Source organism: Mobula hypostoma, chromosome 7, assembly GCF_963921235.1.
Source record: "Mobula hypostoma chromosome 7, sMobHyp1.1, whole genome shotgun sequence".
Classification (NCBI taxonomy): Eukaryota; Metazoa; Chordata; class Chondrichthyes; order Myliobatiformes; family Myliobatidae; genus Mobula; species Mobula hypostoma.
The window spans coordinates 12,595,545-12,667,633 of NC_086103.1; the positions used below are offsets into that span (position 1 = coordinate 12,595,545).

The 72,089-nt window shown below is 46.2% G+C and overlaps 1 protein-coding gene across 1 annotated transcript; it reads right to left on the reverse strand.

The window, feature by feature from the left end:
* Window positions 1-9,306: 9,306 nt before the first annotated feature.
* Window positions 9,307-50,497, reverse strand: gpx3 (glutathione peroxidase 3). Its single transcript, XM_063053036.1, has 5 exons — window positions 50,346-50,497; window positions 24,256-24,409; window positions 19,539-19,656; window positions 18,544-18,643; window positions 9,307-10,380 (listed from the first exon to the last, which is right to left on the reverse strand). The coding sequence occupies exons 1-5, from the start codon at window positions 50,415-50,417 to the stop codon at window positions 10,162-10,164; spliced, it is 663 nt and encodes a 220-aa protein (XP_062909106.1). The 5' UTR covers window positions 50,418-50,497; the 3' UTR covers window positions 9,307-10,161.
* Between the last annotated feature and the right edge of the window lie 21,592 nt (window positions 50,498-72,089).

Here is a 72,089-nt window from a genome sequence, read left to right on the forward strand (position 1 = left end):
AGAGAGGAGCTGGCCAGATTGAGTGGAAAAGAACACTGGCAGGGATGATGGCAGAGCTGCAATGGCTGGAATTTCTGGAAGCAATTCAGAAGGCACGGGATATATACATCCCAAAGAGGAAGAAGTATTCTAAAGGAAAGATGACACAACTGTGGTGAACAAGAGAAGTCAAAGTCAACATAAAAGCCAAAGAGAGGGTGTATAATAGAACAAAAATTAGTGGTAAGTTAGAGGATTCTGAAACTTTTAAAAATCAACAGAAGGCAACTAAAAATTGAAAAGGTAAAAATAGAATACGAAAGTAAGCTAGCTAATAATATTACAGAGGATACCAAAAGAATGTTCAGATACATAAATTGTAAAAGATAGGCAAGAGTGGATATTGAAGCACTGGAAAACAATGCTGGAGAGGTAGTAATGGGGGACAACAAAATGGCAGACAAACTGAATAAGTACTTGACATCAGTCTTCACTGTGGAAGATACAAACAGTATGCAGGAAGTTCAAATGTATCAGCGGGTAGAAGTGAGTGTAGCTGCCGTTATTAGGGAGAAGGTGCCTGGGAAACTGAAAGGTCTGAAGGTAGATAGGTCACCTGGTCTAGATGGTCTACACCCCAGGGTTCTGAAAGAGATGGCTGATGAGATCATGGAGACATTAGTAATGATCTTTCAAGGAATCACTAGATTCTGGAATGGTTCCAGAAGAATGGAAAATTTCAAATGTCACTCCACTCTTCAAGAAGGGAGAGAGGCAGAAGGAATCGATCATGTGGATAGTCAGAGGCTTTTTTCCAGGGCTGAAGTGGCTAACATGAGAGGGCACAGTTTTAAGGTGCTTGGAAGTAGGTACAGAGGAGATGTCAGGTGTAAGTTTTTTACTCAGAGAGTGGTACGTGCGTGGAATGGGCTGCCAGCGCCAGTAGTGGAGGTGGATACGATAGAGTCTTTAAAGAGACTCCTGGATAGGTACATGGAGCTTAGAAAAATAGAGGGCTATGGGTAACCCTAGGTAATTTGTAAGGTAAGGACATGTTCGGCACTGCTTTGTGGGCCAAAGGGCCTGTATTGTACTGTAGGTTTTCTATCGTCGTGGCTATCCCTCGAGGTTGAGGATGATGGTCTTTGTTCTGAAGACCCGCATGGGAGGTTAGTTAGGAAAATTCAGTAGGTCCCGCATGGGAAGTTAGTTAGGAAAATTCATTTGCTAGGTATACATGGAGAGGTGGTAAATTGGATTAGACATTGGCTCAATGGAAGAAGCCAAAGAGTGGTAGTAGAGAATTACTTCTCTGAGTGGAGGCCTGTGACTAGTGGTGTGCCACAGGGATCAGTGCTGGGTCCATTGTTATTTGTCATCTATATCAATGATCTGGATGATAATGTGGTAAATTGGATCAGCAAATTTGCTGATGATACAAAGATTGGAGGTGTAGTAGACAGTGAGGAAGGTTTTCTGAGCCTGCAGAGGGACTTGGACCATCTGGAAAAATGGGCTGAAAAATGGCAGATGGAGTTTAATACAGACAAGTGTGAGGTATTGCACGTTGGAAGGACAAACCAACGTAGAACATACAGGGTTAATGGTAAGGCACTGAGGAGTGCAGTAGAACAGAGGGATCTGGGAATACAGATACAAAATTCCCTAAAAGTGGCGTCACAGGTAGATAGGGTCGTAAAGAGAGCTTTTGGTACTTTGGCCTTTATAAATCAAAATACTGAGTACAAGAGTTGGAATGTTATGGTGAGGTTGTATAAGGCATTGGTGAGGCCGAATCTGGAGTATTGTGTTCAGTTTTGGTCACCAAATTACAGGAAGGATATAAATAAGGTTGAAAGAGTGCAGAGAAGGTTTACAAGGATGTTGCCGGGACTTGAGAAACTCAGTTACAGAGAAAGGTTGAATAGGTTAGGACTTTATTCCCTGGAGCGTAGAAGAATGAGGGGAGATTTGATAGAGGTATATAAAATTATGATGGGTATAGATAGAATGAATGCAAGCAGGCTTTTTCCACTGAGGCAAGGGGAGAAAAAAAAACAGAGGACATGGGTTAAGGGTGAAGGGGGAAAAGTTTAAAGGGAACATTAGGGGGTGCTTCTTCACACAGAGAGTGGTGGGAGTATGGAATGAGCTGCCAGATGAGGTAGTAAATGCGAGTTCTTTTTTAACATTTAAGAATAAATTGGACAGATACATGGATGGGAGGTGTATGGAGGGATATGGTCCGTGTGCAGGTCAGTGGGACTAGGCAGAAAATGGTTCGGCACAGGCAAGAAGGGCCAAAAGGCCTGTTTCTGTGCTGTAGTTTCTATGGTTTGTATGGTTTCTAAGTGGCCCACAGAGTGAAGGTGCCTGTGTGTGTATTTGTTTAACATGTACTTGATGTTGCACTCCAAGAAGCACACGATACTTCACAAATCAACCAACTGATTCCAATGGCATGGTAACCACGACAACTGGAGTTAGTGGATTTGTTGCAGCCTTCATCCACCTTCACAGCCGTTGAGTTCAAAGTAACTTCGTCCGTCTGTTCAACCGTTGAGGTTTTCTATGTTTAAAGGAAATTATAGGTCAGTTAGTTTGACCTCAGTGGTTGGGAAGATGTTGGAGTCGAGTGTTAAGAATCTGGTTTCAGGGTACTTGGAGGCACATGATAAAATAGGTCGTAGTCAGCATGGTTTCCTCAGGGGAAAATCTTGCCTGTCAAATCTGTTGGAATTCTTTGAAGAAATAACAAGCAGGATAGACAAAGGAGAATTGGTTGACTGGATTTGGATTTTCAGAAGGCCTTTGACAAGGTGCCAGACATGAGGTTGCTTAACAAGCTACCAGCCCATGGTATTACAGGAAAGAATCTGGCATGGATAAACAAAGGCTGACTGGGAGGAGGCAAAGAGTGGGAATGAAGGGAGACTTTTCTGACAGACTACCGGTGACTAGTGGTGTTCCACAGGGATCTGTGGTGGAACCAATTCTTTTTATGTTATATGTTAATAACTTGGATGATGAATTGACAGCTTTGTTGCAAAGTTTTCAGACGATATAAAGATAGGTGGGGGGGCAGGTAGTTTAGAGGAAGTAGAGAGGCGACAAGTAGGACAAGGACAGACTGGGAGAATGGGCAAAGAAGTGGCAGATGGAATACAGCATCGGGAAGTGGATTGTCATACACTTTGGTCGAAAAAATGTAAGGGTGGATAATTTTCTAAATGGAGGAAAATACAAAAAAACAGAGGTGCAAAGGGAGTTGGGAGCCCTTGTGCAGGATTCCCTGAAGGTTAATTTGCAGGTTGAGTCTGTGGTGAGGAAGGCAAATGCCATTTTAGCATTCTTTTCAAGAGGACTAGAATATAAAAGCAAGGATGTAATGTTGAGACTTTATCAAGCAATGGTGAGGTGTTGCTTGGAGTATTGTGAGCAGGTTTGGGCCCCTTATCTTGGAAAGGATGTGCTGAAACTGGAGAGGGTTCAAAGGAGGGTCATGAAAATGATTCCAGGATCGAATGGCTTGTCATATGAAGAGCGTTTGATGGCTCTGGGACTGTATTCACTGGAATTCAGAAAAGTAAGGGGTGACCTCATGAACCCTATTGAATGGTGAAAGGCCGTGGTAGAGTAGATGTGGAAAGGATATTTCCTAAGGTGGGAGAGTCTAAGACTAGAGGACACAGCCTCAGAACAGAGGGGTGTCCCTTTAGAACGGAGGTGAGGAGGAATTCCTTTAGCCAGAGGGTGGTGAATCTGTGGAATTCTCTGCCACGGGCAGTTGCTTAAGGCAGAGATTGATAGATTCTTGATTGGTCAGGGCATTAAGGAATACAGGGAGGATGCAGGAGAATGGAGCTGAGAGGGAAAATGGATCAGCCATAGTGAAATAGCCTAGCAGACGATGGATCAAATGGCCTAATTCTGCTCCTATACCTTATGGTCTTCTGCTTTTATGACCCTGCTGAGTTCCTCCAGCAATCTGTATTCTCTTTTGGTTGTCCTGGTTAAAGATTAGTTTTATTTGTCACGTCAAAACATACAGAGAAAATTTGTTGTTTGCTTCAAATCAAATCAACTCAGTGAGGATTGTGCTGGGGCAGCCCACAAATATCGCAATAGTTCCGGCACCAACATAGCATGCCCACAACTTAATAACCCTAACCCTGTACGTCTTTGGAATTTTTTGAGGAAACTGGAGCACCTGGAGAAAGTCCACAGGGTGAACATATAAACTTGTTACAGACATTGGCAGGAATCGAACCTGATCGGTGATCACTGGCACTAACCACTGCCCCTTTTCCAAAGCTGCCTTATTCAGTGAATACAGCAGCACATTATTATAATATCACAGTGCTTCACCATGCCCTCTATTGCAGTTTCAAATTCGAACATGATCTCTATCCCGAAAGCACTCAAGCCCCCGAGATCAAAGAAAGTCCTCACTGTATCCATGGACATTGTTTCTTCCTTCTCCAGGATATCTGGGCACGGAGGTAACCACTGAATCTGCCTCTACCACTACCCCTGGCAGAGCGTTACACCCACCCATCACTCCCTGTGTGAACAAACTGACACCAACCCCCCTCCCCACCCCCCGTACTCTCCTCCAATCTCCTTAAAACCTTGCCCCTGGTGTTAGCCATTTCCACCCTGGGAAAATGTCGCTGGGTATCCACTCGATCGATGTCTCTCATCATCTTTTACCCCACTCCCCAGAATGAGGGAGTCTAGGACCAGAGGGCAGCCTCAGAATTGAGGGACATCCATTTAGAACAGTGATGAGGAGGGATTTCTTTAGCCAATTCTGCTCCTATGTCTGAGGGTTGTATGGTCTGTCAAGTCACCCCTCATCCTCCCTCGCTCCAAAGAGAAAAGCCTTAATTTGCTCAACCTGTCCTCACATGACATGCTCGCTAGTCCAGCAGCATCCTGGTAAATCTCCTCTGCACCCTCTCTAAAGCTTTCTCATCCTTCCTATAATGAGGCGACCAGAACTGAACGCAATACTCCAAATGCAGTTCAAACTTTAATTCCATCTGCCATTCAGACGTGGCCAAACCAATTTTATAAAGCTACAATGTACACTCAGTGGCCACTTTATTAGGTACAGGAGTGAAACCTGCTGTGATCTTCTGCTGCTGTATCCCATCGATGTGTTGTGTGTTCAGAGATGCTCTTCCGCGCACCACTGTTGTAACGGGTGGTTATTTGAGTTACTGTCAGCTGGAACCAGTCTGGCCATTCTCCTTTGGCCTCTCTCACTAACGGGTGTTTTCTCCCGCGCATTGGATCTTTTCTTTTGCGCACTATTCTCTGCAAATTCTAGAGACTGATGTGTGTGAAAATCCCAGGAGATCGGCAGTTTCCGAGACACTCAAGCCACCCCATCAACAATCATTCCGCAGTCAAATCCACTTACATCACATATCCGCCACATTCTGATGATTGACCTGAACAACAACTGAACTCCTGACCATGTCCAGGTGCTGTCACGTGATTAGATATTTACATTCGTGCGCAGGTGTACAAGTGTACCTAAAAAGTGGCCACTGAGTGTTACTGCCAGTCTCTTGAACTCAATGTTTAACTAATAAAAGCACTGTAATGTCCTGCTCATGGAACAAACCAGCTTTAGAAAGGAGAAGAAGGAGCATCAGGCCACTAACTGTTCTTGGTGTGGGCTGTGAGCCTGCCTGCAACGGAGAGGAGTCTGTGCACAGAGGAAGGTGTGGAGTGTAGCAGCAAGTATGTGTCTTAGACACTTCTCTCAAGGTCACAAGACTCTGTTGGACATTGGTGATGTGGTATGCTGCAAGTCTAATTCATCGGCTTTGTGGCGAATGGATGGGGGAGATGCATAGCCTCGTTTGTAAGCGGGTCCATGCTTCAAGCCGCGGTGTTGCCTGTTTGCTGCGACCCAGGGGAAAGGTGTTGGTGGCGGTGTGCACCCTTGGAGTGCCGGAGACGGTGCTGTTCTCCGGGGTTCACTCAGCAAAAGACACGATGTATCATGTTGGACTGCAGACTGCTGCAACATTCACGGACTCTGGGACTTGGACTATATATATTTATTGTGTGACTGTACTTTACTGCTGTCTTATATGTGCTATATGGGCCTTGTGCTGTGTATGGCTGTGGGTACTGTGTGTTTTACACCTTGGCCCTGGAGAAACATTGTTTCGTTTGAATATATTCATGGCTATCCATGTATTGTTGAATGACAATTAAGTCTGAACTTGAACTTAACCTGTGCTGACATCGGTTGTATCAATATATTGGCGTTATCTGTGCTACCGTCAGAGTACTAGCTTCAATGAACCGCCAACAGCGTACTGGCGTCAGCTTTCTCTCTGTTCCTCTTTCTCTGTGAAGTATGAGGGGTGATTGATAAGTCTGTGGCCTAAAGTAGAAGGAGTCAATTTTAGAAAACCTAGCACATCTTTGTAGAAGTGGTCCACTGCAGGGGTGATTGATAAGATCGTGGCCTAAGGTAGAAGGAGATGAGTTATTAACTTCAAACTTTCTGCATAATCACTCAGAGTTGAACTGCACGTGTGTGTAACGAGAGCGTCTTGGACCTCCAGGTGGCCCACAGCAGGGGCCTAAGTTTGTGGCCTAAGGTAGAAGGAGATGCGTTATACAGCTCCTCTCCTCTTCATACCAGTTATCTCCCTAGCCCTGATGAAGGGTCTTGACCCAAAACGTTTCGCTCCATGCTGCCTGACCTGCTGAGTTTCTCTAACAGCTGTGTGTTGCTCCAGATTCCAGCATCTGCTGTCTCATGTGCCTTGACTACTTTGAGTCCCACAACTCAGAAACAGACCCTTCGGCCCATCTAGTCCATGCCAATCTGATCTGCCTGGTTTCATCCACACAGAACCGTAACATAGCCCTGCATACTCCTCCCATCCATGCAAATTTCTCTTAAGTGTTGAAATCAACCCTGCATTCACCACTTGCACTGACAGCTTGTTCCTCACTCTCACCACCCTCTGACTGAAGAAGCTTCCCCTCAGGTTCCCCCTTAAACATTTCACCCTTCACTCTTAACCCATGACCTGTAGTTCTACTCTCACCCAAGCTGAAAGGGGAAAAGAAGTCCGCGCAAGCTTGGAATTCACAGCCCAGAGTTCAGAGTCCTGGAGTCGTTATGGAAGGTCAACGGTCAGAGGCTGATCGTCAAAGACTGAATTCAATGAGTCCAGAAGTCAGTGCCAGATGGTTGAGGCCCCAGGGTCGGTGAGTCAGTCCAGGCCAAGGATGAGAGATTGGAGGCCCAGAGGGGGCCTGACCTCGTACTGGAGACCTGTCTATGTGTGTAGAAGGGTGGAAGTGTGAGAACGGGGCTGGCTTTGCTGTTGTTTTCCTGTTTTGTGTTGTTCTTCTGAACACTGTGGGCATGTTACTTTCACACAAGTATGTGTGGCAACATTGCGGGCTGCCCCCCCCCACCCCAAACCACCTTAGATCAATCTAACCCAACCCTCCCACTCAGCTTAATTTTTCTATCCCTCCATCTGCCTAAGAGTCTCTTAAATGTCCCTAATGTATCTGCCTCTACCACCACCCTGGCAGCGTGTTCCACACACCCACCACTCTCTGTGTGGAAAAACCTACCTCTGACACCCCCCTATACTTTCCTCCGATCACCTTAAAATTATGCCTCCTCGTATTAGTCATTTCTACCCTGGGGAAAAGCCTCTGGTTATCCACTCGATCTATGCCTTTTATCATCTTGTGCATCTCTACTGAGTCCCCTCTGATCTTCCTTGCCACAAAAAAAAAGCCCTACCTCACTTGACCTATCCTCATTGGACACGCTCTCTAATTCAGGCAGCATCCTGGTAAATCTCCTCTGCACCCTCTCTGAAGCTTCCACATCCTTCCTGTAGTGAGGCAATAAGAACTTCTCTGCAGCCTTTCCAGATTATTATTATTTTTAAAAGGGTAAAGTACAGCAACAGGCCCTTCCAACCCAGTGAGCCCGTGCTGCCCAAATACACCCATGTGACAGCCCTCCACTGGTCCGGGTCAACCACGGTTGTTACGTCCCAGCTGATTACATGATACGCAAGCCAGGCAGTCTGATATGGAGAGCAAGCTGTTGCCCATGCAGCCAGCTCCCCACCCTCCACGCAGCTGTTGAATCCAAAGGAATGGTAGAGGCTGACTTAGCTTGGCAACTGCGGCGATCAGAGATCGGAAGTCAGAGCTTTCCTTCGTCGAGATGAGCTGCCAACCACAGCTGACGAGCCTCATCTGCCCAAATCGACTGGTTTTAAGGCACCAGTAACCCACATTTGCCCCTTCCCCTCTCAGTAGAAAGGTTCCCACCAGGCTTGGTAGCTAAGCCACATGCGAAGGCCAGGAGCTGGACTTGGTCATCAGAGCCTGTTTGAGTAGCATGCCATTCTGAGCATCTACAGTAATAGGTAGTGGGAGCTTATCCCCATTACCGTCCCTGGTTATGACAAGCTTAAGGAACCCATGTGACCAATTAACCTACTAGTGTACCTTTGGAATGTGGGAGGAAACCAGGGCACCCAGAGGAAACCCACATAGTCATGGGGAGAACGTACAAACCCCTTAGAGACGGCAGCAGAATGGAACCTGCGTCAATGACCTGGATGCTAACTACTGCCCTACTCTCCTGCTCTTTAATTAGGGTCATAGAATCATAGAGTCATAGACAAAACAGCACAGAAAGAGGCCCTTTGTCCCATCTAGTCCGTGTTGACTACAATTCTGCCTGGTCCCATTGACCTGCATCCAGACCAAACCCCTCCACACCTCTCCCTGTTGTGTATTTAATATTTCAGTAATATTTGAGTGATACAGTATTGTTCGATCCTTTCGAAATAATTCATTCTGGTTATACGTATGAAATATGTGATGGCATACGTCAGTATGCCACCAGATCATATACGTATGCGCCTCGCCAGAAGCAAAAACTAATGTACACAAGTTATGTCCCAGACACCTTGTTTTCCTTTTAGTTTTTTTTATGTTTTGGAGTTATAAGACGTAAAAATCCCATCCATGTACCCATCTAAATTTATCTTTAAATGATAAAATCAAACCCGCATCCACTACATGCACTCTCATGACCCTCCGAGTGAAGAGGTTTCCCTCACGATCCCCTTAAATATTTCACCTTTCACCCTTAACCCATGACCTCTAGTTGTGGTTTCTCCCAACCTCATTAATGATGTCTTTCTTAGAGATGAGTGACTGAATGCAGGTTTGAATCCTTGCATCAGAGGTGTATGTGCCTGAGGAGATAGCTTCACATTTTAGGAAGGAGTTCTCCAGGCCAGGTTGGCAATAGGGTGGTTTATTGTTAAATTCCATCAGCTTGCTGGATTGCAACAGGAGGGGTGGAGGGGTAGTAGACTGAGAGACAATGTAGCCCGCGCGGAGTTACGAGAAGCTCGAATGCACAAGAGCCTGACCCAAACTCGGCGCAACTTCAGACCAGAACTGGCCGCCAAGGCTGCTTGTAGATCTGATCGTCATCCTGCTGTTGTCTTCCCGTCAACTTCCTACCCCCTTCCCCAGCCCTGGGGCTTGTGTGGGAACTCAGAGGAAAGCAAGGGGAAAAGCAGCTGACACTACAGGTTTTTCACATGCATCGGACAATGGTTCGATTTGGCCGAGGGAGCGTGGTGCTTTGTGGGGGAGGAGGGTGTGACCAGAGACTCTCCCGGTATCAGTTCTCGAGCCGTTCATGGTAACGGACCATGTGAGGGCAGGAGGGAGGGAGGTTGAAAGGGCGCAGGGGCCTTAAAATGGAATGAAAAAGGAGAGTGAAGAGATCTGAGATGAAGAGAAAGGGGGAAGGAGGAAGAAGGGGAAGAAGGGGAAGGATGTAGGGGAGAAGGGATACGTGGGTGGGAAAATAGAAGGGTGAGAGAGGAGAGAGGGCAAGGTGGTTGAGAGATGTAGGGAAAAACAAGGAAAGAGGATTGGAACCTATATGGGAATAAATATGGATCTGTGGAGAGAGAGAAGTTCAGAAGGAGAGGAAGAAGAGGGAGAGTGGGATGGAGGGAGGTACCGAGAAAGAGCTGGGGAGATAGGAGGCAGAGCAGTGGAAGAGGTGAGGAGGTAGAAACTCACTGAGCTAAATTGAACCATTGTCTGAGGATATGGGCAAAGTGTGTGGGGCAGCATTTAGGTGGGCCGTTCTAGGTGGTGCAGGGTGCGTAAGTACTGGACAATGTCCTGCTTGACCATGGACACGGGCAGTCTGGGGTGCCACCGCCGCACGGGTTTGCCGTCGGGGCCGATGAGAAACTTCTCAAAGTTCCACTTGATGTCAGACATTTTGAGCGGCTTCCAGTAGAGTCTGTCAGGGTCACCAAAACTGTCACCCACCGGGGGACAGGATCTCTGTGGAGAGAAAGAACAGACATTCTTCAGGAGACGCACGACTAATTAAGTACTTTTCCTGGAGGAGTAATTGGTTTTCACTAAGATGGCGTCACCAATGATCTCAGGATCCTCTCTGGATCCAACAGAAGTTGTAAATGTTTGCCTTAAACATTTTTGCTGTGATGGCAAGACCCTGTTGGACATTGGTAATACAAGATACTGCCCGTCCAGTTCATTGGTTCATTGTCCAGACCGACGGTGGGGCAGCTGTGTGGTCTCAGTTGTTGCACGGACCACGCCCTCGTGCCGCGGTATCACCTGTTACAGCCATCCAGCGAGGAGGCACCGGAGGCGGGGTAGGAGAGAACAGAGTCGCAGAAGGTGAGTGCTGGCTGGGGGCTTAAACCCTGTAGGTCAGCTCTCCCGTTGGTGCTGCCCTCTATTGTTCACTCCCAGGATAACAAGCTGCATTGTGTTTGATTGTGACTGACACAGCTCGACATGAGGAACTGCTGCAGGCTTGTTCTTGCAGAAACGTGGCTCCAGGACAACATCCCATGCACCGTCAATCTACAGGACATGCCACTCAGGCATTAGTGCTAATATTGTTTTGTCCCTGTATGTGCTGTGTGTGACTGTATCAGAATCAGAATTAATATCACTGGCACGTGTCGTGAAATTAGTTGTCTTTGCGGCAGCAATATATAATAGCAAAAAAAACTGAATTACTGTAAGTATATATACTATACATTAAAAGGTTAAATTTAAAAAAATAGTGCAAAAATAAAAATTAAAGAAGTAGTGAGGTAGTGTTTATAGGCTCATTGTCCATTCAGAAATCTGATGGCAGAGGGGAAGAAGCTGTTCCTAAATCATTGAGTACATGTCCTGGGTGATGGAGTCCTGGACGCTGTCTTTCTGAGGCATCACTCCTTGAAGATGCCCTGGATGTACTGTGTTTTGCCCTTTGGCTTCAACGAAACACTGTTTTATTTAGGGGTATACCTATGTATGGTGGAATGACCATTAAAATTGAACTTGAACTGATGTATGAATTAGTTGTAAACTATTTATCAAGTATTTGGATGAGAATATACAAGGCATGGATAGTAAGTTTGCAGATGATACTAAAATAGGATAATGGTGAAGGCTATCAAATGTTGCAGATAGATCTTGATCAGCAAGTGGGTCAAGGAATGGCAAAGTGTTTAATTCAGATAAGTTTGAAGTATTGAATTTTGGAAAGTCTTACCCTGGTAAGACTTTCCCCAGCGAAGAGCAGGGCTGTGGCAAGAGTCTCAGAATAAAGAGATCATGGAGTACATATGTATGGTTCCCAGAAAGAGGAGTCACGGGGAAACTGGTGTAGTGAAGAGGGCTTATGCACACTGGCCTTCATCAGTCAGGGCACTGAGTACAGGAGTTCGGAGGCTGGTCAGAGGACTGAGTACAGGAGTTCGGAGGCTGGTCAGGGCACCGAGTACAGGAGTTCGGAGGCTGGTCAGGGCACCGAGTACAGGAGTTCGGAGGCTGGTCAGGGCACCGAGTACAGGAGTTCGGAGGCTGGTCAGGGCACCGAGTACAGGAGTTCGGAGGCTGGTCAGGGCACCGAGTACAGGAGTTCGGAGGCTGGTCAGGGCACCGAGTACAGGAGTTCGGAGGCTGGTCAGGGCACCGAGTACAGGAGTTCGGAGGCTGGTCAGGGCACCGAGTACAGGAGTTCGGAGGCTGGTCAGGGCACCGAGTACAGGAGTTCGGAGGCTGGTCAGGGCACCGAGTACAGGAGTTCGGAGGCTGGTCAGGGCACTGAGTACAGGAGTTCGGAGGCTGGTCAGGGCACTGAGTACAGGAGTTCGGAGGCTGGCGAGGCTGCATTGGAGTATAGTGTTCAGTTTTAGCTGCCCTCCTATAGGAAAGATGTTATCAAAAAGCAACACTAGAGATTCTGCAGATGTTGGAAATCCAAAGCAACACACACAAAATACTGGAGGAACTAAGCAGGTCAGGCAACATCTATGGAGGGGAACAACCAGTCAACGTTTCAGGCCAGGACTCTTCATCAGACCTTTCACCCTGATGAAGAATCTCAGCCTGAGCTGTTGACTTTTTAATCCCTCTCCGTAGCAGCTGCCCAGCCTGCTGAGCGCCTCCAGCATTTTGCATGTGTTATTAGACTGGAAAAAATGTAGCAGAGATCTACAACGATTTTGTCAGGAATAACAGGATTGAATTGTAGGGCGAGGTTAGATTAATTCCTTGGAGCATAGGAGACTGAGATGCACAGTGGAGTGTATACTGACTGGGCCTCATCAAGACATTGTATGGAATGCAAAATTCTACAAATGTAATGGACACAGCCCAGTCCGTCACATGCAAACCCCTCCCACAACTGAGCACTTTTACAAGGAACGCTCCTACACCAAAGACCCCCATCTTCCAGGATATGCTCTCTTCTCATTGCTGCCACTGGGGACCCACTCCACCAGATTTAGGAACAGTTATTACCCCTCAACCATCAGGCATTCCAACTCACCTCAATGCTGAACAGATTCCACAATCTACAGACCCACTTTCAAAGACTCTGTTCTCAATATTATTTATTACTTATCTATTTATTGTTGTTATTGTTTGTTTATTTTTCTTTAATGCAGTTTACCTTCTTGTGCACATTGGTTGTTGGTCTGTCTTTGTGTGCTGGTGTGTACTTTTTCGTTCTATCTACTGTGAATGTCCACAAGAAAATTAACCCCAGGGTTGTATATGGTGACAAATACAGTACTGTGCAAAAGTCTTAGGCACATATATATACTTAGGGTGACTAAGATTTTTGCACAGGACTGTAGTATCTTTACGTATTGCACTGTACGGCTACAAAAAAAAAATAAATTTCATAACATGTGAGTGATGATAAACCTGATTCTGATATGGGTCTCTGTTGTGGACTGAGAGTGGGAAGGGGGCTGGGAGAGGGGAATCAGAGTTGGGAAAAGGGGAAGGGAGAGGGGAGGGAGCAGGAAGCACCAGAGAGACATCCTGTAATGATCAATAAACCAATTGTTTGGAATCAAATGACCCTGCCTGGTGTCTCAGGGCTGGGTGTGTCTGCACCCACACCACCCCTGGCCCTGGCACACCTTCTCTGCCACCTGTCCCACACACCTCCTGTGGCACTCCACCCTCACCATTCCCAACGTCCTTTATAAAGTCACTCTCTGTGCCGTGTTGACAAATACAGTTCTGTGCAAAACCCTTGTTATATATATATATATATATATATATGTGCCCAAGACTTTTGCACAGTACTGTACATCCTTTGATAATAAATTGACTTTGAAATTTAGAGCGGAAGAGACTGAGAAGAGATTTTAAGTGATGTTAGAAAATCACAAGGGGGCACAGACAGGGTGAATGCATTCAGCCTTTCACCCCGGTGGAAAGCTACACCAGTCTTCAGGAGGAGACACCAAACGGATATTTGGAATGGAAGCAGGCTGCTGGAGCAACTCAGTGGGTCAGGCAGCATCTGTGGAGGCTGAGGGAAGGTCGACATTGTGGATCAAAACGCTGCATGACTATGTCAGTCCAATCTGATGACATTTGTAAAACCCCCGCAAATAAACACTCAGAGTTCACAAGGCAGCATTCAGCTAGAAAGACCATAAGACACAGGAACAGAATGAGGCCATTTGGCCTATCGAGGGCCCCGCCATTCCATCATGACTGATTTATTATCCCTCTCAACCTCATTCTCCTGCCTTCTCCCCATAACCTTTGACATCCTGACCAATCAAGAACCTGTCAACCTATCCCATGACTTGGCCTCCAGAGCTACCTGTGGCAATCGGTTTCACAGAATCACCATCCTCCGGTTAAAGAAATTCCTCCTCATATCCAGTCTAAATTGTCGTCCCTCTACTCTGAGTTCTGGACTCCCCCACTATGGGATACATTATCTCTACATCATTTCCATCTAGACCTTTCAACAATCAATTGGTTTTAATGAGATTTCCCTCATTCTTCTAAACTGCAGTGAGTACTAATGTTCTCTGCCCCACCCAGGCATCACTGGAAGGCAGTGTAGCATTCTCCTGGCCCCCTATGTACACAGAACATAGAACACAGAAAACCTACAGCACAATACAGACCTTTCGGCCCACAAAGCTGTGCTGAACATGTCCTTACTTTAGAACTACCTAGGCTTTACCCATAACCCTCTATTTTTCTAAGCTCCATGTACCTATCCAGAAGTCTCTTAAAATACCCCATCGTGCCCACCTCCTCCGCCGCCACGTTAAAAAACTACCCCCGACATCTCCTCTGTACCTACATCCAAGCACCTTAAAACTATTCCCTCTCTTTCTAGACATTTTAGTCCTGGGAAAAAGCCTCTGACTATCCACATGATCAATGCCTCTCATCATTTTATACACCTGTATCAGGTCACCTCTCATCCTCCGTCACACCAAGGAGAAAAGACCAAGTTCACTCAACCTATTCTCATAAGGCATGCTCCCCAATTCGGGCAACATCCTTGTAAATCTCCTCTGCACCCTTTCTATGGTTTCCATGTCCTTGCTGCAGTGAGGTGACCAGAACTGAGCACAGAACTCCAAGTGGGGTCTGACCAGGGTCCTATATAGCTGCAACATTACCTCTCGGCTCTTAAACTCAATCCCATGATTGATGAAGGCCAATGCACCGTATGCTTTCTTAACCACAGAGTCAACCTGCGTAGCAGCTTTGAGTGTCCTATGGACTCGGACCCCAAGATCCCTCTGATCCTCCATACAACCAAGAGTCTTACCATTAATATGATATTCTGCCATCATATTTGACCTGGGACAAAGCAGCACTGGAAAAAGCCCTTTGGCTCACGATGTTGTGCTGAACAACAGGCACACCGTCGTACGGGGGTTGGCGTGGTGTTGTTACAGTACCAGTGACCCGGATTCAATTCCCAATGCTCTCCGTAAGGAACTTGTACCTTCTCCCCATGACAACGTGGGTTTCCTCTGGGTGCTCCAGTTTCCTCCCACAGTCAAAAGACATGGGGGCTAGTCGGTTAATTGGTCACATGGGCACAGTCTCATTGGGCTGGTAGAGCCTGTCACCGTGCTGCATCTCCAAATGAAATAATTAAACGGTTAATTATACGCCCAACAGAACTAATCCTTTCTGCCCACACATGTCTGTAACACTCTGTTCTCTGCACGTTCAGGTGCTGATCTACGAGACTCTTGACCGCTTCTGTCATATTAATCACCAGCACCACCCCAGGCACCCACTGCTCTCTGTATCAAATCAACTTGCCAGTCAAACCTCCTTTCAAATCACCCCTCTCACCTTCAATGCACGCCCTCTGGTACTGGACTTTTTGACCTGAGGTAAAGATTTTAAGCTTACATTTAGATTTTAGAGATTTAGAATAGTCCCAACAAGCCATGGTGTCCAATTAGACCCATGTGACCAGTTAGCCTACTAATCAGTACGTCTTTGGACTATGGGAGGAAACCAGAGCACCCAGAGGAAACCCGCGGGGTCATGGGAAGAACACACAAACTCTTCACAGATAGTGGTGGGATTTACAGCTGACACAGTAACAATGCTGACCGCTGCGTTAACATGCTGTCCAGCTCTCTACTCCATCTAAGCCTTTCATAAACTTTCATCAGCTCTCCTTTCAGCTTCCAGAGGAAACAACCCAAGGTTGTCCACCTCGCCTTCCAGTACAGTACAGAGCATCCTCTCCAATCCAGGCATCCTCTCTAATCAGTACAGAGCATCCTCTCCAATCCAGGCATCCTCTCTAATCCAGGCAGCATCCTGGTGAACCTCTGATTTACTTTGATTTATTCAGAGCAGGAGTTCCCAACTTTGCCTACGCCATGGACCAAAACCATTAAGCAAAGGGTCTGTAGACCCGAGGTTGGGGACCCCTGGTTTAGGGATACCGTGCAGAATAGGCTTTTTCAGCTCTTCGAGCTGCAACCACCAACAACACTGATTTAACCCTCATCTAATCATGGGGCAATTTACAATAACCAATTAACCTGCCCGGTGTGTCTTTGGACTCTGGGAGGAAACCAGAGCACCCAGAGGACACACATTCACACACTCGCACACGGGAAGGATGTACAGACTTCCTTACAGAGGATGTCAGGATTGAATTCAAACACCAGTGCCCTAAGCTGTAATAATGTCATGCTAACCTCTGCGCTACTGTGGTATCCCAAGTAAGAACATAAGAAATAGGAGCGGGAGTAGGCCATCCCTGCCATTCAATAAGATCATGGCTGATCTGTCCGTAAACTCAGCTCCATCTACCTGCCTTTTCCCCATAACCCTTAATTCCCCTATGTAAAAATCTATCTAACTGTATCTTAAATATATTTAGAGAAGAAGCCTCAACTGCTTCCCTGGGCAGAGAATTCCACAGGTTCACCACTCTCTGGGGGAAGAACAGTTTCTCCTCATCTCCATCCTAAATCTTCTCCCCTGAATCTTGAGGTAATGTCTCCTAGTTCTAGTCTCACCTACCAATGGAAACAACTTCCCTACTTCTAGCTTATCTATCCCTTTCAAAATGTTGTATGTTTCTGTAAGATCCTTTCCTCATTCTTCTGAACTCCAGAGAGTACAGTCCCAGGGGACTCAATCTCTCCTCATAAGTTAAACCCTTCATCCCTGGAATCAACCTGGTAAACCTCCTCTCCACTGCCTCCAAAGCCAGTATATCCTTCCTCAAATATGGAGACCAGAACTGCACACAGTACTCCAGGTGTGGCCTCACCAGTACCCTGTATAGTTGCAGCATGACCTCCCTACTCTTGAATTCAATCCCTCTAGCAATGAATGCCAACATTTCATTTGCCTTCTTAATAACCTGTTGTACCTGCAAGCCAACTTTTTGGGATTCATGAACAAGCACTCCCAAGTCCCTCTGCACAACAGCATGCTGCAATCTTTCACCATTTAAATAATAATCTGCTCTTCTATTATTCCTTCCAAAGTGGATGATCTCGCATTTACCAACGTTGTATTCCATCTGCCAGACCTTGGCCCACCCACTTAACCTATCTGTATCCCTCTGCAGACTCTCCGCATCCTCTGTACAATTTGCTTTTCCACTCAGTTTAGTGTCATCAGCAAATTTTGCTACGCTACACTCAGTCCCCTCTTCCAAATCATCAGTGTAAATGGTAAACAGCTGTGGGCCCAGCACCGACCCCTGCGGCACCCCACTCACCACTGACTGCCAACCGGAGAAACACCCATTTATACCAACTCTCTGCCTTCTATTGGTTAATCAATCCACTATCCATGCCAATACACTTCCTCCAACTTCATGCATCCATTTCTTATTTATAAGTCTCTTGTGTGGCACCTTATCGAACGCCTTCTGGAAATCCAAGTATGTGACATCCACCTGTTCTCCTCTATCCACTGCACTCATTACGTCCTCCGAGAACTCCAGTAAGTTTGTCAAACAGGATCTGCCCTTTCTGAATCCATGCTGCGTCTGTCTAATGGAACCACTCCTTTCTGAATGTTTCACTATTTCTTCCTTAATGACAGCTTCAAGCGTTTTCCCGACTACAGATGCTAAGCTAACTGGCCTATAGTTGCCCGTCTTTTGCCTACATCCTTTTTTAAAAAGTGGCGTGACATTTGCTGTCTTCCAATCCTCCAGGACCTGCCCAGAGTCTAGAGAGTTTTGGTAAATGATTACCATCGCGTCTACCATAACCTCTGCCAATTCCCTCAGCACCCTGGATCCATCCCATCAGGACCAGGGGACTTATCTATCTTCAGGCCCTTTAATTTGCTCATCATTATCTCTTTAGTGACAGTGATTTTATCGAGGTCCTCACCTCCCATTTTGTCCATAACATCCTTCTTTGGCATATTAGGAGTGTCCTCCACCGTGAAGACCGACACAAAACAGTCATTCAATGCCTCAGCCATTTCCTTATCACCCAATATCAATTTCCCCTTCTCGTCTTCCAAGGGACCAACGTTGACTTTAGCCACCCTCTTCCGCTTTATAGATTTATAAAAGCTTTTGCCATCCTCTCACTGGAGACTCTACATGCTTCCTGTAATGGGACGGCAACTAGAACTGTGTGCAATACTCTCGGAGTTCAGAGGGCTTTCCCAGCATGCTCTCTGGGACACACTCACCTTCAGGTAGGTGAACAGGGCCTGCTCGTTCTCGCCGTTCACGTCACCCTTCTGGAATAGCTGAAACTTGGGCACGTAGCCCCCCCCAGGACGGATATACCTGTGACCAGACAGCAAGGTGAAGTTGTGATGCAGTGAAGACCCCGCCCCCAAGTGCACCCCCACCACTTGAAACTAATGTGTAGCCCAGTAGAATTCCTCCTATCCCGTCCCATGACAGAACATACTCTCACAGCCTCTCTGCTTCCTCACACCACAGTGGATGTCCCCCCCCCCACTGTATCATTGTCAGAAGAATCACCAGCCAACTTCTCCATCTTCAGCCCAGTTTCATTACACTTAGTGGCCATTTTATTATGGACCCCGTACATCTACTTGTTAATACAAATAACTAATCAGCCAATTGGTGTAGCAGCAACTCCTGCTTAAAAGCATGCAGGCATGGCCAAGAGGTTCAGTTGTTGTTCAGACTGGGGAAAAGTGTGATCTAAGTGACTTTTGATCATGGAGTGATTGTTGGTGTCAGACTGGGCGGTTTGAGTATCTCAGAAGCTGCAGATCTCCTGGGATTTTCGTGTACAGAAGTCTCTAGAGTTTACAGAGAGTGGTGTAAAACAAAAAAACCATCCAGTGAGTGGCAGTTCTGTGGGTGTTAATGCGAGTGGTCAGACTGGTTCAATCTGACAGGAAGGCGACAGTAACTCAAATAACTACATGTTACAATAGTGGTGTGCAGAGTAGCATCTCTGAATGTACAACACATCGAACGGTGAAGTGAACGAGCCTCAGCAGCTGAAGACCACAAATGGTACCCCAGTGCATATCTCACTGCAGCGTGCCTTGCAGTCCAGGAGTAGACAATCTGTCACTCACTTCCTTCTTCCCACCACCAATGCTTGCTGGACTTTGCAGCTCCATACACACAAACTCCCATCAACAAGGCTCGACCAGCTCTGCACAGCCACTCCAATGTCACAGGAAGGTCTTTCACTTACTTCAACAAGGGGTATATCTCCTCATTCTTTCCTGGCTCCTGTTTTCCAAACTGGTTGCAAGGGAAGGCGAGGATTGTGAAACTAAGGGGTTCCATCTCTGTGTGTAGTGCATTCAGTTCTGAGAAGGGATCAGACACATTGACTGTGAATCGGTGAATTGATTCATTATTGTCACATGTACTGAGGTACAGTGGAAAAAGAACAGGAAATCTGCAGATGCTGGAAATTCAAGCAACACACATCAAAGTTGCTGGTGAACGCAGCAGGCCAGGCAGCATCTGTAGGAAGAGGTGCAGTCGACGTTTCAGGCCGAGACCCTTCATCAGGACTAACTGAAGGAAGAGTGAGTAAGGGATTTGAAAGTGGGAGGGGGAGGGGGAGATCCAAAATGATAGGAGAAGACAGGAGGGGGAGGGATGGAGCCAAGAGCTGGACAGGTGATTGGCAAAAGGGATACGAGAGGATCGTGGGACAGGAGGTCCGGGAAGAAAGAGGGGGGGATGGGGGGGAGACCCAGAGGATGGGCAAGGGGTGTATTCAGAGGGACAGAGGGAGAAAAAGGAGAGTGAGAGAAAGAATGTGTATATAAAAATAAGTAACAGATAGGGTACGAGGGAGAAGTGGGGCATTAGTGGAAGTTAGAGAAGCCAATGTTCATGCCATCAGGTTGGAGGCTACCCAGACGGAATATAAGGTGTTGTTCCTCCAACCTGAGTGTGGCTTCATCTTTACAGTAGAGGAGGCCGTGGATGGACATGTCAGAATGGGAATGGGATGTGGAATTAAAATGTGTGGCCACTGGGAGATCCTGCTTTCTCTGGCGGACAGAGCGTAGGTGTTCAGCAAAGCGGTCTCCCAGTCTGCGTCGGGTCTCGCCAATATATAAAAGGCCACATCGGGAGCACCGGACGCAGTATATCACCCCAGCCGACTCACAGGTGAAGTGTTGCCTCTCCTGGAAGGATTGACTGGGGCCCTGAATGGTGGTAAGGGAGGAAGTGTAAGGGCATGTGTAGCACTTGTTCCGCTTACACGGATAAGTGCCAGGAGGGAGATCGGTGAGGAGGGATGGGGGGGGACGAATGGGCAAGGGAGTCGCGTAGGGAGCGATCCCTGCGGAATGCAGAGAGAGGCAGGGAGGGAAAGATGTGCTTAGTGGTGGGATCCCGTTGGAGGTGGCGGAAATTACGGAGAATAATATGTTGGACCCGGAGGCTGGTGGGGTGGTAGGTGAGGACCAGGGGAACCCTATTCCTAGTGGGGTGGCGGGAGGATGGAGTGAGAGCAGATGTACGTGAAATGGGGGAGATGCGTTTAAGAGCAGAGTTGATAGTGGAGGAAGGGAAGCCCCTTTCTTTAAAAAAGGAAGACATGTCCCTCGTCCTAGAATGAAAAGCCTCATCCTGAGAGCAGACGCAGCGGAGACAGAGGAATTGCGAGAAGGGGATGGTGTTTTTGCAAGAGACAGGGTGAGAAGAGGAATAGTCCAGATAGCTGTGAGAGTCAGTAGGCTTATAGTAGACATCAGTGGATAAGCTGTCTCCAGAGACAGAGACAGAAAGATCTAGAAAGGGGAGGGAGGTGTCGGAAATGGACCAGGTAAACTTGAGGGCAGGGTGAAAGTTGGACGCAGAGTTAATAAAGTCAACGAGCTCTGCATGCGTGCAGGAAGCAGCGCCAATGCAGTCATCGATGTAGCGAAGGAAAAGTGGAGGACAGATACCAGAATAGGCACGGAACATAGATTGTTCCACAAAGCCAACAAAAAGGCAGGCATAGCTAGGACCCATACGGGTGCCCATAGCTACACCTTTAGTTTGGAAGAAGTGGGAGGAGCCAAAGGAGAAATTATTAAGAGTAAGGACTAATTCCACTATACGGAGCAGAGTGGTGGTAGAGGGGAACTGATTAGGTCTGGAATCCAAAAAGAAGCGTAGAGCTTTGAGACCTTCCTGATGGGGGATGGAAGTATATAGGGACTGGACATCCAAGGTGAAAATAAAGCGGTGGGGGCCAGGGAACTTAAAATCATCGAAAAGTTTAAGAGCGTGAGAAGTGTCACGAACATAGGTAGGAAGGGATTGAACAAGGGGGAATAAAACCGTGTTGAGGTATGCAGAGATGAGTTCTGTGGGGCAGCAGCAAGCTGAGACAATGGGTCTACCTGGACAGGCAGGTTTGTGGATCTTGGGTAGGAGGTAGAAACGGGAAGTGCGAGGTGTGGGAACTATAAGGTTGGTAGCAGTGGATGGGAGATCCCCTGAGCGGATAAAGTCGGTGATGGTGTGGGAGGCAATGGCCTGGTGCTCCTTAGTGGGGTCACGATCCAGGGGTAAATAAGAGGAGGTATCCGTGAGTTGTCGCTGTGCCTCGGCAAGGTAGAGGTCAGTACGCCAGACTACAACAGCACCCCCCTTATCGGCGGGTTTAATAATAAGGTTAGGATTAGTGCGGAGGGAGTGGAGAGCAGAGCGTTCCGAAGGAGTGAGGTTGGAATGGGGACAAGGTGCGGTGAAGTCGAGACGGTTGATGTCCCGTCGGCAATTAGCGATAAAGAGATCCAGAGCAGGCAGAAGACCAGAGCGGGGTGTCCATGAAGAAGAGGAGGGTTGAAGATGGGAGAAGGGGTCATCGGTGGGGGTGGAAGAGTCCTTGCCGAAGAAGTAGGTTTGGAGACGGAGATGGCGGAAGAAAAGTTCCGCATCATGGTGAACACGGAACTCGCTGAGGTGTGGGAGAAGGGGGACAAAGGTGAGGCCCTTACTGAGAACAGAGCGCTCTGCCTCCGACAGTTGAAGGTCGGAGGGGATGGTAAAGACCCGGCACGGATGAGAGCTGGGATCAGAGGGGGGAGGGGGGAGGCTGGGGGTGTCAGTGGAGAGGGGAGGGTTGGGGTGAGAGGAAGATGGAGCCTCTGAGGGCCCAGGAAAAACTTGTCTTGCACACTGTTCATACAGATCAGATCATTACACAGTGCATCGAGGTAAAACGAGGGAAAACAATAACAGAATGCAGAATAAAGTGTGACAGGCAGACAATAAGGTGCAGGTTTAATGAGGTAGATTGTGAGGTATTTACAAAGATAAGACCATAAGACCACAAGACAACAAGACATAGGAACAGAATCAGCCCATCAAGTCTGCTCCGCCATTTCATCATAGCTGGTCCTGGAGTCCATTCAATGCCATACACCTGTCCTCTCACCATATCCCTTGACGTTTGACCATTCAGGAAATGACCAACTTCCTCTTTCAATATATCACGGACTTGGCCTCAACCACAGTCTGCGGCAGAGCATTCCACAGATTCACCACCCTTTAGCTAAAAAAATTCCTCCTTACCTCTGTTCTAAAGGGTCGCCTCTCAATTTTGAGGCTGTGCCCTCTAGTTCTGGACACCCCCACCATAGGAAACATCCTCTCCACATCCACCCTATCTAGTCTTTTCAACATTCAGTAGGTTTTAATGAGATCCCTGCCTGCATTCTTCTAAATTCCAGTGAGTACAGGCCAGAAGCTACCAAACGCTTCTCATACGTTAACCCCTTCATTCCCAGAATCATCCTCGTGAACCTCCTCTGGACTTTCTCCAATGACAACACATTCTTTTTAAGATAAGGGGTCCAAAACTGTTGACAATACTCGAAATGCAGCCTGCCTGGTGTCTTATAAAGGCTCAGCATTATCTCATTGCTTTTATATTCTATTCCTCTTAGAAATAAATGCCAACATTGCATTTGCCTTCTTTACCACAGACTCAGCCTGTAAATTAACCTTCTGGGGGTCTTGCACGAGGACTCCCAAGTCCCTTTGCCCCTCTGATGTTTGAACCTTCTCCTTATTTACATAATAGTCCACACTATTGTTCCTTTTACCAAAATGTATTATCATACATTTCCCAATACTGTATTCCATCTGCCACTTTTTTGCCCATTCTTCCAATTTGACGAAGTCCTGCTGCAATCACATTGCTTCCTCAACACTACCTACCCCTCCACCTATCATCATATCATCTGCAAACTTTGCCATAAAGCCATCAATTTCATTTTCTAAATCATTGACAAACAATGTGAAAAGTAGGGGTCCCAATACTGACCCCTGAGAAACACCACTAGTCATTGGCAGCCAACCAGAAAAGGCCCCTTTTATTCCCACTCGCTGCCTCCTGCCTGTCAGCCATTCCTTTATCCATGCCGGTATCTTTCCTGTAACGCCACAGGATTTTATCTTGTTAAGCAGCCTCATGTGAGGCACCTTATCAAATGCCTCCTGAAAATCCAAGTAAATGACATCCACTGTCTCTCCTTTGTCCACCCTACTTGTTACTTCCTCAAAGAACTCAAACAGATTTTTTAAGCAAGAATTCCCTTTACAGAAACCATGCTGACTTTGATTTATTTTATCTTTCTCATCCTAGTAACCCAAAACCTCATCCTTAATAATAGACTCCAACACTTTCTCAACTACTGTTAGGCTAACTGGCCTATAATTTCCTCTCCTTTGTCTTCCTCCCTTCTTAAAGATTGAAGTTACATTTGCAATTTTCCAGTCCTCTGGGACCATGCCAGAGTAAAGATCAGAGATGAGGTGGAATTTCTTCAGCCAAAGGCTAGTCTTATGGCCTTAAACTTATTCTACTCCAGCAAAAAAGACTGACTATAAATCCTGACTATGGCTCTCATGGGTTTATATATTTTGAGCAGTAATCTCTCCCTTACCAACGTACTGTTGTGTCAATCCTCAGAACGTCGCCACGTTGACGATCAGCACAGTTTTCCCCCTGTATTCACTTAAATGGATGTTCCTGCTCCCATTTAAAGCCATCGCCTGGTATTCGTAGATGGTGCCAGGAACAGACTTACAGTGAGATGTCTGCAAGAGCAAGAACAACATTAAAGTCAATCATTTCTCCCTCACCCTATCACTTCAGAAATAACTCAGGAGGGCCAAAAGAAGGCATGAGGTTGCTCTGGCAGAAAAAGTGAAGGAGGACCCCCAAGTGCGTCTACGATATATTAAGAGCAGAAGGATAGCAAGGGACAAAATGGGTCATCTGGAAGATCAGAGTGGTAATCCATGTGTGGAGCCAAAGGAGATGGGGAAGATCTTAAATGGATTTTTGTTTGCTTCAAGATCGGAGACAGTTTGTAGAATTATGGCAAAGCAGGTTATGTTGGAAGAGGTGTTTGCTGTCTTGAAGTAAGTTAGGATTGATAAATCCCAGGGCTTGACAAGGTGTTCCCTTGGACCATGTGGGAGGCTAATGCCAAAATTGCAGGGGGCGTAGGAGAGATACTTAAAATATCCTTAGCCATGATGAGGTAGCCAAGGATTGGAAGATCGCTAATATTGTCCCACTCTTTAAGAAAGCCAGGGAATTATAGGCCTGAGTAACTGACATCAGTTATTGTAAGTATTCTAAGGGAATGTAGAGACAAGTATTTAGATAGACAGGGCCTGATTGGAGATGAGTCAACTTGGCTTTGTGCATGGTAGGTCATGTCTAACCAAACTTTTTTCGGGGGAGTTACCAGGAAAGGAACTGAAAGCAAAACAGTGAATGTTGTCCACATGGACTTTGGCAAGGCCTTTGACAAGGTCCTTCATGGATGGTTGGTCAAGAAGGTTCAGTCACTCAGCATTCAAGATGAGGTAGTAAATTGGATTAGACATTGGCTTTGTGGGAGAAGCCAAAGAGTGGTGGTAGATTGTTGCCTCTCTGACTGGAAGCCTGTGGCTAGCCAGGTGTCACAGGGATCAGAGCTGGCTCCATTTTTATTTGTCATATCAATGATCTAGCTGACCATAAGACGTAGGAGCAGAATTAGGCCATTCAAGCTAGTGTCACAGCTGCAGAAAAGGAGGAGGCCATGGAGGGATTGTCTACGGAGTCTCTGTGGGTGGAAGTTAGGAACAGGAAGGGGTCAATAACTCTACTGGGTATTTTTTTTATATAGACCACCCAGTAGTAACAGGGACATCGGGGAGCAGATAGGTAGACAGTTCCTGGAAAGGTGTAATAATAACAGGGTTGTCATGGTGGGAGATATTAATTACCCAAATATTGATTGGCATCTCCCTAGAGCAAGGGGTTTAGATGGGGTGGAGTTTGTTAGGTGTGTTCAAGAAGGTTTCTTGATACAATATGTAGATAAGCCTACAAGAGGAGAGGCTGTACTTGATCTGGTATTCGGAAATGAACCTGGTCAGATGTCAGGTCTCTCAGTGGAAGAGCATTTTGGAGATAGTGATTACAATGCTATCTCCTTTACCATAGCATTGGCGAGGGATAGGAACAGACAAGTTAGGAAAGCATTTAACTGGAGTAAGGGGAAGTATGAAGCTATCAGGCAGGGAAGCATAAATTGGGAACAGATGTTCTCAGGGAAATGTATGGCAGAAATATGGCAAATGTTCAGGGGATATTTGTGTGGAGTTCTGCATTGGTACATTCCAATGAGACGGGGAAAGGATGGTAGGATACAGGAACCGTGGCGTACAAAGGCTGTTGTAAATCTAGTCAAGAAGAAAAGAACTAGGCAGTGATGATAGTGATCTTGATTATAAGGCTAGCAGGAAGGACCTTAAGAATGAAATTAGGAGAGTCAGAAGGGGCCATGAGAAGGCCTTGGCAAGCAAGATTAAGGAAAACCCCAAGGCATTCCACAAGAATGTGAAGAGCAAGAGGATGAGACATGAGAGAATAGGACCAATCAAGTGTAACAATGGAAAAGTGTGTATGGAACCAGAGGAGACAGCAGAGATACTTAATGAATACTTTGCTTCAGTATTCATTACAGAAAAGAATCTTGGCGATTGTAGGGATGACACAGCAGACTGAAAAGCTTGAGCATATAGACATTAAGAAAGAGGATTTGCTGGAGCTTTTGGAAAGCATCAAGTTGGGTATGTCAACGCGACCGGATGAGATGTACCCCAGCTACTGGGGGAGGCAAAGGAGGAGATTGCTGAGCCTCTGGCAATGATCTTTGCATCATCAATGGGAACAGGAGGGGTTCTGGAGGATGGGAGGGCTGTAGATGTTGTTCTCTTATTCAAGAAAGGGAGTAGAGGTAGGCCAGGAAATTATAGACCAGTGAGTCTTTCTTCAGTGATTGGCAAGTTGATGGAGAAGATCCTGAGAGGCAGGATTTATGATCATTTGGAGAAGCATAATATGGTTAGGAATAGTCAGCATGACTTTGTCAAAGGCAGCTCATGCCTTACAAGCCTGATTGAATTTTTTGAGGATGTGACTAAACACATTGATGAAGGAAGAGTAGTAGATGTAGTGTATATGGATTTCAGCAAGGCATTTGATAAGGTACCCCATGCAAGGCTTATTGAGAAAGTAAGGAGGCATGGGATCCAATGAGACATTGCTTTGTGGATCCAGAACTGGCTTGCCCACAGAAGGCAAAGAGTGGTTGTAGATGGGTCATATCCTGCATGGAGGTCGGTGACCAGTGGTGTGCCTCAGGGATCTGTTCTGGGACCCCTACTCTTTGTGATTTTTATAAATGACCTGGATGAGGAAGTGGAGGGATGGGTTAGTAAATTTGCTGATGACACAAAGGTTGGAGGTGTTGTGGATAGTGTGGAGGGCTGTCAGAGGTTCCAGCGGGACATTGATAGGATGCAAAACTGGGCTGAGAAGTTGCAGATGGAGTTCAACCCAGATAAGTGTGGGGTGGTTCATTTTGGTAGGTCAAATATGATGGCAAAATATAATATTAATGGTAAGACTCTTGGCAGTGCGGAAGATCAGAGGGATCTTGGGGTCCAAGTCCATAGGACACTCAAAGCTGCCATGCAAGTTGTCTGTGTGCTTAAGAAGGCATACGGTGCATTGGCCTTCATCAACTGTGGGATTGAGTTTAAGACCCGAGAGGTAATGTTACAGATATATAGGACCTTGGTCAGACCCCACTTGGAGTACTGTGCTCAGTTCTGGTCACCTCACTACAGGAAGGACGTGGAAACTATAGAAAGGGTGCAGAGGAGATTTACAAGGATGTTGCCTGGATTGGGGAGCATGCCTTATGAGAATAGGTTGAGTGAACTTGGCCTTTTCTCCTTGGGGCGACGGAGGATGAGAGGTGACCTGATAGAGGTGTACAAAATGATGAGAGGCATTGATTGTGTGGATAGTCAGAGGATTTTTCCCAGGGCTGAAATGGCTAACACGAGAGGGCATACTTTTAGGGTGCTTGGAAGTAGATACCGAGGAGATGTCAGGGGTAAGTTTTTTTTATGCATAGGGTGGTGAGTGCGTGGAATGGGCTGCCGGCGACGGTGGTGGAGGTGGATACAGTAGGGTCTTTTAAGAGTCTCTTGGATAAATACATGGAGCTTAGAAAAATAGAGGGCTATGGGTAAGCCGAGGTAATTTCTAAAATAAGTACATGTTTGGCACAGCATTGTGGGCCGAAGTGCTGTAGGTTTTCTAAGCTACTGAGTCCGCTCCGCCATTTCATCATGGCTGACACACATCAAAGTTGCTGGTGAACGCAGCAGGCCAGGCAGCATCTCTAAGAAGAGGTGCAGTTGACGTTTCAGGCCGAGACCCTTCGTCAGCATCTGCAGAATTCCTGTTGTTTGCATCATGGCTGATGCTGGATCCCACTTATCCCTGTACACCTGCCCTCTCACCATATCCCTTGATGCCTGACCGTTCAGGAATCTATCAAATTCTGCAGACTTGGCCTCCATTGCAGTCTGTGGCAGAGCATTCCACAGATTCACCACTCTTTGGCTAAAAAAAAAAAATTCCTCCTTAGGGTTCTAAAAGGTCGCCCCTCAGTTTTGAGGCTGTGCCCTCCAGTTCTGGATACCCCCACCTGAGGAAACATTCTCTCCAGGTCCACCTTATGTAGTCCTTTCAACATTTGGCATTCAAGACGAGGTAGTAAATTGAATGAGACATTGGCTTTGCAGAAGAAGCCACAGAGTGGTAGTAGATGGTTGCCCCTCTGACCGGAGGCCTGTGACTAGTGGTGTGTCTCAGCGATCGGAGCTGGATCCATTCTTGTTAATCAGCTATGTCAATGATCTGGGTGACAATGAGGTTAACTGGATCAAATGACACCGAAATTGGGAGTGCACTGGACACTGTTGGAGCTTGCAGCAGGATCTGGGACAGCTGGAAAAATGAGTTGATAAATGGCAAGTGGAATCTAATAGAGACAATTGTGACGTGTTGTGCTTTGGTAGGAAAATCAGGGTAGGATTTACACAGTGAACAATAACTCTCAGGTCTCTACTCCTTTATCTTGTATCAAAATGTCAACTATTTATTTCCCTAAAGTTCAAAGTAAATTAATTATCAAGGTACATATATTTTATCGTATACAACACTGAGATTCATTTTGTTGCAGGCATACTCAATAAATCTAATAACTATCATAGAATCAGTGAAAGACTGCACCAACTTAAATGTTCAGCCACTGCAGAAGACAATAAAGTGTGCAAAAACAAAAAGAAAAAACAAATACAGAATAACAAACAAATAAATAAATAAGCAAACAATAACTATCAGTAACATGAGATGAAGAATCATTGAAAGTGGGTTCATAAGTTGCGGGAACATTTCAGTGAGGGGGTGAGTGAAGTTGAGTGAAGTTATCCCCCCGGTTCAAGAGCCTGATGATTGAGAAGTAGTAACTGTTCCTGACCTGCTGAGTTCCTGCAGAATTTTGTGTGTGCTGCTCCAGACTTCCAGCAACGGTGGAATCTCTTGTGTTTACGTTCATTCCTTATAGGCCAGCAAATTCTACTCTTCCCGAATCAGAATCAGGTTTATTATCATCGATGTATATCATGAAATTTGTAGTAGCAGAGCAGTGTTATACATAAAATATAGTATAAATTCCAATAAGAAATATATATTTTAAAAATTAAATAGGTAGTGCAACTAAAGAGCCTAACCATCCTTACAGATAAAGAACCACCCGAAGTTGATAATTTATGCCATCAATAAATTAGTTTCTCTCCTGTACGACACACACAGACTCAACAGGTAAGTCAGCATTTTTGGAAAAGAAAGAACAGTCAATGATTTTGGCCGAGACCCTTCATCAGGAGCAAACTTGATGGACCAAATGGCCTAATTCTGCTCCTATATCTTCTGGTGTTATGGTTCTGCCGTAACGTCCTGTTAGGTTATGCCATCCTAACTGTGCTGGTAATGGTTCACACAGTGGGCTCAGTCACTGCAGAAACCGCACACTGGGTGGGGCTGTCTTATTTGGCAGACAGAATGTTTAGACCCGCGGCCGTAAGTGGGCTCATTTCCAGCGTGTCCCAGCTCCCCGTGCCAGAGTCAGTGTTGTATGACAGGTATTACCAGTGGGTGCAATCTAACCTCTCGGAAACAAGCTCCAGTAAGCAGAAATATTGCAATAATCAGGGTAATCTCTACCTGAGTGATTCAGGTGACCAAAAGCATCCTTTACAAGGTACGTCCACCACTGGGACTGCTCATCCCTGAGGCCTCTCAGACCTACTGGTCCCATTTGCCTACATTTGGCCCATATCCCTCGAGATGCAGCTCCTTAGAGACCGAGTTAGGGAACTGGAGCTGCAGCTGGATGACCTCCGGCCTGTTAGGGGAAGTGAAGCAGTGATCGACAGGAGCTACAGGGAGGTAGGTCTTGCTAGACAAATGGGTGACCGTCAGGAGAGGGAAGGGAGAACATCAGGTAGTGGAGAGCACACCTGCGGCCGTCCCTCTCAACAATAAGTACGCCATTTTGAGTACTATTGGAGGGAGGGCCTACCTGGGGAAAGCTACACAGCGGCCATGCCTCGGGCACTGAGTCTGGCCCTGTGGGTCAGAAGGGTAGGGAATTGAAAGGGTGGCAGCAGTAATCGGGGACTCTATAGTCAGGGGGACAGATAGGTGATTCTGTGGACATGAAAAAGAAACACAGATGGTATGTTGCCTCCCAGATGCCAGGGTTCACGAAGTTCCTGGACACGTCCACAATACCCTGATAAAAGAGGGTGAGCAGCCAGAAGTCGTGGTACATATTGGTACCAATGACATAGGTAGAAAAAGGAAGGAGATCCTGAAAGCAGAATGCAGGGAGTTAGGAAGGAAGCTGAGATGTAGAACCTCAAGGGTAGCAATCTCAGGATTACTGCCTGTGCCATGTGATAGTGAGGATAGGAATAGAATGAGGTGTCAGATAAATGTGTGGCTGAAGAATTGGAGCAGGGAGCAGGGATTCAGATTTCTGGATAATTGAGACCTCTTCTGGGGCAGGTGTGACCTGTACAAAAGGGACAGGTTGCACTTGAATCCGAAGGGGACCAATATTCTTGCAGGCAGGTTTAATAGATCTGTTGGGAGTAGTTTAAACTAATATGGCAGGGGATGGGAACCAGTATGATAGAGCTGAGGATGACCCAGCAGGTTTACAAGTAGATGAATGTAAGGAAGGACAAGTCAATGACTGGGTACAAATGCAGACAGAGCAAAGTTAAATTGTACCACAGAGTCAAAATTCAAAAAGGGTGAAGAATGCAGGACTGAAAGTGCTGTATTTAAATGAGCATAGCATTCAGAATTAGGTGGATGAACTCATGGTGTGCATCACTGAGTCGTGGCTGAAAGAAAGCCATAGTTGGGAGCTCAACATCAAAGGATATTAAAGGTGGGAAGGCACAGGTAGTGGTGTGGATCTGTTGGTAAGAGATGAAATTATATCCTTATGTAACATGCTGTAAGGTTTCACTGATAATGTAATGGTTTCTCTGTAGCAGCAATGCTTGGGTTATGACTAGAGATGACGGGGTTTGGAATGCTGTTGTTCTTTCTTGTGAGTCTGGAAGAGAGATTTTCGCGGTCTTTGGTCGGCGAGAGGAGAAGAAGGAAGACGCGTGTGGAGAGAGTTGGTAGACCGCTGGACGGCGATGGCCGGGAGTGAGGGTCCGAAGGTCGGCGACGATCGGAGGAGGTCGATGGTTGACGATCGGCTTATCAGTGAGATCCAACATTGCGCAATAGACTGTTTCATAAGATTGGGCCCTTTTTTTTTCTTTTTTCGTTTCTTTACTAACCATGTAGTCCAAGTAAGAATTATAAAGCTTAATCATTTAATCGCATATTGTGTACTATTTGTTATTTCAGGGTACTGATTTGTAACAGGGGACACATCATGCATTATCCACCCAAACGAGATTTCTTCAGTTTGGCCAGGCCAGGGGCTATCACTCCCTATATCAAGCCACTAGCCAAAGCGAGACTTACATCTAGAAAGAGGTGAGATAGGGTTAGAGAATGTTGAATCTTTGTGGGAGGAGTTAAAAAACTGCAAGGGTTAAAAAAAATTATATATCATATATAGACTGCAAATAGTAGCCAAGGTGTGGGGTTGGGATTGAAAAGGGAGCTGGAAGAGGCATGTAATAAGGGTAATGACACACTTCAGGAGGTGGGAGATGTGGGAGAGGCTGGGGGAGAGAGAAGGGTGGGGAGATAGGGAGAGGGGGAACTCATTTAAGTTCCAGGAGACTTGGTATGTCACCAAAGACTCTTGCAAATTGTTATACACGTACCAAGGAGAGCATTCTGACTAGATACATCACCATCTGGCATGGAGACTCCAATGCGCAGGATCACATGAGGACACAGAAGATTGTAGACCCAACCTGCTCCATCGTGGGCGCAACCTCCCCCACCATCGAGGACATCTTCGAGAGATGGTGCCTCAAAGGTGGCAGTATCCACCATTAACAGCCTCCAGCATGCAGGACACGTCCTCCTCTCATTACGACCAACGGGGATGAGATCAAGGAGCCCGAAGACCTGCACTCAGTGATTCAGGATCAGCTCCTACCCTCTACCGTCAGGTTTCTGAATGCTCCCTGAACACTAATTTGCACAATTCATTCATTTATTTATAGTGAATTGTGGTAATTTCCTGTATTGCAATGTACTGCAGCCACAAAACAACAAATTTCATGACATGTACCAGTGATATCAAACCTGACACTCTGATCTAGCCACGTGGGTTTCCTCGGAGTGCTCCAGTTTCCTCCCACGTTCCAAAGATGGACGGGATCGCGTTAGTAACTTACTAAGGGTTAGCGTGCTATGTTGTTGCTGGAAGCACGGCGACATTTGCAGGCTGCCCTCAGCACATCCACAGGCTGTGTTGGTCGTCGACGCAATGAATACACCTCAAGACTCGAGATTCAAGACTGTTCAATGTCATTTCCAGCACACAAGTGTAAAGGAGAACACTCTGGATCCTCCGATGCCGATTAGATAAGGAACACAATGATAAAAAACACAACATGGAGATGGCAGCTCTGGGTTTGTTCTCACTGGAGTATAGCAGAATGGTGGGGCGGGGTGCGTGTAAAACTACATTGAAACCCATCGAATCCAGAGGGTGGTGAGTCTGTGGAAATCATTGCTACAGATGGCTGTGGAGGCCAAGTCATTGGGTATATTTAAAGTGGAGATTAATAGGTTCTTGATTCGTCAGGGTGTCAAAGGTTATGGTGGGAAGGCGGAAGAATGGGGTTGAGAGGGTCAGTAAATCAGCCTCAATGCTGTGGTTGAGCAGACTTGATGGGCCAAATTCTGCTCCTGTGACCTACGGTCTTAAGGATCTGGTCCTTTCCTGGCACCTGTCTCTATATATGCAGTGGTGGTGGGTCGGCTGGTGCATTGGGCAGTTTTAACTACCCGTTGTCGAGCCTTCCTGTCTGTCACAGTGCAGTTTCTGGACCTAGCTGAGATGTAGCTTGTTAGGATACTCTCTGCTGTGTGCCCCACTGTAGGTTTCAATGGCCGTGTGAGAAATAATGCCAAAAGATCTTTAATCTTCGAAGTGCTGAGGTTGTTTGCTCTGCTGATAGTGCCAGATTGATCATTAAACAATGGGTAAATCCGGATGTTTTCTCTGTACTGTTTGCTTTGTTACAGAGCCGGGATCAGATTGGTTGAAAAGCTGTTTACCCAGAGAGCTGTGTCAGATGATAGATGAAGCTGGAGGTGTATTGGCTGACACGGCAGAAAATAACTCAGTAACTGCGCGTTCAATTGGCTGCATGGTGACTGACCTGTTCTTTGAGGCAATGCCCTGCTTACCACTGGTTTAACAGTGGCTGGTTACCTCTCACTGACCCTCCTGATGTACCTGTTCTGTTTATACACAGTCCAGCCTTCTCATTGCCACCATCAGGGAGGAGGTACAGGAGCCTGAAGGCACACACTCAATAATTCAGAACAGCTTCTTCCCCTCTGCCATTCGACTTTCTGAATGGACATGGAACCCATGAACACTACCTCAGGATATCAGAATATTTTTGCATTACATATTCAGTTTTTCAAAGTTCAAAGTAAATTTCTTATCAAAGTGCATACTGTGTATTTTGACATACAAGACCAGAAGATACAGAAGTAGAACCAGGAGCAGGAGTTGGCCATCTGGCCCATCGATCCTGCACGCCACTCAATAAGAAAAGACCATGAGATATAGGAGCCGAATTAGGGCATTTGGTTGATCCAATTTTCCTCTCAGCCCCAGTCTCCTGCCTTCTCCCTGTATCTCTCCTCTCCCCTCCTCCTCAGCTGCCCATCACCTCCCTCTGGGTCCCCTCCTCCTGCCCTTTCTCCCTTGGTCCACTCTCCTCTTCAATCAGATTCCTTCTTTTTCAGCCTTTACCTTTCCCACCTTTCACCTGCCAGATCTCACTTCATCCTCCTCCCCCACCTTCTTATTCCGGCTCCTGCCCCCTTCCTTTCCAGTCAGGAGAAACGTCTCAGCCTGAAACATTGACTATCTGTTCATCTTTTCCGAGAGGGAGAGAGGGAGGTGGGGAAGAGAGAGAGGTGGGGGAGAGAGGGGGGGAGAGAGGGGGGAGAGAGGGGGGGAGAGGAGGAGGAGAGAGGGGGAGGGGGAGAGAGGGGGGAGAGGGGGGGGGGGAGGGGAGGGGACGAGAGAGAGAGGAGAGGGGGAGGGGGAGAGAGAGGGGGAGGAGGGGAGAGAGGGGGAGGGGAGAGAGGGGGGAGAGAGAGAGGGGGGAGAGAGAAAGGGAGGGGGAGAGGGGGGAGAGAGAGGGGGAGAGAGAGAGAAGGGGAGGGGGGGAGAGAAAGAGAAGGGGGGAGAGAGAGGGGTCTATCCTAGCTCTTCTCCATAACCTTGCAAATTTTCTGCAGTTGAAGTTTATGCATTTTCACGGTGGAAACCGTCTCCTCTGCACCCTATCAGATTCCAGTCATACAGTAGGATCAGGAGGTATTTCTCAGAGAAATGGGAAAATTCTCCCAAAATCTTAACAAAATTGGGAGGTATTAGATTCAAGAACAGTATTTCTTGGCATTTATTTCTAATTCCTCAGGTGTCTTTGAATGGAGTAACTTGATTGTTACAGCACAGGCCATTCAACCCATTGGGTCCATTCTAGCTGCTAGTAATCCCATTGGTCCCATTTTCCAAAATTGTGCACAGCGCTCCATGTCTCACCACGCCCTGTACAACTGGAACGGAACCTTCCTATCAATGATCCCTCCCATCTGCTCAACAATCTCTTTGACACCCTGCCATCAGACAGAAGGTACCATAGCGTTAGGACAAGAACTGTTCGGATGGGATCAGCGTCTTCCCCCAGGCCGTGAGGCTACTGGACTCCCTGTCACCACTCAGGTCTCTTCACGTAAGAAGCACCAGTAGTGTTATACTGTTTACTTTTTAACTTGTGTTGTAAGTGCACTTTATAATTTGTTAATTTATTTGTGGTAATATTACTTTATTTTATTTATATAGGGTTCTGGCCCTTTGATCTGCACTGCCCGGCAATTGCCCAATTTAATCCGAGCCTAGTCGTGGGACAATTTACAATGATGGATTAAGCTACCAATCAGAATGCCTTTGGACTGTGGGAGGAATCCAGAGCACCCGGAGGAAACCCACGCAGTCACTGGGAGAACGTACACACAGCGGGAATTGAACCCAGATCGCTGGTACTGGAAAGCCCTGTGCTAACCATTACGCTAGCATACGACTGTTTGTTTGTGTGTGAGTTATATGTACTGTGTGGTGCCCCTTGGCTCAGAGGAAAGTTGTTTTGTTTGGTGGTATACATGCGTACAGCTGAATGACAATAAACTGAGTTTGAGCAGCTCAGAGCCTCCAACTCTACTGCTATAAGTGCGAAATTGCCTTTGGCTTCCTTAACTACTGGTTTGACCTGTCTGCAAACACTGTGTGAATCATGCTCCACAACACGTAGATCACTTGCTTGCACTTCCCTCCTTTGTGTTTCTCTGTTCCATTGAGAAAGCAACTTACCTTCTGATCCACATTCCGGCAAGCTGTACCATTTGGGGTTCAGAGACTGAATCACAAACCAACAGGTTCAGGATCAGCTGCTTCCCTTCAACCATTCAGTTCTCGAACCAACCAGCACAACCCTAATCACTAGAGCTTAGCATCACAATGACCACATTGGTCACTTTGGACTAAGGTCGAGTCCCAGTGAAAGTCTCAGACTGAAACATCAACTGATATTTATATAGTTATTTATTTATGGAGTACGCGGTATGGAACAAGTCCTCACTGCCCAAACACCCAGCAACTCATCTATTTAATCCTAACCTAACCATAGGACAGTTTACAATGACCAATTAACCTACTAACCAGTACATCTTTGGACTGTGGGAGGAAACCAGAGCACTCGGAGGAAACCTACAAGCTCAAGGGAAGAACGTATGTACGGGGTCTTTCTTTTTTTGTATGTTAAATTTAAAATGGCTTCTTTGTTATGTTAAATGCTGAGAAAGTCTCCAGCTAGACATTTGCTTGGGTTAATACAGACAGCAGGGTGCTATTAGCCAATGGGTGGTTATGTATTGTTTTGTTTTCGGATGATAATGTTGTCTCATATGACTGGGGATGGGTTTTTGGGGGGAGTCGGAGGAGAGACGGGGAGGACGGTGGAGAGACGGGGAGTCAGAGGAGAGACGGGGAGGACGGCGGACGTGCGGACAGGCTCCGGTCGATCACTTCAGGTGGTCATCAGGAGTTGATTGAGCTCCAACGGTTGCGCACGAAGAACTTGGACTTTGATAAGTCTTGGCTCCTCTTTTTTTTCATTACTTCCTTTTCTGTATCGAATTTATATTACTGTCATAGACTTAGTGATATCTATAAAGTGTACTTGGTAAAACGTACTGGGTGTGCTGGCTGATGATTGATGTTTGGGATTGATTTGGGCGGCAGTGGTACAGCGACCGACTCCGTGGGAAGCGTTGAGGCAGGTGCTGGGTGGGATTTCCCCTGGACATATACGAGCCAATATAACTGAGCGTTACACGTACAAACTTTTTCACAGAGGACGCCGAGATTGAACTCGGAACTGCCTAACTCGGTGCCTCCCTTATGTGATGCTCTTAACGAAGGATGTCAACTATTTATCCCCCTCCATAGATGCTGCCTGACCTGCTGAGTTCTCTAGCATTTTGTGTGTGTTGATCTGGATTTTCGTTTATTACTTTTGTTTTCTTGCAAAAATTGTGTGTAATTTATGTATATCTTGGAAATGCTGCTTATCTGATGCCCTGTGCCTGGTGATGCTCCTCCAAGTCAATTGTCTTTGCACCTGTGCAAACGTGTACTTGTGCAGATGACAATAAACCTGATTTTGATTTTGACTTCAGGAAACACCCTTTCCAGCTCTTCAATCAATTACCCACTCAATCTACACTCAGTGGCCACTTTATCAGTGACACCTGTACAGCTGCTCATTAATTCAAATATCTAATCAGCCAATCGTGTGGCAGCAACTCAACGTATAAAGGAATGCAGGCATGGTCAAGAGGTTCAGATGTTGTTCAGATCAAACACCAGAATGGGGAAGAAATGTGATTTAAGTGACTTTGACTGTGGAATGATTGTTGGTGCCAGATGGGGTGGTTTGAGTATCTTAGAAACTGCTGATCTCCTGGGATTTTCACACACAATGGTCTCTAGAGTTTACAGAGAATGGAGCAAAAAATGAAAGCATCTGGGAAGTGTCAGTACTGGGGGTGAAAATGCCTTGTTAACGAGAGAGGTCAGAGGAGAATGGCCAGACTGGTTCAAGCTGACAGGAAGGTGACAGTAACTCTCAGAACCACGAGTTACAACAGTGGTGTGCAGAATAGCATCTCTGAATGCACAACACATCACTCCTTGAGGTGGACGGGCTACAGCAGCTAAAGACCATGAACATACACTCAGTGAAGGTAGTACATAATGAACTGGCCACTGGGTGTATGTATCCCATTGCAGAGTCAGTATTCTAACAATATACCCTTCCACCTACTTTTCAAAATTCAAAGTTATGTAAATTTTATTATCAAAATACACATAAGTCACCATATACAACCCTGGGATTCATTTTCTTGTAGGCATCCTCAATAAATCTATAGAATAATACCCATAACAGAATCAAAAAAAGACCATACAACTTGGATGTTCAAGCAGAGTGCAGAAATAAGTAATAAATATTGAGAACATGAGATGAAGAGTCCTTGAAATGAGTCCATAGATTGTGGGATCAGTTCACTGATGGGGTGAGTGAAGTTGACTGAATGGTTAAGAGCCTGATGGCCGAGGGGTAATAACTGTTCACTCAGGTGGTGTGAGTCCTGAGGCTCCTGTATCTTCTTCCTGATGGCAGCAGTGAGAAGAGAGCATAGCCTGTGTAGTGGGTCCCCAGATGATAGATGTTGCTTTTCTGCGACACTGTTTCATGTTGATGTGCTCAGTGGTTGGGAGGGCTTTACCCATCATGGTCTGGGCCACATCCAGTACTTTTTGTAGGATTTTCTGTCCAAGGGCACTGGTGTTTCCATTACCAAACTGTGACACAACCAGTCAATATACTCTCCACTACACATCTATACTACTGCGTCGACTCAGGCCTAGGGGTCCAGCGTCGGGCACAATGACGGACTCTCCACTTCTCTCTCTCCCTCATCAGTGTGTTCAGTTCATCTACATTAGCCACGCCGCTGTCTTCTAGGAGCGTGTTGACCATAGTCTTGGGAGGGCGCCCAGGGTTCATCCTCCCATGCTTGGGCTCCCATATGATGACTAGGCTGGCAGGTAGCTCGGGGTGGCGTAGACAGTGTCCCGCTAGTTGCAGTCTTCTCGCCTCGATTTTAGTGGTGAGCATCGGTAGGTTGTTATAGAGCTCAACATTCGTCATGTGCTGTTGCCAACTCACATCAAGAGCCATCCGGAGCATTCATGTATAGCAACCAACTAGAGACTCTCACATCGTCTTGGTGAGTGTCCACGTCTCACATCCGTACGTGAGAATGGACTCTATGACTGCTATGAAAATCCTCTTTTTAAGCCCTCTGGTCAGGTTCGACTTCCAGATTTCCTTCATGTCGTTCATAGCCCTCCACGCCAGTGCCTTCCGTATCTCTATGTCCTTCTCCGAACTCATCATTCTTGACCCGAGGTACTTGTAGTCAAAGACTTTCTTAATGGTATCATTCTTTACGGTCTTGAGAGTACCCTCGTCGCAGTTAAACACCATGTACTCTGTCTTTTTTGTGTTTAGGTGAAGTCCAACTTTATTGCACTCAATTTCCACTTGTTATCAAAGTTTTAGATGTCAAGTCAAATCTTTGTAAACTTCTAAGGAAGTAGAGGCAATCACGAGTAAATCTGCAGATGCCGGAAATTCAAGCAGCACACACAAAAAATGCTGGTGAACTCAGCAGGCCAGGCAGCCTCTATAGGAAGAGGTACAGTCGACATTTTGGGCCGGGACCATTTGTCAGGACTAACTGAAAGAAGATAGTAAGAGATTTGAAAAGGGGAGGGGGAAATCCAAAATGATAGGAGAAGACAGGAGGAGGAGGGATGGAGCCAAGAGCTGGAGAAGAGAGAGGATCATGGGATGGGAAGTCTGGGGAGAAAGAGAAGGGGGGAGGGGAGCCCGGAGGGTGGAGAGCAGGCAAAGAGTTTAGTGAGAGGGACAGAGGGAGGAAAAAGAGAGAGAGAAAAAAAGGAGGAAAAAATAAAAAATATATAAAATAAATAAGGGATGGGGTGTGAAGGGAAGGAGGGGCATTAATGGAAGTTACAGAAGTCAATATTCATGCCATCAGGTTGGAGGCTACCCAGACGGAATATAAGGTGTTGTTCCTCCAACCTGAGTGTGGCTTCATCTTGACAGTAGAGGAGGCCGTGGATAGACATGTCAGAATGGGAATGGGACGTGGAATTGAAATGTGTGGCCACTGGGAGATCCTGCTTTCTCTGGTGGACAGAGCGTAGATGTTCAGTAAAGCGGTCTCCCAGTCTGCGTCGGGTCTCGCCAATATATAGAAGGCCGCATCGGGAGCACCAGACACAGTATATCACCCCAGCCGACTCACAGGTGAAGTGTTGCCTCACCTGGAAGGACTGTCTGGGGCCCTGAATGGTGGTAAGGGAGGAAGTGTATGGGCATGTGTAGCACTTGTTCCGCTTACAAGGATAAGTGCCAGGAGGGAGATCGGTGGGGAGGGATGGGGGGGACGAATGGACAAGGGAGTCGCATAGGGAGCAATCCCTATGGAAAGCAGAAAGGGGGGAGGGAAAGATGTGCTTAGTGCTGGGATCCCATTGGAGGTAGCGGAAGTTACGGAGAATTATATTGTTGGACCCGGAGGCTGGTGGGGTGGTAGGTTAGGACAAGGGGAACCCTATTCCTAGTGGGGTGGCGGGAGGATGGAGTGAGAGCAGATGTGCGTGAAATGGGAGAGGTGCATTTGAGAGCAGAGTTGATGGTGGAGGAAGGGAAGCCTCTTTCTTTAAAAAATGAAGACATCTCCTTCATCCTGGAATGAAAAGCCTCATCCTGAGAGCAGATGCGGCGGAGACGGAGGAATTGTGAGAAGGGGATGGCATTTTTGCAAGAGACAGGGTGAGAAGAGGAATAGTCCAGGTAGCTGTGAGAATCCGTAGGCTTATAGTAGACATCAGTAGATAAGCTGTCTCCAGAGATAGAGACAGAAAGATCCAAAAAGGGGAGGGAGGTGTCGGAAATGGACCAGGTAAACTTGAGGGCAGGGTGAAAGTTGGAGGCAAAGTTAATGAAGTCAATGAGCTCAGCATGTGTGCAGGAAGCAGCGCCAATGCAGTCGTCGATGTAGCAAAGGAAAAGTGGAGGACAGATACCAGCATAGGCTTGGAACATGGATTGTTCCACAAAGCCAACAAAAAGGCAGGCATAGCTGGGACCCATACGGGTGCCCATAGCTACACCTTTAGTTTAGAAGAAGTGGGAGGAGTCAAAGGAGAAATTATTAAGAGTAAGGACTAATTCTGCTAGACAGAGCAGAGTGGTGGTAGGGGGTAACTGGTTAGGTCTGGAATCCAAAAAGAAGCAGAGAGCTTTGAGACCTTCCTGATGGGGGATGGATATAGGGACCGGACATTCATGGTGAAAATAAAGCGGTGGGGGCCAGGGAACTTAAAATCATCAAAAAGTTTCAGAGCGTAAGAAGTGACACGAACATAGGTCGGAAGGGATTGAACAAGGGGGGATAAAACCATGTCGAGGTATGCAGAAATAAGTTCGGTGGGGCAGAAGCAAACTGAGACAATGGGTCTACCTGGACAGGCAGGTTAGTCCACAACTGCATTGGCGCTGCTTCCTGTACACATGCTGAGCTTGTTGAATTCATTAACTTTGCCTCCAACTTTCACCCTGCCCTCAAATTTACCTGGTCCATTTCTGACACCTCCCTCCCCTTTCTGGATCTTTCTGTCTCTGTCTCTGAAGACAGCTTATCTACTGATGTCTACTATAAGCCTACTGACTCTCACAGCTACCTGGACTATTCCTCTTCCCACCCTGTCTCTTACAGAAATGCTATCCCCTTCTCGCAATTCCTCTGTCTCCGCCGCATCTGCTCTCAAGATAAGGCTTTTCATTCCAGGACGAAGGATATGTCTTCCTTTTTTAAAGAAAGGGGCTTCCCTTCCTCCACCATCAACTCTGCTCTCAAACGCATCTCTCCCATTTCACGCACATCTGCTCTCACTCCATCCTCCCGCCACCCCACTAGGAATAGGGTTCCCCTTGTCCTAACCTACCACCCCACCGGCCTCCGGGTCCAACATATAATTCTCCGTAACTTCCGCCACCTCCAACGGGATCCCACCACTAAGCACTTCTTTCCCTCCCCACCTCTTTCTGCCTTCCGCAGGGATTGCTCCCTACGCGACTCCCTTGTCCATTCGTCCCCCCATCCCTCCCCACCGATCTCCCTCCTGGCACTTATCCTTGTAAGCGGAACAAGTGCTACACATGCCCTTACACTTCCTCCCTTACCACCATTCAGGGCCCCAGACAGTCCTTCCAGGTGAGGCGACACTTCACCTGTGAGTCAGCTGGGGTGATATACTGCGTCCAGTGCTCCCAATGTGGCCTTTTATATATTGGCGAGACCTGACGCAGACTGGGAGATCGTTTTGCTGAACACCTACGCTCTGTCCGCCAGGGAAATCAGGATCTCCCAGTGGCCACACATTTTAATTCCACATCCCATTCCCATTCTGACATGTCTATCCACGGCCTCCTCTACTGTAAAGATGAAGCCACACTCAGGTTGGAGGAACAACACCTTATATTCCGTCTGGGTGCCCTCCAACCTGATGGCACGAATATTGACTTCTCTAACTTCCATTAATGCCCTACCTCCCCTTCACACCCCATCCCTTATTTATTTTACATATTTTTTTTTTTATTTTTTCACCCTTTTTTTCTCTCTTTTTTCTCCCTCTATCCCTCTCACTATAACTTCTTGCCTGCTCTCCACCCTCCGGGCTCCCCTCCCCCCTTCTCTTTCTCCCCAGGCTTCCCGTCCGCTGATCCTCTCCCTTCTCCAGCTCTTGGCTCCATCCCTCCCCCTCCTGTCTTCTCCTATCATTTCGGATCTCCCCCTCCCCCTCCCACTTTCGAATCTCTTACTAACTCTTCCTTCAGTTAGTCCTGACGAAGGGTCTCGGCCCGAAACGTCGACTGTACCTCTTCCTAGAGATGCTGCCTGACCTGCTGCGTTCACCAGCATTTTTGTGTGTGTGTTGAAGGAAGTAGGGACACTGCTGTGATTTCTTCATAATTGCCATTACTGTACATACTGGGTCCAAGACAGGCCCTCCAAAATAATAACACTTGAGTATTGAAAGTTTCTGACCCTCCCCAGCTCTGGGTCTCCAGCAAGTTTTCCTCCTCTCGAAGTCTATCATCAGCTTTTTGGTCTGGCTGGCATTGAGTAAGAGGTTGTTTTTAATGGCACCACTCAGCCAGATTTGCATCATCAACAAACTTGGAAACTTACATTTTTTTCCCTGCTCGAAGTAAACAACAAACAGAAATGAGGGCCAAGAACCGATCGCGTGATATTCCACAGGTTACTGTTCATCCCTCTGGCCTGAAAGGGACGCTGAATTCTAAGAATGACAGCCGCTTTCTAAACCATGTCAACGCACTTCCTACAATGCCTTGTGATCTTAATTTACACGCCAGCCTCTTGTCTGGTAATGTCAGATGCCTTTTCGAAATCTAAGTATATTATACCCACAACTTTTCCCCAATCAACCCTCCCTGTCACATCTTTAAAAGAGTCCTAGCAACTTTGCAGAGGAGATTTCCAGGATGCTGCCTGGATTAGAGAGCATGTCTCATGAGGACAGGTTGAGTGAGCTCGGACTTTTCTCTTTGGAGCGAAGGAGGATGAGAGGTGACTTGATAGAGGTGTACAAGGTGATAAGAGGCAGAGGTTGAGCGGGCAGCCACAGACTTTTTCCCAGGGTGAAAATGACGAATACAAGGGGCATAATTTTAAGGTGACTGGAGGAAAGCAGAGCAGGGGTGTCAGAGGTGTGATGTTTACGCAGAGAGTGGTGGGTGTGAGGAACGTGCTGCCAGGGGTGGTGGTAGAGGCAGATACATTCAGATTATTTAAGAGACTCTTAGATAGGCACATGGGTGATAGAAAAATGGTGGGTTGTGTGGGAGGGAAGAGTTAAATTGAACTTGGAGTAGGTTAAGAGGATAATACAACATTGGGGGCCGAAGGACCAGGACTCTACTGTAGTGTTCTGTGTTTATGCTCTAACTTCCTCACATATGAATTAACCTTCATAAAGACATGTTGACTACATTTCTTTTCCATAGTGATTCATTATTTGCGATTATTGACTCTAGCATCTTGGCAACAATCAACGTTTAGATCACCAAACCACTACTTCCCCACCTCCTGTCTTTCTGAAAACAGAAATGGAACTAGATTCAGTTTATTATTGACACTCATGTACCGAGATACAACAAAAACCTTGTCTCACATACAGGTCATACCAATTAATTCATTACACAGTGTATTAAATGGTAAAACAATAACTTATAACACAGGATATAGTGTAACAGCTACAGAATGTTTTCTGTCTGGCTGCATCCCGGCTAGGTACAGCAACTGCTCTGTCTGAGACCACAGGAAACTGCAGAGAGTTGTGGACACAGCTCAGCACATCACAGAAACCAGCCTCCCCTCCATGGACTCTGTCTACACTTCTCCCTGTCTCAGTAAAGCAGCCAACAGAATCAAAGACCCCACCCACCCCAGACATTCTCTCTTCCCCCCTCTCCCATCGGGCAGAAGATACGAAAGCCTGAAATCTTCCCCAGTGTGTCAGTAGCCTTTTCACTGGTGATCACCACTTTGTCAAGTCATAACTTACCACCAGGACAGCTTCTACCCCGCTGTAAGCAGACCCTTGAGCAGACCTCTTCTACAATAAGATGGACACTTGACCTCACAATCCACCTCGTTGTGACCTTGCACCTTATTGTCTGTCTGCACTGCACTCTCTCTGTAACTGTGACACTTTATTCTTCATTCTGTTCTACCTCAACGCACTGTGTAACGATCTGATCTGTATGAACAGTGTGCAAGACAAGCTTTTCACTGTATCTTGGTACATGTGACAATATAAATCTAATAATGAACCAAATAATTTGACAGGTCTCCTGCTTGGATTCGAACTTGAGTCTTTGATTACTAGCCCAGCAAATGCGTTACTGCACCACCTCTTCTCTCAACGCTAGGATTACATTGTGGTTGCATCACTGTCTGGCGTGCACAGGATTGGAAAAAGCTGCAGAAATTGGTAAACTCAGCCAGCTCCATCATGGGCACCAGCCTCCCCAGCATTGAGGACATCTCCAAAAGGAGATGACTCAAAAAGGTGGCAGCCATCATTAAGGACCCTCTTCTCGTTGCTACCATCAAGGAGGTGGTACAGGAGTCTGAAGACACACACCGTATGTTTCAATAATAGTCTCTTTCTCTCTGCCATCAGATTTGTGGATGGATATTGAACCCATGAACAATACCTCACTATTTTTTTTGCTCTCTTTTTCAAGTACTTACTTAATTTACTTTTTAAAATATATTAATTCTTGTAATTTATAGTTTTCTTTATTATTATGTATTGCAATGTAACTCTTTCATTCATTATATTCTCTGTTGTATGACATGTGCAATTGTGGTCTTTCCATAACCATGATTGTTCTTGGCAAATTCTTCTACTGAAGTGAACCCAGCAGGTCGGGCAGCATCTGTGGAAACGATGAGTCGATGTTTCAGGCCGGAACCCTTCGTCAGGACTGTAGAGGGAAGGGGCAGAGGCCCTATAAAGAAGGTGGGGGAGGGTGGGAAGGAGAAGGCTGGTAGGTTCAGTTGAAAAACCAGTAAGGGGAAAGATAAAGGGGTGGGGGAGGGGAAGCAGGGAGGTGATAGGCAGGAAAACAATGGGTAGTAGAAGGAGGCGGAACCATGAGGGAGGTGATAGGCAGCTGGGGGAGGGGGCAGAGTGACATAGGGATAGAGGAAGGGAGGGGGAGGGAATTACCGTAAGTTGGAGAATTCTATATTCATACCAATGTAGAGGAGGCCGCACCGGGAGCACCGAATACGATAGATGACCCCAACAGACTCACAAGTGAAGTGTTGCCTCACTTGGAAGTACTGTTTGGGGCCCTGAATGGTTGCAAGAGAGGAGGTGTAGGGACAGGTGTAGCACTTACGCTTACAGGGATAAGTGCCAGGTGGGAGATCCGTGGGGATACAGGGATAAGTGCTGGGTGGGAGATCCATGGGGAAAACGGAAAAACGGGAAAAAAAACGGAAAACCCGATGCATATTGGAGGACTGCTTCATCGAGCACCTCTGCTCCATCCGCCACAACAGACAGGATCTCCCGGTAGCCACCCACTTCAACTCTGCTTCCCACTCCCATTCAGATATGTCCATACATGGCCTCCCCTACTGCCATGATGAGGCTAAGCTCAGGTTGGAGGACCAACACCTCATATACCGCCTGGGTAGTCTCCAGCTCCTTGGCATGAACAACTTCCAGTAATTCCCTCCCCCATCCCAGTTTCACTCTACCCCCTCCTCCAGCTGCCTATCACCTCCTTCATGATTCCGCCTCCTTCTACTACCCATTGTGGTTTCCCCTATTCCTTCTTCACCTTTCCTGCCTCCCCTCCCTGCCTCCCCTCCCCTACCCCTTCTTTCCCCTTACTGGTTTTTCACCTGGAACCTACCAGCCTTCTCCTTCCCACCCTCCCCCACCTTCTTTATAGGGCCTCTGCCCCTTCCCTCTACAGTCCTGACGAAGGGTTCCGACCCGAAACGTCAACTCATCGTTTCCTCTGATGCTGCCCGACCTGCTGAGTTCCTCCAGCGTGTTGTGAGTGTTGCTTTGACCCCAGCATCTGCAGATTATTTTGTGTTTCTACGGAAGTGGTTTGCTATTGCCTTCTTCTGGGCAGGTGAATCCCAGCCATTATCAGTACACCTCAGAGTTTGTCTGCCTGGCATCAATGGTTGCATAGCCAGGCCTTGTGATATAGACCAGCTGCTCACATGCCCTGTCGCCATGGCTTCACGTGACCCTGATCCAGAGGTAAGCAGGCGCTGCACCTTGCCCAAGGCTAGTGGGGGAAAGGAGTGCCTTGCGCCTCCTTTGGTAGAGACACTTCTCCACCCACCACTCAATGAAAAACAACTGTGCAAGAACAAATTTCACAACATATACCAGTGATATTAAACTTGTCCCCCTCATCCCTCCCCACCGATCTCCCTCCTCGTAAGCAGAACAAGTGCTACACATGCCCTTACACTTCCTCCCTCACCACCATTCAGGGCCCCAAACAGTCCTTCCAGGTGAGGCGATACCTGTGAGTCGACTGGGGTGATATACTGTGTCCGGTGCTCCCGATGTGGCCTTTTATATATTGGTGAGACCTGACGCAGACTGGGAGACCGCTTTGCTGAACACCTACGCTCCGTCTGCCAGAGAAAGCAGGATCTCCCAGTGGCCACACATTTTAATTCCACATCCCATTCCCATTCTGACATGTCTATCCACGGCCTCCTCTACTGTAAAGATGAAGCCACACTCAGGTTGGAGGAACAACACCTTATATTCCGTCTGGGTAGCCTCCAACCTGATGGCATGAACATTGACACCTCTAACTTCCGTTAATGCCCCACCTCCCCCTCCCCCCCGTACCCCATCCGTTATTTATTTATTTATATTCACACATACTTTTTCTCTCTCTCCTTTTTCTCCCTCTGTCCCCCTCACTATACCCCTTACCCATCCTCTGGGCTTCCCCCTTCCCCCTTTTCTTTCTCCCTCGGCCTCCTGTCCCATGATCCTCTCATATCCCTTTTGCCTATCACCTGTCCAGCTCTTGGCTCCATCCCTCCCCCTCCTGTCTTCTCCTATCATTTTGGATCTCCCCCTCCCCCTCCCACTTTCAAATCTCTTACTATCTCTTCCTTCAGTTAGTCCTGACAAAGGGTCTCGGCCCGAAACGTCGACTGTACCTCTTCCTAGAGATGCTGCCTGGCCTGCTGAGTTCACCAGCAACTTTGGTGTGTGTTGCTTGAATTTCCAGCATCTGCAGAATTCCTGTTGTTTGCGTTAATCATTAAAAGCGGCTTTAAACTGTGCTGAATGTTTCTGTGATTCCGTCTCCATCCTGGTTAAATACTGACGACATTATTAGTGCATTGCAATGCCACAGCTCCTCACACTAACATTCAAAATTCAAAATAAATTTATTATCAAACTACATATATGTCACTATATGCAATCCTGAGATTCATGTTCTTGTGGGCATAATCAATAAATCCAGTAACTGTAACGGAATCAATGAAAGACTACACCAACAGGACAAACAACCAATGGGGTGAGTGAAGTTGAGTGAGTTATCCCCTCTGGTCCAAGAGCCTGATGGATGAGGAGTAATAACTGTTTCCGAACTTGGTGTATGTGCTGAGGCTCCTGTACCTTCTTCCTGATGGCAGCAGTGAGAAGAGAGCATGGCCTGGGTGCTGGGGGTCCCTGATGATGGATGCTGCTTTCCTGCGACAGCGCTCTGTGTAGATGTGTTCAACGGTGGGGAGGGCTTTACCTGTGATGGACTGGGCCGTATCTACTACCTTTTGAAGGGTTTGGCATCCAAGGGCATTGGATCCCATACCGGGCTACGATGCAGCCCGTCAATATACTCCCACCACACATCTACAGGATAGTCAGAGTTATAGATGTCATCTTCACAAAGTTCTAAGGAAGTACAGCTGGGCCCAGGACATGTCCTCTGAAATGATCACACCGAGTTGCTGATCTTCCCCCAGCTCCAATCCCCCATTGAGGACTGGCTCATGGGCCTCCAGATTCCACCTCCTGAAGTCAATAATCAAGTCCTTGGTCTTGTAGATGTTGATTAAGAGGTTGTTGTTATGGCACCACTCAGCCAGATTTTCAATCTCCCTCCTATGTATTGATTCATCACCACCTTTGATTCAGCCTATGACAGTGATGTCATCAGCAAGCTTAAATACGGCATTGGAGCTGTGCCTAACCTCGCAGTCATAAGTAAAGCAAGTGGAGCAGGGGCCTATGCACACAACCTTGTGGAGCACCTGTGCTCATGGAGATTGCCAAACCGAACTAACCGGGGTCAGCAAGTGAGGAAATCAAGGATCCAATTGCCCAAGAAGGTATTGATGCCAAGGTCTCGTTGGTCATGGTGGATTTAAAATATGGAAGAGAATGTTGAACTCGAGTGGGTCAAGGACAGTGGAAGCAGACAGATCAATTGTTCTTGTTCCTGCCATGTGCTTGGAGATGGAGACAACAATTTTGGGAGCTGCTCTACATCCTCCATTTTGTGAGATGGAGTTGCTTTGTTCTCTGTGATTTAAAGTAGACACAATGATGTTCCAAATAAGAAGTTATTTGTGAGGTGTTCTTTGATATAACCTAACATGCAGGATTGTGAAGGTTGGGGTTGGTGCCTGCCTGGAGTGATTTGACCTGCTACTGAAGGGAACAATGAGCCATAAATTACCGATGGTCAGTTGCTGGGGAGAGGGCAGGTCACGTCTGGTCAGTGTGAAAAGGAGAGGGGGAAGAGAGGGGTGAGAGGGTAGGAGGGGGGGGGAGGGAGAGAGGGGGGAGGGAGAGAGGGGGGAGGGAGAGAGGGGGAAATACCGACACAATCCCCAGGGCCCCTTGTAACTAGTGACACACTGCCCCAGGATCTCCTGGAGATGACAATGACAGACACACACACACACACACACACACACACACACACACACACACACACACACACACACACACACACATTCACTTGAGGTCAACAACACACACTTGCCCTGCTTCCATGATGTAATCCTTGCCCGATCTCACTGTGAGCAACATCTCAGAGCTCCCACGGATACCATGTTCTCTACCACAGGGGGTGGAGGGATCAAAAGGATAAAATGCAGGCAGATTATACACAAGGGCTGGTGAAAATACCCCTTGTGTTATCTGCCCAGGCAGTGATACATACAGTGCCTCCAGCCATTGAATATTTTCCGAGCAGTTTCTCAGATGTTGGCTACAGTTGTCACAGGAGGTGGAAAGTAAAATATTTGAATTTATGAAAGGTATTCTGCAATTTACACAAAAAAAATGTTTTCCTATAAGTCTGACAAAGGAACACGAACTCTCAGGATATAATTTAAAAAAGCAACAATTCATTTTAAAATAACATTCACACTAAAGACAGGAACAATCACGATTAAAATACCACATGAGCACTTTCAGATAACTATTGAAGCAAAGATAATTTGTGCGAGAGGTTTACCCCAACGCTGCCTGGATTGGAGGGCATGTGTTTTCACCAGAGACTGGACAAACTGGGGCTGTTTTCTCCTGCGTGTCGGAGGCTGAGGGGAGATCTGATAGAGGTTTACAAGATTAAGAAAGGCCTAGATAGAGTGGACAGGGAGTATCCAATTCCCAGGGTTGAAATGTCTAATACCAGAGGGCATGCTTTTAAAGTGCGGGGTAATTTCAAAGGAGACGTGAGGGGCAAGTTTTTTCACACACAGATTGGTGGGTGCCTGGAACGCACTGCCAGGGCGGTGGTAGAGGTAGAAACATGAGGGACTTTTAGGAACGTTTAGATAGGCACAGGAACGTGAGGAAAATGAAAGGATATGGACATTGTGTGGACAAAAGAGATTAGTTTAGTTGGCCATTTGATTACTAATTTAATTGTGTCAGCACAACATAGAGGGCTGAATGGCCTGTTCCTGGGCTGGATTGTTCTATATTCTGAGACTAAAAACAACAGATTTCATGATATTTATCGGTAATAATAAAGCTGATTATGAATCTGATAAAGCTTGCAGTGAAACACCCATACCCCATCATCACCCTGGTCTTACCTGGCTGGCTCCTGCCTGGAGACATCCAAGCAGGACGGAGATGAGGAACCATCTCTTCCTGAATCTCTCCATTACACACACGCAGTCAGCACATTACAGCATGGACTGAATCCACTCACTCCGGAGACTGAGAGCTCCCAGCAAACGTTGTCCTTAATAAACAGAGAACAGAGGGAGGCAGGGCTGCCGTCAGCCAATCAGGGAGAGAGGTTTCTCATTTATTCTGATGGAGATCACTGCGTGTAACCTTTAAAATCCACAGAGAAGAGACACTCTGGTGGATGGAAGCGTTGCTGGGCAACTCGCTGCCAAATACTGACACACTCTGGAGAATTTCAGCATGTTCTCTGGGACCAACTGTAAATACCAACAGACTCCCTGACACCCTGAAAATACTGACACACTCCCTGGGACCCCCTGTAAATACCGACACACTCCCCAGGACCCACTGTAAATACTGACACACTCCCCGGGACCCCCTGTAAATACCGACACACTCCCTGTGACCACCTGTAAATACCGACACGCTCCCCGGGACCACCCTGTAAATACTGACACACTCCCCAGGACCCCTGTAAATACTGACACACTCCCCGGGACCACCTGTAAATACAGACACACACCCTGGGATCCCAGTAAATACAGACACACTCCCTGGGACCCCCGTAAATACTGACACACACGCCGGGACCCCTGTAAATCATGACACACTCCCTGGGACCCCAGTAAATACAGACACACACCCCGGGACCCCTGTAAATACTGACACACTCCCCGGGACCCCTGTAAATACTGACACACTCACTGGGACCCCCTGTAAATACTGACACACTACCTGGGACCCCCTGTAAATACTGACACACTCCCCGGGACCCCTGTAAATACCGACGCACTCCCCGGGATCCCCTGTAAATACAGACACACTCCCCGGGATCCCCTGTAAATACTGACACACTCCCCGGGACACCCTGTAAATACTGACACACTCCCCGGATCCCCTGTAAATACTGACACACTCCCCGGGACCCCCTGTAAATACTGACACACTCCCCGGGATCCCCTGTAAATACCGACACATTCCCCGGGACCCCCTGTAAATACTGACACACTCCCCAGGACCCCTGTACATACTGACACACTCCCGGGACCCCCTGTAAATACAGACACACATCCTGGGACCCCTGTAAATACAGACACACTCCCTGGGACCCCTGTAAATACTGACACACTCCCTGGGACCCCTGTAAATACCGACACACTCCCCGGGACGCCCTGTAAATACAGCCATACTCCCTGGGACCCCCTGTAAATACCGACACACTCCTCAGGACCCCTGTAAGTACTGACAACTCCCTGGGACCCCTGTTATTACTGACACACTCTCCGGGACCCCTGTAAATACAGACACACTCCCTGGGACCACTGTAAATACTGACACACTCCCTGGGACCCTTGTAAATACTGACACACTCCCCGGGACCCCTGTAAATACTGACACATGCCCTGGGACCCCTGTAAATACTGACACACTCCCTGGGACCCCTGTAAATACTGACACACTCCCCGGGACCCCCTGTAGATACAGACACACTCCCCGGAACCCCTGTAAATACTGACATACTCCCGGGACCCCCTTTAAATACAGACACACTCCCCAGGACCCTTGTAAATACAGACACACTCCCCGGGACCCCTGTAAATACTGACAACTCCCCGGGACCCCCTGTAGATACAGACACACACCCTGGGACCCCTGTAAATACAGACACACTCCCTGGGACCCCTGTAAATACTGACACACTCCCCGGGACCCCTGTAAATACTGACACACTCCCTGGGACCCCCTGTAAATACCGACACACTCCCCGGGACCCCCTGTAAATACCGACACACTCCCCGGATCCCCTGTAAATACTGACACACTCCCCGGGACCCCCTGTAAATACAGACACACTCCCCGGGACCCGTGTAAATACAAACACACTCCCTGGGACCTCTGTAAATACTGACACACTCCCCGGGATCCCCTGTAAATACCAACACATTCCCTGGGATCCCTGTAAATACCGACACACTCCCCGGGACCCCCTGTAAATACTGACACTCTCCCTGGGGGCACCTGTAAATACCGACACACTTCCCGGGATCCCCTGCAAATACTGACACTCTCCCTGGGGGTGCCTGTAAATACTGATACTCCCTGGAAACCCCTGTAAAAACCGCCACCGTCCCCAGGACCCCCTGTAGATACTGATTCACTCTGGAGACAAATGCCGACATGTTCCCTGGGACCCCCCTGTGCATCCCAACACTCTCCCCAGGTCCCCCTGAAAACACTGACACACCCTCTGGGCAGGTTGAGGAAGCCATGGGAAAATAATTCAGGACATGACTTCCACAGTGAACTGGAGAGTGTTAGGGAGAACCCGGAAATTCAAGTACCTAGGACCAGGCATTAGCGGTGGACCAATCAATCTGAAGAGAGAGCTTCGCACAGGTTGGGGAGAAGCGTTTGAGAAAGGATCGTTTCACGGGGACTGGTGCATTAGCAGTGGACCAACTGGTTCGCGATTCATGAGCAGCAGCAAATAAAAGTAAAGCAAAGCAGGGTCAAAGCGGAGCGGCCATTGTGTGAGGGGGCCAGTGTAGGAGTGGGAACTTGAGGCTTTGGCAAGGAGACACAGGTAAGTGGCAGGTAAAGCTTTTGTAGTAGTTGCATAAAAAATCATTAAGTACAGCTAATTAAATAAAGGGATGCTGCCGGATCAGGTGATGAGCTGTAGCTGCATGGTGTGGGAGCTGGTGGACCTTACTGTGGTTCTTGGTGACCACATCTGCAGCAAGTGTCGGCTGCTCGAGGAACTCAGGCTCAAAGCTGATGACCTGGAATCTGAGCTTCAAACACTGTGGAACATCAGGGAGGAGGTGAGTTACCTGGACTCTCTGTTTCAGGAGGTAGTCAAACCCATTCGATTAGCTGCCTCAAATTCGGTCTGTAGTCAGGGACAAGAGGGTGTGACTGTGAGCGAGGCGGGTAGTGAGATCCAGGAGATGTTACTGGAGCTTGTCCAGCAGGTCTGAGAGTTTTGATCCCCGTGTGGATGAGAGTGGGGGCTGCAGGACAGAGGAGCAGACTAACTGTGGCACTGTAGTTCAGGGAGCCATTCCAGAGGGGGGAGAGGAGAGAAATGTACTGGCAATTGGGGATGGTATAGTCAGGGGAACAGACACGGTTCTCTGTCGCGAGGATAAAATGTCCTGAAGGCTATGTTGCCTGCCTAGTGCCCTGGTTCAGGACATCTTATCTGGCCTGCAGAGGAATATGAGGTGGAAGGGGAAAGACCCAGTTCTCATGGTCCATATGGGTACCACAACATAGGTAGAACAAGGAAAGAGGTTCTGCTGAGGAAGTCTGAGGAGCTAGGGACTAAATTAAAACGGTAGTAATCTCTGGAGCCACGTGCAAATTGGCATAGGGTCAAGAAGATTATAGAGTTAAGTGTGTGGCTCAAGGATTGGTGCGGGAGAAGCTGATTTGAATTCATGGGAAATTGGCACCAGGATTGTGGAAGGAGGGGGCTGTACCAATGGAACGGTCTCCACCAGAACCGTGATGGGACCTGGATCCTCGCAAGTCGCATAACTAGGGCTGTGGATAGGGCTTTAAACTAAATAGTAAGGGGGTGGGTTAAAAAGTAAAAAAGAAAAGTGTGGATACAGACAAAGAAAAAGCAAAAGATAAAAAAAGAGCAAAGAAAGAGTGGAGTAAAAAAAGGTCAAATGCAAAAGAGTAAAAGGTTACAAGACTTTAAAAGTACAATGAATGTAAGGGTACTTTATCTGAATGCCTGTAGTATTCAAAATAAGATCAGCGAACTTGTGGCACAAATCGGTATAAAGGAGTATGATTTAGTGGCCATTACAGAGACATGGTTGCAGGGTGGAGAGGACTGGGAATTAAACATACAAGGATCTCGGGTAATACAGAAGGACAGGCAGGAAGGTAAGGGAGGTGGGGTAGCGCTCTTAATTAAAGATGAGATAGTGAGAGATGATTTAAGATCTAAGCAGCAGAATGTTGAATCCATCTAGGCAGAGATTAGGAACAGTAAAGAGAAAAAAAATCACTTGTGTGAGTTGTTCATTGGCCACCGACTAATAACATTACAGTGGCACAGACAATAAACAGAGAAATATCTGAGGCATGTAAGAATGGAACAGCAGTTATCATGGGGGGACTTTAACTTGCACATAGATTGGGTGAATCAAATTGGTCGAGGCAATCTTGGGGAGGACTTTATAGAATGCATCCGTGATGGCTTTCTTGAATGGCATGTTATTGAACCTACAGGGAACGTGCAAAGAGACAGGTAACATTAGTGATCCTGTAGTTAGAGATCCTCCTGGAAAGAGTGATCGCAGTATGATTGAGTTTCTCATACGAACGGAGAGTGCAATAGATTGAACTAAAACCAGTGTATTATGCCTAATGGAGACTACAATACGATGAAGGAGGATTTGGTTAGTGTAGGCTGAGAACACAGACTATATGGTGGGACAGTTGAGGAACAGTGGAAGACTTTCAAAGAGAATTTTCACGGTCCTCAACAAAAGTATATTCCAGTTAAAGGCAAGGACAGTAAGGGTGGGGAGAGCCAGCCTTGGATAACTAAGGAAATAAAAGAAGGGATCAAATTAGAAGCTCGTGCATAGAGAGTCACCAAGAGAAGTGGGAAACTGGAAGATTGGGAAAACTTTAAAAAGCAACAAAGTACCACTAAGTGAGCAATGAAGAAAGGGAAACTAGATTAGATTAGATTAGATTATGAGGACACACAGTCCTCTTTTATTGTCATTTAGTAATGCATGCATTAAGAAATGATACACTATTTCCTCTGGTGTGATATCACAAAACACAGGACAGACCAAGACTGAAAAAACTAACAAAACCACATAATTATAACATATAGTTACAACAGTGCAACAATACCATAACTTGATGAAGAACAGGCCATGGCACAGTAAAAAAGTTCAAATTCTCTCGAAAGTCCCAGATCTCACGCAGACGGGAGAAGGAAGAAAAACTCTCCCTGCCATACCCGACCACAGTCCGACTCTGAGTCATCTGAAAACTTCGAGCTCTGGTCAGCTCTCCGACACCGAGTACTGAGCGCCATCTCTGTCTGAACGATTCAACCTCAATCTCGGTCGCCAACAGCAGGCAAAGCCTTCCCTCCAGAAGATTCCTGACCGCGCAGTAACAACAGCAGCGAACTGGCGTTTCAGAAATTTCTCCAGGTGTTCCTCTGTGCTTTCACGTCTATCTCCATCAAATCAGAATTGTCCACGGCCCCTATTTAATGGATACGGTATCATTTTTCACCGGAGGGCTGAGCACGTGCGGCGCGCTGCTCCCTCCTCCTGCCGTATTATGAAAATAAACTAGCTCAAAATATAAAAATGATAGTAGACGTTTATATAATTATATAAAGTGGAAAAAGGTGGCTAAAGTGAATGTATATTTTCAGGAGTGTCCAGCACCCCAGCCATTCGTGTGGATGCTCCTGACGATCAGGAAGACGAGTCACTCTTGCCTGCAGGAGGTGCTGGTGAGACCTGAACAGCAGAAATCTTCGGTTATCTATTCTAACAGGATAACAGTGATTGTCAGGAAGAAATGCCACCCTCAGAGATTGCATATCTCTTTCCTATGGTGTTAGCTGCTAGTTTCTCAGTGAAGGAAAAGGAAGAGAAACAGTCTCCTGCTTTGGGAATTTGAGCGCCGTCTCATACAAGTTACTGAGCATGCTTGGAGTTGAGAATTCAAGGACCACGCCATATCATCTTCAAGGTGATTCTCAGTCTGAGAGATTGTTAGACATTGTTAGAAACATTGCTAGGAACTCTGATGTCAGGGAAAAAAAGGCAAGTGGATTCAGCGTACCGGACGTTTGGTATTCTGTTATAACTGTATTCAGAACAAAGCCACCGGCTACTCACCATATTATGTAATGTTCGCACACGAAGCAAGATTACCTGTGGATCTTTGTTTTGGAACCTTCAGTGAGGACTTGCCATAGAAAACTTATCTCAGTTATGTGTCCAGTATGAAAAAAGAACTGCAAAAAGCTTATGAGTTAACAGAGATTTCAGCTAGAAGACAAAACCAAGAAAACCACAAGTGATACGATCAAAAGATTAAACTTTTCTCAAATGATGCCCAGAGACAGAGTTCTAAAAAGAAATCTAGGGCTACAAGGGAAGCACAAGTTGCCCAGCTGCTGGATTTCTACCTTATGTCGTGGAGAGTCAGTTGTCAAACTTGCCAGCTTTTTGGTTGAAACCAGAAGACTGAAATGGTCCTGTAAAAATTCTCCATCGGAACCGTCTTTTACCTCTAGAGCAGGGAGTACGTATTGACCCAGAGTCTGCCATAGAACCTACAACTGGTAAAAGGACTCTGCAATGGAGAAGAGCAAAAGAAAAGAAACAAGCTGAAGATAAATCAAACAATAGTATGGTTTTGGTGGAAAGACCAAATGAATCTATACCACATCCCAATTACCTCATCTTCTGTACTGACTTAGAAAATGAGGAACTTGAGATGTGGTGTGACTTATCTTACGCAAACTTCTGAAGAGGAGTTGAGGAAGAGATCTAAGAAGTCTTCAGTCTAGTCCTAGATATAGTGGGGACTACAACCACTAGACAACCAGAAGTGATATTAGATAGTGATTGGGAATTGGTCTGCAATATAACTGAAGATGAAGCCAAATCTAGTCAGAGGGCGGGACGAACTGAGTTACAGGAAGGTATAAATGATAGACAGGATGAAACATCTCAAATTAAACATGAAAAATAAGGAGAAAAGACTTAGACAGATGAAATAGTGACTGAGAATGAACTATTAAAGGAAGATGAAACTGAGGAAACTGGAACTGAGGTAAGAAGATCACAGAGAGTCAGGAAACCTCCAGATAGGCTGGCATATGACACATCTGGAAATCAGAGTGTTGTGTCTATCCCAATGGTGAGATATGTTACATCCACTTACAAATAGATTGGAGGTCCTGTAATCGCTTAATTAGCATGCTGTAAGTTGTTTGCTTGAGCACTGTCAGAAGGTAAGTGTGAAGATAACTTACTGAGTATAAGTGTTGTGCTATTAATAATGGATTTGGTAAGTTCTGTAGAATGTAATCCTCTGGTTTAAGACTATGTGCTACTTTATTAATACAATTATGCTGTCCAGTACTTTTTTTTGCAGAATTTCTCAAAATGCAATAAGTGTCCCTTTAAATACAATACACAATTGAGTATTTCATTTTTGCTATTTAAGATTTAAAAATCAGTTGGTTATGTAAGGCTTGTTGAATTCGCCAATAGGATTTGTCTTGTTAACTTTTTATTTGGAGAGAATGCGGGAAAACAAAGAGGGAGCCATCTTCTAGAGAGAGCACGGGATCAAAGGAAGGGAGAGAAGGAAAATGGAAATGAACGACGAACATCGCAGAAGAACATGCTGAAACGCTCACAGAACCCGTTTTGAAGGACAGATACTGACGTCAGAAAATCCTCGTGCAGACAATGGTCTCATGGAGAATGTGCAGATAACTTTTACTTAGCTAGTTAGCATACGACCTTGGAGAAAGTTGGACACCTTTTCTTTGGAAGTTGTGTTGATATTTATTTACGTTTCGCTTGGACTGTTTCTTTTTCAGCACAAAAAAGAAAGGGTGCAGAGGAGATTTACAAGGATGTTGCCTGGATTGGGGAGCATGACTTATGAAAACAAGTTGAGTGAACTCAGCCTTTCCTCGTTGGAGTGATGGAGGTTGAGAGGTGACCTGATAGAGGTGTGTAAGATGATGAGAGGCATTGATCGTGTGGATAGTCAGAGGCCTTTTCCCAGGGCCGAAATGGCTGCCACAAGAGGACACAGGTTTAATGTGCTGGGGAGTAAGTACAGAGGAGATGTCAGGTGTAAGATTTTTACTCAGGGAGTGGTGAGTGCATGGAATGGGCTGCTGGCAATGGTGATGGAGGCAGATACGATAGGGTCTTTTAAGAGACTTTTGGATAAGTACATGGAGCTTAGAAAAATAGAGGGCTATGGGTAACCATGGTAATTTCTAAGGTAAGGACATGTTCAGCACAACTTTGTGGGCCGAAGGGCCTGTATTGTGATGTAGGTTTTCTATGTTTCTATGTTTCTATGCAAAACCATACAGAACCATGAGTAAGTGAAATGAAGCAAAGTGGATTGATCAGCCACAATGAGCTCCAACGCATATGTGCTAAAGACTAATATATGTGTAATGGGTCCTTTTCCCTTATTTTGCTTGTTATGGTTTAAAATATTTTGTCAATACAATTTGGATCTAAGTTTAAACTGGTGTGAGTTAAATTATTGCTTCCTGGTGAATGCTAAATTTGCACGGGGGTGTCAGTAGTTGTATTAGTTATTGCCTTCGTTTTCCCTTAGAAGAAGCATTCAAACGTTTACTTTTGTGTTCACCTGAATTACATTTACCCTGGACATGTTGTTTATTGGAAATGGCCTTTCCATCGTTACTCCCCGTGCATTGTCAAGTTATGTTGCTGTTAGTCTGTACTCATGGCGGTGAGGGGGTTACACGTAGACAGATAGATAATGCTGAGAATATGAGTTGTGGAGACCCTTGAAAGTGAGTTCATAGGTTGTGGAGTTTTGGTCGGCATGAACCAGCAGGGCTGAAGGGCCATAGAGGTGAGCAATCTGAGTGATGGATGGACATTGCACACATTGGTATGCACATTATTGACTACAGCTCAACATTCAACACCATCATCCCCTCAAAATTAATCAATAAGCTTCAAGACCTTGGCCTCAGTAACTCCTTGTACAGTTGGATCCTGGATTTCCCAGTCAGTGTGGATTAGCAGCAACATCTCCTCCACGATCTCCATCAGTACAGGTGCACCAGAAGGCTGTGTGCTTAGCCCCCCTGCTCCTCTCGCTTTACGCTTACGAGTATGTGGCTAAGCACAGCCCCAAAGCTATTTTCAAGTTTGTTAATGACACCGATGTTGTAGGTGACCAATCAGCATATGGGAGGGAGACTGAAAATCTGGCTGAGAGGAGCCACAACGATCGAATGTCAGCAAAAGTAAGGAGCTGATTACTGACTTCAGGAGGAGGAAACCAGAGGTCCCTGAACTAGTCCTCATCAGAGGATCAGAGGTGGAGAGGGTCAGTAACATCTCCCTACACCTGTAATTTTGAACCCTCTCCATTTAGATAATAGTCTGCACTATTGTTCCTTTCACCAAAATGCGTTATCATACACTACCCAACACTGTATTCCATCTGCCACTTTTTTTGCCCATTCTTCCAATTTGTTTAAGCCCTGCTGCAATCGCATTGCTTCCTCAACACTACCTGCCCCTCCACCTACCTTCATGACATCCACAAACTTTGCCACAAAGCCATCAATTCCACCAACCAAATCATTGACAAACAATGTGAAAAGTAGCGGTCCCAATACTGACCACTGAGGAACACCACTAGTCACTGGCAACCAACCAGAAAAGCCCCCTTTATTCCCACTCACTGCCTCCTGCCTGTCAGCCATTCCCCTATCCATGGCAGAATCTTTCCTGTAACGCCACAGGATTTTATCTTGTTAAGCAGCCTTATGTGAGGCACCTCAACAAATGCCTTCTGAAAATCCAAGTAAACGACATCCACTGTCTCTCCTTTGTCCACCTTGCTTGTTACTTCCTCGAAGAACTCTAACAGACTTTTCAGGCAAGATTTTCCTTTACAGGAACCATGCTGACTTTGATTTATTTTATCATTAGTCCTCAAGTATCGTGAAACTTCATCCTTAATAATAGACTCCAACACTTTGCAGACCGCTGAGGTTAGGCTAACTGGCCCATAACACTCCTCTCTTTTGTCTTCCTTCCTTCTTAAAGAGTAGAGTGACATTTGCAATTTTCTTGTCCTCCGAGACCATGCCAGAATCAAATGATTCTTGAAAGATCATGACCAATGCATCCGTTATCTCTTCAGCAACCTCTCTCAGGACTCTGGAATTTAGTCCATCTGGTCCAAGTGACTTATCCACCTTAAGATGTTTCAGTTTGCCTAGCACTTTTTCCTTTGTAATAGCAATGGCACTCATTCCTGCTCCCTGACACTCTCGAACCTCTGGCATGGTACTAGTATCTTCCACAGTGAAGACAGATGCAAAGTACCCATTAAATTCATCTGCCATTTCTTTGTCCCACATTACTACCTCACCAGCATCATTGTCCACTGGCCCAATATCAACACTCACCTCCCTTTTCCTCTTTATGTAACTGAAAAAAGTTCTGGTATTCTGTTTCATATTATTGGCTATTTTGCCCTCATATCTCATCTTTTCCCTTATATCTTTTTTAGATTATGAAGACACGCAGTCCTCTTTTATTGTCATTTAGTAATGCATGCCATTTGTTGAATTTTAAAAGCTTCCCAATCATCCAACTTCCTATTCACTTTTGCTACCTTATATGCCTTTTGCTTGGCTTTTATCCAGTTCTTAACTTCCCTTGTCAGCCACGGTTGCCTACCCCTGCCATTTGATAACTGCTTCCTCTGTGGGACCTGTCCATCCTGCACCTTGTGAACTACCCAGAAACTTCAGCCTTCTCTGTTCTACTATCATCCCCATCAGTATCCTCCTCCAATCCACCTGGGCAAGCTCCTCTCTCATGCCTCTGTAATTCCCTTTATTCCATTGCAATAGTGACTTGTGCTTCTCGCTCTCAAACTGCAGCATGAATTCAATCATATTATGATCACTATCCCCTAAGAGTTCCTTTACATTAAGCTGACTAATAAAATCTGGATTATTACACAACACCCAATCTAAGATAGCCTTTCCCCAAGTAGGGTCAAGCACAAGTTGCTCTAAAAAGATATCTCATAGGCATTCAACAAATTCCCTCTCTTGCGTTCCGACAACCATCTTGATTTCCCAATCCCCTTGTATATTGAAGTCCCTCATTACAATTGTGTCATTACCCTTATTACATGCCCCTTCCAGCTCCCTTTGCAATCTCAACCCCACATCTTGGCTACTATTTGGAGGCAGATAAATGCGTGGCTGAGAAGTTGGTGCAGGGGGCAAGGCTTGAGGTTCTAGGATAATTGGGATCTCTTCTAGGGGAGGTATGACCTGTTCAAAAGTGACAGGTTGCACCCGAACCTGAGGGGGACCAATATTCTTGTGGGCAGGTTTGTTAGAGCTGTTGGGGAGGGTTTAAGCTAACTTGGCAGGGGGGTGGGAACCGGAGTGAAAGGTCTCAGGATAGGACAGATGGTAAAAAAGTAAAAATAAAATGCAGTCAGGTTGTCAGGAAGGACAGGCAGGTGATTGAACTTAGCTGCAGCCAATAGACTGAGTATCAAATCATCAGGAATGCAGAATCAGAAAGGATAGCAAATACGGTACTAAAGGTGTTGTATCTAAATGTGTGTAGTATAAAAAATAAGGTTGATAATCTTGTTGCAATATTACAGATTGCCAGCTATGATGTTGTGGCCATCATTGAATCGTGGCTGAAGGATGGTTGTAGTTGGGAGCTGTACATCTAAGGTTACACGTTATACCTGAGGGATAGGAAGGTAGGGAGAGGTGGTGTTGTGGCTCTGCTGGTAAAAAATTACATCAAATCATTAGAAAGATGTGACATAGGATCAAAAGAACCCTTGTGGGTTGAGTTAAGAAACTGCAAGGGTAAAAGGACGTTGATGGCAGTTATATACAGGCCTCCCAACAGTGACTGGGATGTGGACCACAGGTTACAACAGGAAATAGAAAAGGTGAGTCAAAATGGCAATGTTGTGGTAGTCATGGGATATGGAACATGCAGGTCGATGAGGAAAATCAGGTTGGTAATTGATCTCAAGACAATGAGTTTGCTGAATGCCCAAGGGAAGGCTTTTTAGAACAGTTTGTCGTTGAGTCTGCTATGGGATCAGCTATACTGGATTGGGTGTTTTGTAATGAACCAGAGGCAATTAGGGAATTTAAGGTAAAAGAACCCTTAGGAACCAGTGATCACAATATGATTGTGATCAACTTGAAATTTGACAGGGAGAAAGTAAAGTCTGATGTAGCAGTATTTCAGTGGAGTAAGGGAAATTACAGTGGTATGAGAGAGGAGTTGTTCAAAGTAAATTGGAAGGAGATGCTGGCAGGGATGTCAGCAGAGCAGCAATGGTGTGAGTTTCTGGGAAAAATGAGGAAGGTGCAGGACATGTGTATTCCAAAAATGAAGAAATACTCAAATAGTAAAATAGTACAACCATGGCTGACAAGGGAAGTGAAAGCTATTGTAAAAGCAAAAGAAAGGTCATACAACAAAGCAAAAATTAGTGGGAAGATAGAGGATTGGGAAGTTTTTAAAACCCTACAGAGAACAACTAAAAAAAATCATTAGAAGGGAAAAGATGAAATAGGAAAGCAAGCTAGCAAATAATATCAAAGTGGATAGTAAAAGTTTTTTCAAGTATGTTAAAAAAAAAGAGAAATGAGAGTTGGTATAGGACCACTAGAAAATCAGGCAAGAGAAATAGTATCAGGAGACAAGGAGATGGCTGATGAACTAAATGAGTGTTTTGCGTCAGTCTTCACTGTGGAAGACAGTGTGCCTGAGGTTGTAGTGTGTGAAGGAAGAGAAGTGGGTGCAGTCACTGTTACAAGTGAGAAGGTGCTCAAAAAGCTGAAAGACCTAAAGGTCACCCGGACCAGCGGAACTGCACCCTAGGGTTCTGAAAGAGATAACGTTAGAGATTGTGATGGCATTAGAAATGATCTTTCAAAAATCATTGGACTCTGACATGCGCCAGAGGTATGGAAATTTCAAATGTCACTCCACTCTTTAAGAAAGGAGGAAGGCAGCAGAAAGGAAATTATAGACCAGTTAGCCTGATCTCAGTGGTTGGGAAGATGTTAGTGTCAATTGTTAAGTAGGAGTTATGGAGTACTTGGAGACACAGGACAAGATTGGTCAAAGTCAGCAAGGTTTCCTTCAGGGAAAATCCTGCCTGATGAACCTATTGGAATTCTTTGAGGAGATTACAAGTAGGATAGATAAAGGGGATGCTATGGATGTTGTATATTTGGACTTTCAGAAGGCCTTTGACAAGGTGCCACAAAAGAGGCTGCTTACCAAATTAAGAGCCCATGGTATTACAGGAAAGTTACTAACATGGTTAGAGCATTGGCTGATTGGTAGGAGGCAGCGAATGAGAATAAAAGGATCCTTTTCTGGTTGGCTGCCGGTGACAAGTGTTGCTCCACAGGGGTCGGTGTTGGGACCACTTCTTTATATGCTGTATGTAAATGATTTAGATGATGGAATAGATGTCTTTGTTGCCAAGTTTGCAGATGGTACAAAGATTGGTGGAGGGGTAGGTAGTGTTGAGGAAACAGGTAGGGTGCAGAAGAACTTAAACAAATTAAGAGAATGGGCAAGAAAGTGGCAAATGAAATACAATGTTGGAAAATGCATGGTCATGCACTTTGGTAGTAGAAATAAATGTGTAGACTATCTTCTAAATGGGGAGAAAATCCAGGAATCTGAGATGCAGAGGGACTGGGGGGGTCCTTGTGTAGAACACCCTGAAGGTTAACTTACAAGTTGAGTCAGTGGTGAGGAAGGCAAATGCCATGTTACATTCATTTCGAGAGGTCTAGAATACAAGAGCAGGGATGTGATGCTGAGGCTTCATAAGGCACTGGTGAGGCCTCACCTTGAGTATTGTGAACAGTTTTGGTCTCCTCATCTAAGAAAAGATGTGCTGGCATTGGAGAGGGTCCAGAGGAGGTTCACAAGGATGATTCCAGGAATGAAAGGGTTATCATACGAGGAACATTTGATGGCTCTGGGTCTGTACTCATTGGAATTCAGAAAGATGAGGGGGATCTCATTGAAACCTTTCGAATGTTGAATGGACTAGACAGGGTAGATGTGGAAAGGATATTTCCCACGGTGGGAGAGTCTAGGACAAGAGGGCACAGATTCAGGACAGAAGGGCGTCCATTTAAAACAGAGATGTGGAGAAATTTCTTTAGCCAAAGGGTGGTGAAATTGTGGAATTTGTTGCCACATGCAGCTGTGGAGGCCAGGTCGTTGGATGTATTTAAGGCAGAGATTGATAGGTTCTTGATTGGACATGGCATCAAAAATTACGGGGAGAAGGCCGGGAACCGGGTTGGGCAGGAGATAAAAAAGGATCAGCCATGATTGAATGGCGGAGCAGACTCGATGGGCAGATGGCCTATTTCTGCACTCCTAAGTCTTATGGTCTTATGTCTTTCTCCCAAATAGGTATCTTTACCCTTGCAGTTTCTTAACTCCACCCACAAAGATTCAACATTCTCTGGCCCTATGTCACCTCTTTCTAAAGGTGTAATTCTATCTCTTACCAACAGAGCCACAGCACTGGCTATGCGTTTTTGGCTGTCCTTTTGATACTAAGTATATCCTTTGATGTTGAACACCCAAGTATGGCCTTCTTTCAGCCATGACTCGCTGATGCCTACAACGTCACCAACCGACCTCTGATTGCGCCACAAGTTCATCCACCTTATTCCGCTCGTGCACGCGTATTTAAATACAACACCTGTGCTAAAACTTAGCTCTTTGCTCTGTCTGAAGTTGTACCCTAATCATTGGCTTGTCCTTCCTTACATCCATATTCCATATTACATCATCTACTTGTAAACCTGCTGGTTCATCTGCAGCTCTGTCATACTGGGTCCCATCCCACTCCTATACCAGTTTAAACCTTTCCCAAGAGCTCTAGCAAACCTACCCAGAAGAATATTGAAACCCCCCTCCCCCCCGCGGATTCAGGTGCAACTGGTCCCTGTACAGGTCCCACCTGCCCCAGAAGAGGTCCCAATGATCAGAAATATGAAACTCTGCCCGCGCTCCAGTTCTTTAGCCACGCATTTATCTGCCACCTCATTCTATTCCTATCCTTATTGTCGCGTGGCACAGGCAGCAATCCTGAGGTTTCTACCCTTGAGGTCCTGCTTCTCAGCTTCCTTCCTAGCTCCCTGTATTCTTTTCTCAGGATCTCCTCCCTTTATCTACCTATGTCGTTGGTACATATATACTTTGACAATGAATTTTCTTTGAACTTTGAAGTTTTGTGAAGGATGTTTTGGTCACCTGAACCATTACTGAATCACTCAGGTAGAGATTACCTGGATTATTGCAATGTTTCTGCTTACTGGAGCTTGTTTCCGAGAGGTTAGATTGCACCCACTGGTAATACCTGTCATACAACACTGACTCTGGCACGGGGAGCTGGGACACACTGGAAATGAGCCCACTTACTGCCGCGGGTCTAAGCATTCCATCAACTAAATAAGACAGCCCCACCCAGTGTGTGGATTCCGCGGTGACTGAGCCCACTGTGTGAGCCGTTACCAGCACAGTTAGGATGACACATTCCAAAGAAGCTTGTATCCAGGGCGGTGTAGGGGTGGGAGTGGAATGTGAGGGGGGGTCGGTCACTGTGCATAGCAAGAATCAGAATGAGAATCAGGTTTATTATCACCGGCATGTGATGTGAAATTTGTTAACTTAGCAGCAGCAGTTCAATGCAATACATAATCTAGCAGAGAAAAAAAATAATAAAAATAATAATAAAAAACAATAAAATAAAATACCTATATTGAATAGATTTAAAATGTGCAAAAACAGAAATACTGTATTTTAAAAAAAAGTGAGGTCATGTCCAAAGATTCAATGTCAATTTAGGAATCGGATGGCAGAGGGAAAGAAGCTGTTCCTGAATCGCTGAGTGTGTGCCCTCAGGCTTCTGTATCTCCTACCTGATGGTAACAGTGAGAAAAGGGCATGCCCTGGGTGCTGGAGGTCCTTAATAATGGATGCTGCCTTTCTGAGACACCGCTCCTTGAAGGTGTCCTGGGTACTTTGTAGGCTAGTGCCCAAGATGGAGCTGACTAGATTTACAACCTTTTGCAACTTCCTTCAGACCTGTGCAGTAGCCCCTCCATACCAGACAGTGATGCAGCCTGTCAGAATGCTCTCCATGGTACAACGATAGAAGTTTTTGAGTGTATTTGTTGACATGCCAAATCTCTTCAAACACCTAATGAAGTATTGTCTTCTTTATAACTACATCAGTGTGTTGGGACCAGGTTAGATCCTCAGAGATCTTGACGCCCAGGAACTTGAAACTGCTCACTCTCTCCACTTCTAATCCCTCTATGAGGATTGGTATGTTTTCCTTCGCCTTACTCTTCCTGAAGTTCACAATCAGCTCTTCTATCTTACTGACGTTGAGTGCCAGGTTGTTGCTGTGGCACCACTCCACTCGTTTGGCATATCTCACTCCTGTACGCCCTCTCGTCACCACCTGAGATTCTACCAACAATGGTTATATTGTCTGCAAATTTACAGATAGTATTTGAGTTATGTCTAGCCACACAGGCATGTGTATATAGAGAGTAGAGCAGTAGGCTAAGCACACACCCCTGAGGTGTGTCAGTGTTGATCGTCAGCGAGGAGGATATGTTATCACCAATCTGCACAGACTGTGGTCTTCCGGTTAGGCAGTCTAGGATCCAATTGCAGAGGAAGGTACAGAGGCCCAGGTTCTGCAACTTCTCAATCAGGATTGTGAGAATGATGATATTAAATACTGAGCTATAGTCGATGAACAGCATCCTGACATAGATTTTTGTGTTGTCCAGGTGGTCTAAAGCCATGTGAAAAACCTTTGAGATTGACTTATTGTGGCGATAGGAAAATTTCAATAGATCCAGGTCCTTGCTGAGGCAGGAGTTCATTCTAGTCATGACCAACTTCTCAAAGCATTTCGCCACTGTTAATGTGACTGCTACCAGGTGATGGCCATTAAGGCAGCTCAAATTATTCTTCTCAGGGACTGGTATGATTGTTGCCTTTTTGAAGCAAGTGGGAACTTTTGCCTGTAGTAGTAAGAGGTTGAAAATGTCCTTGAATGCTCCCGCTAGTTGGATGGCGCAGGTTTTCAGAGCCTTACCAGGTACTGCATTGGGACCTTCTGCCTTGCGAGGGTTCACTCTCTTTAAGTAAGCCTAAGATCGGCCTCTGAGACGGAGATCACAGGGTCATCACGTGCAACAGGGATCTTCACAGTTGTAGTTGTGTTCTCCCTTTCAAAGCGTGCAGCTCATCTGGTAGTGAAGCATCACTGCCATTCATGCTATTCGGTTTCACTTTGTAGAAGTAATGTCTTGCAGACCCTCCCAGAGTTGTCGTACATCCGATGTCACCTCCAATCTCATTCGAAATTGCCTCTTCGCTCTTGAAATAGCTCTCCACAAGTGATACCTGGTTTTCTGGTACAGGCCTGGGTTGCCAGACTTGAATGCCACAGGTCCAGACTTCAGCAGATGACATACCTCCTGGTTCATCCACGGTTTTTGGTTTGGAAATGTACAGTAAGTCTTTGTAGGCACACACTCATCCACACAGGTTTTAATGATTCCAACATCATGTTACTCTCATGCGCCAATATCCTGCAGGGTGGTTCTTGAGATAGCTGGGGGTCTCGCTATTTCCCCACCATCTTCTTTCTTTTTCCATGTCCCATTCTTTCTCCCCTCCCACCCATTCTCACTTCATCCCCCCTTCCCCCTCACCTGGTCTCACCTATCACCTCCCAGTGTCTCACTTCATCCCACTCCCCCACCCACCCACCTTCCCCCTCACCTGCTCTCACCTATCACCTCCCAGTGTCTCACTTCATCCCACTCCCCCACCCACCCACCTTCCCCCTCATCTGGTCTCACCTATCACCTCCCAGTGTCTCACTTCAGGCCCCTTCCCCCACCCACCCACCTTCCCCGTCACCTGGTCTCACCTGTCACCTCCCAGTGTCTCACTTCATCCCCCTCCCCACCCACCCACCTTCCCCGTCACCTGGTCTCACCTGTCACCTCCCAGTGTCTCACTTCATCCCCCTCCCCCACCCACCTTCCCCCCTCACCTAGTCATAGTCATAGTCATACTTCATTGATCCCAGGGGAAATTGGTTTTCGTTACAGTTGCACCATAAATAATAAATAGTGATATGTAAATTATGCCAGGAAATAAGTCCAGGACCGGCCTATTGGCTCAGGGTGTCTGACCCTCCAGGGGAGGAGTTGTAAAGTTTAATGGCCACAGGCAGGAATGACTTCCTATGACGGTCTGTGTTGCATCTCGGTGGAATGAATCTCTGGCTGAATGTACTCCTGTGCCCACCCAGTACATTATGTAGTGGATGGGAGACATTGTCCAAGATGGCATGCAACTTGGACAGCATCCTCTTTTCAGACACCACCGTCAGAGAGTCCAGTTCCATCCCCACAACATCACTGGCCTTACGAATGAGTTTGTTGATTCTGTTGGTGTCTGCTACCCTCAGCCTGCTGCCCCAGCACACAACAACAAACATGATAACACTGGCCACCACAGACTCGTAGAACATCCTCAGCATCGTCCGGCAGATGTTAAAGGACCTCAGTCTCCTCAGGAAATAGAGACGGCTCTGACCCTTCTTGTAGACACCCTCAGTGTTCTTTGACCAGTCCAGTTTATTGTCAATTCGTATCCCCAGGTATTTGTAATCCTCCACCATGTCCACACTGACACCCTGGATGGAAACAGGGGTCACCGGTACCTTAGCTCTCCTCAGGTCTACCACCAGCTCCTTAGTCTTTTTCACATTAAACTGCAGATAATCCTGCTCACACCATGTGACAAAGTTTCCTACTGTAGCCCTGTACTCAGCCTCATCTCCCTTGCTGATGCATCCAACTATGGCAGAGTCATCAGAAAACTTCTGAAGATGACAAGACCCTGTGCAGTAGTTGAAGTCCGAGGTGTAAATGGTGAAGAGAAAGGGAGACAAGACAGTCCCCTGTGGAGTCCACCTGGTCTCACCTGTCACCTCCCAGTGTCTCACCTCATCCCTCTCCACGACCCACCCACCTCCTCACTCCCCCACCCACCCACCTCCCCCCTCACCTGGTCTCACCTATCACCTCCCAGTGTCTCACTTCATCCCCCCTCTCCCCCACCCACCTTCCCCCTCACCTGGTCATTTGGGAAAATTAAGAGTGGAGTGAAGAAAAGTCAAGTGCAAAAGAGTAAGAGATTACAAGATTTTTAAAAGCACAATGTGTGTACGGGCACTTTATCTGAATGTCCATAGTATTCAAAACAAGGTCAGTGAACTTGTGGCACAAATCAGTACAAAGGGGAATGATTTAGTGGCCATTACAGAGACATGGTTGCAGGGTGGAGCGGATTGGGAATTAAATATACAAAGATATCAGGTAATTTGGAAGGATAGGCAGACAGGTAAGGGAGGTGGGGTAGCGCTCTTCATTAAGGATGAGATCAGGGTCATAGTGAGACATGATGTAGGATCTAAGGAGCGGAATGTTGAATCCAGCTGGGTAGAGATTGGGAATAGTAAAGGGGAAAAAATCACTGGTGGGAGTTGTCTATCGACCACTGAATAATAACATTACAGTGGTACAGGCAATAAACAGAGAAATATCTGAGGCATGTAAGAATGGAGCAGCAGTTATCATGGGGAACATTAACTTGCACATATTGAATCAAGTTGGTTGAGGCAGTCTTGAGGAGGACTTCATAGAATGCATCCATGACGGCTTTCTTGAACGGCATGTTACGAAAGCTACAAGGGAATATGCTATCTTAGATCTGGTCCTGTGCAATGAGACAGGTAAAATTAGTGATCTTGTTGTTAGGAATCCTCTTGGAAAGAGTGATCACAGTTTGATTAAATTTCTCATACAAATGGAGAGAGCAATAGTTCAATCTAAAACCAGCGTATTATGCCTAAACAATGGAGACCACAATGGGATGAGGGAGTATTTGTCTAGTGTAGACTAGGAACACAGGCTTTATGGTGGGACAGTTGAGGAACAGTGGAAGACTTTGAAAGAGATTTTTCACAGTGCTCAACAAAAGTATATTCCAGTTAAAGGCAAGGACAGTAAGGATGGGGAGAGCCAGCCTTGGATAACTAAGGAAATAAAAGAAGAGATCAGACTAAAACTTGTGTATACGAAGTCACCAAGAGTAGTGGGAAACTGAAAGATTCAGGAAACTTTAAAGAGCAACAAAGTACCACTAAGTGAGCAATAAAGAAAGAAAAGCTAGATTATGAAAATAAACCAGCACAAAATATAAAAATGAATAGTAGAAGATTTTATAATTATATAAGTGGAAAAGCGTGGCTAATGGGAATGTAGGTCCCTTGGAGGAAGAGAAGGGAGAATTGATATTGGGTAATGAGGAAATGGCTGAGGCTTTGAATGACTATTTTGTGTCAGTCTTCATGGTGGAGGACACATCCAATATGCCAAAGAGAGATGTTATGGATGCAGTGGGAGGTGACGACCTCGATACAATAACTATCACTAAAGAGGTAATGCTGAACAAACTTATAGGCCTGAAGATAGACAAGTCCCCTGGTCCTGATGGAATGCATCCCAGGGTACCTGAAAGAAATGGCAGAAGTTATAGTAGAGGCTTTGATGATGATTTACCAAAGTTCTCTGGACTCTGGGCAGGTCCCAGCAGATTGGAAGACGGCAAATGTCACACCACTGTCCAAAAAAGGGTGGAGGCAAAAGGCCAGTTAGTTTAAAACCCGTAGTTGGCAAAATGCTTGAAGCTATCCTTAAAGAAGAAATAGTGAGACACCTGGAAAGAAATGGATCCATCAGACAGACGCAGCATGGATTCAGTAAAGGCAGACCCTGGTTAACAAACTTACTGAAGTTCTTTGAGGATATAATGAACGCAGTGGATAGGCGAGAACAGATGGACATTATTTACTTGGGTTTCCAAAAGGCATTTGATAAGGTGCTGCATAAAAGACATAACCATATATAACCATATAACAATTGTAGCATGGAAACAGGCCATCTCAGCCCTTCTAGTCCGCGCTGAACTCTTACTCTCACCTAGTCCCACTGACCTGCACTCAGCCCATAATTCTCCATTCCTTTCCTGTCCATATAGCTGTCCAATTTAACTTTAAACGACAACATCGAACCTGCCTCAACCACTTCTGCTGGAAGCTCATTCCACACAGCTACCACTCTCTGAGTAAAGAAGTTCCCCCTCATGTTACCCCTAAACTTTTGCCCTTTAACTCTCAACTCATGTCCTCTTGTTTGAATCTCCCCCTCTCTCAATGGAAAAGGCCTATGCACATCAACTCTATCTATCCCCCTCAATTTTAAATACCTCTATCAAGTCCCCCCTCAACCTTCTACGCTCCAAAGAATAAAGACCCAACTTGTTCAACCTTTTTCTGTAACTTAGGTGATGAAACTCAGGTAACATTCTAGTAAATCTTCTCTGTACTCTCTCTATTTTGTTGACATCTTTCCTATAAATCGGTGACCAGAACTGTACACAATACTCCAAATTTGGCCTTACCAATGCCCTATACAATTTCAACATTACATCCCAACTCCTATACTCAATGCTCTGATTTATAAAGGCCAGCATACGAAAAGCTTTCTTCACCACCCTATCCACATGAGATTCCACCTTCAGGGAACTATGCACCATTATTCCTAGATCCCTCTGTTGTACAGCATTCTTCAATGCCCTACCATTTACCATGTATGTCCTATTTTGATTAGTCCTACC